This window comes from Microtus pennsylvanicus, chromosome 1, assembly GCF_037038515.1.
Source record: "Microtus pennsylvanicus isolate mMicPen1 chromosome 1, mMicPen1.hap1, whole genome shotgun sequence".
NCBI classification, from domain to species: domain Eukaryota; kingdom Metazoa; phylum Chordata; class Mammalia; order Rodentia; family Cricetidae; genus Microtus; species Microtus pennsylvanicus.
The window spans coordinates 40,175,220-40,246,728 of NC_134579.1; the positions used below are offsets into that span (position 1 = coordinate 40,175,220).

Here is a 71,509-nt window from a genome sequence, read left to right on the forward strand (position 1 = left end):
CTATCCTCTCTCTCTTTTTGCCTTTGGGTTTTATCTTTCTCTATTTCTGTACACCTTTCTTTAAGTCTTACTTCCCTAGATTGCTGTGTAGCTGTGTGATTGGCCTCCTCTTTCTCTCCTTCTCCTGCTCCCTGATCTTTTCCCCAAATTTCTCCTATTTATTCTCTCTGCCTGCCAGCCCCACCTAGCCTTTCTCCTGCCTCGCTATTTACTGTCCACCTTTTTAAAACACCAATCCGGTGTGTTAGGGCAGGCAAAGTAACACTGCTTCACAAAGTTAAACAAGTGTAACATAAAAGAATGCAACACATCTTTGCATCATTAAACAAATGTTCTACAGCATAAACAAATGTAACAACACATATACAACTAATATTCTGCAAGTGAGACTCTGTCCTGAAAGAGAAAAAGAGTGGCAGAGAGGGAGGGAAGAAGGGAGAAAAAAAGAGCAAAAAAAAAAAAACTCTTCCTGAACTGTTGTGAAGTGTGTATTAAGACTTCTGTGACATCTCCAGAAAAAGGCCAACTCTGTTCCCTCCATGAGACCGCTGTAAGTCAGTTTATCACCCTGCAGACGGCAACTCTCAAGAGCCACCCTGTAAAACCCAGGAAAGAGATGGCTGTTGAAGGAAGAAACAAAGGATGTAAGACATTGGTCCTTGTGAAGACTTGCCTAAACCCAGCCATTATCCTGGGACTTCTCAGGTACACAGATCACTAAGCTCCAGTTAACTGAGCAGCTATTTGTTTAAATTGGCTTCGACAGAGACACACTTAAATATCACTGACAATGAAGCACATCCCTTACCAACATGACTGTTAACTCCCTCTTATAGTTTGTTTTGCTGTTATTTTTATTTCTTTTTGACTCAGTCTATTGATTTATTTATACTCTAAATCAAGAACAATTATGGCCTAAGTATTAAACAGAGAGTAATAGTGTATAATAAAACACCAAATTGCAAAACTATCTAACCTTGGGGAAATATCTGAATTTTTCTAATCTTCAGTTTTCTTATTGGAAGGTAGAAGCCACTTTTAAAAAGCCTGCATGTTTATTATAACAGTTACCCTAAAATATGGCATGTCGGATGTTATCGTGTACCTGGCACGTAGTCCCGGGTACAGTTTAGATGCAAGGCAGATCGATGAAGCAATAATGACTATCATATATAGAAGCCAACTATCTATCTCCCGGGCACGTCTTATAACCTACCACTTTAAATTTCACAAACCCCAGAAGGGCATCTGTCAGTCATCAGATGCCGGAACCTAGGTTGGGAGAGAGCAAAGGTTAGCGACTGGATAGATAGCCAGGTTGGCTTGACTTCAAACTTCAATATTTTCCACTACCCCAAGCTGTTGTTGAGAAAGCTGCGGCTGATGTAGTGAAACTCACTTTGGGTTCTGAAAACAAGAAAGCAGATTTCAGTAGAGGAAGGGCTTAGCCAGCTTTGAAGGGCACAGAACATTGCTAACTATTAGAGGACAGGAGCAAGATTGACACATCAGAGCTCTCTTCTCCAACCCTAGCACAACGGCAGGTAGGGTAGATGATGGAGCCGTCTACTTCCTGTTCATCTCGTTCCAGTAAGCTGGGAGGCATGCACTATCTGACCGGTACGCTTCAAAGAATGTGTCACGCTCCCCTTGTTCTATTTCCCTTTCTGTTGCTGGGATACAACACCCCGACCAAAAGCAACTTAGAGAAGAAATTATTTCACCATAGAGGTCACAGTCCATCACTGGAGGAAACTCATGGCAGAAGGAACCCCAAACAGGAACCTGAAGCAGAAACCCTGGAGGAATGCTTCTTGCTAGCTTGTTTGCAAGGCTCGAACATCCCTAGCTTTCTTCTACAAGACGGGACCACATGCCCAAAGAATGGTGCTGCCCAGGTGAGCTAAGTCCTCCAGCATCAATTATGAATCAAGACAGCGCCTCCACAGACACAAGCCCATCTCATGCAGGCAGTTCTCTCCTAGATAACTTCAGGCTGCGTCAAGTCAACAGTGAAGGTGAACTAAGTCATCCATCTTAGGGATAGAGAATAGCAAGTGGTTTTTTTGTTGAGTTTTTTGGTTGTTGTTGTTTGCTTTCTCATGTAGTTGATTTTACACAGGGAGGTTCCCCAACTCTACCTGTACCTATGAAGTTTGTTCAGTTCTGGGGTTCTGCACTAGCAGACCCATGACCCTGTCAGCTCTCCAACCATGGCTGACATTCCAGTTTGACCAGTAATGGTGGTTACATTTTGCTTTCCATCTATGTAAGGATCCATCCACTTGCAGCTATCTCCGTGTGGAATTTAGGCATAATGTTGAAACCTTCTACCCCTTCAGCATTCAGCAGGCCTTGGTAGAAGTCACATCCTGACATGGTCAGAGGGTACCATGACACCTGGTGTAGTGTGAGCAGAGGGAGTCTGCTGAAGAGGGTGAAGGCAAGCCAGATAAGGTAGGGGGGCCACGGAGTAACGGAGTGCTTACCAGGAAGGCAGAGAGTCTGGGTTTGATGTGGGAGAAGAATGTGAATGAAGACGTGAAACCTTAGTGTCTGAACCCCAGAGTGAAAGAGAATAGCGATTTTGTTCTTCCAGTGCAGACAAGAATGAGTACGCCTGGAGTCAATCCACTGCCAGGGGCAGCTTCTTGAATTTCTAACGAGGAAGGATGGCTGCAGTAGAGAAGTAGACATGTGCACAGGACCGAGGGCTGCATAGTAAAGCTCGGGGGGGGGGGGACGATTGGGTTATGGTGATAGCCCTGCTACGGGAAAGGCACAAGGGGTTGGGAGACAAGCTCTGAAAGGAGTAATGAGTGGAACCCCTGAGCTGGTGGGGAGTGGGGCGCAGCATCTGGATGTTGGGTTTGAAGGGTTGACATAGATATATTCCTGGTCACCAAAGACAGGGAAGTCTTAACATAGGGGGTCAGCACCCTTAAAGAGGTGGCACACCTTTGAAGATAGCCACTGGATGCATAAATACGGAAATGACCAGAAATGGCAAGGGTGCCTTACAACAGGGACATTGGTGAGGAGTGGATGGGGGAGAGGGGACCACGTTCCTGGCCTAGAGGGAATAATAGAAAAACGTTACACTCAGGCTCTTAGCAGAGCAGGGCAGTTATGCCCTCTCTCCAGTACACTCACAGCTGAATGCAAAGTAGCCTTCTGCTCAGCAGCCCTTCCTGGGCTCCGGGGCCCACTTCTACTTGCTCCCTTGCATCCTCTGCTCCCTCTATCTCTTTCTGAGATGAGGAGTGGCTCTGGGATGCTCAGGTTCGAGTCCCAAGCCCGGAATGGGCGCCCACTGTGCTGCCCACCTGGTCGGTTCTGCAGCCCACAACTAGTTCCTGCTGTCATCCGGACTGCCGCAGGCCAGCGCTCCTCCCGCGGGTGGGGTTTCCGCGGTCCCCCCCCCCCGCCCGCCTTTGTTGTAGGTTCCCCCAAGACACAGACACCCCGTGCCTTGAGGTGCCTGAGGATTTTTAGTGAGGGTCCGGGAGAAGACAGGGATGCCAATGGTGCTTGGAAGCTCCTGGGCTCCGGGCGGGAGCCGGGAGGAGGGAGCGCAGCGGGAGCCGCGGGGATTGCGCTGCAGAAGGGGAGGAGAATGGGGAGGAGCTGGGGGGCCGGCGGGCGGGGAAGGAGGGGTCTTAAGGGGCGGCGAGCCCAGGTCGGACTTCCTTGGAGCCTGGCGGTCAGCGACGAACACACCTTCGACTCCAGCTCTCTGCCCTGCTCCGCGCCTTCCGGAGCCCCGGACCCGAGCACCGTGAGTGCGGAGAGGAGGTTGGGTGGCTGCGGGCGGCTGGGGTGCTGGGAGGAGGGGACGAGTCTGCGGGACCCGAGGAAGTTTCCGGGGTCCGCGCGGGGCCCAGAACCGTCAGTCTCATCCTATTCTCTCTTCCGCAGATGTGGAAACGCTGGCTGGCGCTAGCACTGGTGGCCGTCGCCCTGGTCCACGGAGAGGTAGGTGACCGGTCTCTGGCGGTCGGACGTGCGCCCCAGGGATGCTCTCTGGGGGTGGGACTGGGGGTCCCCACCCTTTCGATAGAGTGGGACTCTGGAGTGCTCCCAGCAGAAATTCTACATAACAAACTTAAATCTCAATTCTGAAGTAGTTTGGTCCATTAAGCTGGAGCCCCACCACGCCTAATATGGAGGGAGGCTGGGTAGTGGAAAGAGGGGACAGACTGGGCGGATAGAAGCAGAGGCGGCGGCCAGAGCAGCAGCAGAGTTCAAAAAGGCGCCGTGAGTTCTTCTGTTCACTTCAGAGGAAACTGCGGATAGTTACACACTTTTCCTTTCCAAGTTTTTCCTGGTGGGGGAGGATTTAAAAGATTTAAAATAGCAGAATGAAATTTCCTTTTCCTTTATGGAGTGAATTGTGATCCCCCAAAATGTCTTCTCTTTGTAAAATGTCCTGGATTTTTTGTTATCTGCGCTCCATAAGAGCCCTTCACAGTCCAAATTTTCCCTCAAACTCTGTTGAGCAAGTGTGAGAATCTGGGTTCTGCCCTTTGCGGGGCCTCTGGTTCCTAGTTAAAACATGCAGCAGTTCTCTCTCTCTCTCTCTCTCTCTCTCTCTCTCTCTCTCTCTCTCTCTCTCTCTCTCTCTCTTCTCTCCTCTCTCCTTTCCTTCCATTCGTCTCTTTATCCCCTTTCTTTCTTTCTTTCTTTCTTTCTTTCTTTCTTTCTTTCTTTCTTTCTTTCTTTCTTGTAATGTTTTCTTTTCAACTCCAGTGACCTTCCTGAGACACTACAAACAAACCCTACACTCACAAGCCCCTCCATTAACTCAAAGGTTTATGGGCAGAAAATAAACAATTCTAAATTCCCTGGGCTCCAGAATCCAGAAGAGTGAGGTCAGAAACTAAACATTTGATAATTATGGCAGGAAATGTGGAAGGAATTAAAAAGCATGAGAAAGAAGTGGAATGTGCCTTACAAAAGAAATAGCTCCCTGGTGGGTGGTTTATGGTCCCTCTTTGAGTGTTTCTTTCATATTACAGTTTAGCCCCGCCCTTTACATCACAGCTTGATTCTGTCCCAGAATTCATAAATGCATGCAGTCTCCTTTCTTCAAAAAAAAAAAAGACACATTCTGTACTGATGTTTTTTTTAATTCACTGCATTATTGATTGAGGTAGAAACAAGCTATTTTTACTTCCATTGAAATAAAAGCAGCAAGTATTTATTGGGTAGCTACTACTTTGTAAGAAAATTCTTCTTCAATCATAAAGAAACCGAGTCAGAGAAGTTTGTGTAACTTATCAAATGCCTTCAGTTACAATAGTGGGGGCAAGATGGGAACCAAAGCCTTCTAACTCCAGACCCCAGACTCCTAATCACTGCCTGACCCCACTTATAAGCATGAAGGCTTAGAATTCCACCAGGTATTGTGACATCAGACATTGGGTGCTTTATCACTTGTATCATTTCTTTTAAAGCCTTTCAAAGCCTGTGAGGTGGGCTTTGCTAGTTCCATCTGGCAGACCAGGGACAAAGTTAAGGAAACGAGTTAAACCGTCCATGTTCATATAACCGATTAGCTCTGAAAGTGGATCAGTATGAGCCCATACTACCCCACAAACCCTCCTTCAGCCCCAGCCTGCTCCTCATTCATTTTTCTTCAGAGTCTGAGTGGAGGAAATAGCCCTGGCTTTTTTAGTCCTGGTTAAAGAATACTCCTCCATCCTTGCTATGGCCCGTGAGTTGTTTGCCTCTAATCCTAGCACTTGAGAGACTGAGGCAGGCTCATATCTGTGAGGCCAGCCTGGTCTACATAGTAAATTCCAGTACAGCCAGAACTATGTAGTGAGACCTTGTTTCTAATGATGATGATGATGATGATGATGATGATGATGATATAGAAAAGGCAGCTGCTGCTCTGTGGTAGATGAAGTGAATCCCTGGTTAGTTTTACAGCCAGCTTACGAATTGCCAGCCCCTTTGTGAACCCGCAGGAACTCTTTGCAGAGGTAAGGACTGTGGGGACTGGAACTCTTCCACACAAGGCTGTGTGCCTCAAGGTCTGGGTCTGTCCTAGTTAACCTGCCCTTCACTCTGGCCTCCTCAACCCACTGCACTACAGGGAACCACTCACCCAAGGTAGCTAGGCCCTCAGCTGCAATTTCCTGCTGGAGCTCTACGGAAGAACAGCCAGTATTCAGTTCCCAGTCAAAACCTTGGCACTGCAGGGTGGGGGAGTTGGGGTGCTGAGGCATGAAAACCGAGGAGTTGATGCAGAAAAGAGGCAGTGAAGTCGGAACACAGGCACAATGAAGAGGGATTGTGGACGTGAGCCACAGCCATGCTATATTTCATGACTTCACTTTATTAGGGATTATTATCTTTCAATCAACCCAGCCTCTATTGCCCGACCTTTCAGGTAACTCTGGCAAGTTTTAATGCACGTGTTTAGTACGGCATCTCTAATCATGGTGGAAAAGTAAATTAACCCTCTATGGGAGACGTGACTTGGCATACATTTTAAACACTGTATTTGCAGTTAATGATGCTTGCAGTACAATTTTTTTTTCCTTGTTAACCATAAGAACATTCAGCAAACACTCAAATATGGTATTTCTAGTCTTTTGGCATGAGTCCATTTTAGTAAAATTTAGATCTGCGGCCATTGTGCAAATACTGTTGAACTCCCAAAACCTGAAACATAGAAAATAAAGTGAACTTTCTTGGTGCTATTCGCTGTCATAGTCAAACCCAAGGATTTAATCCACTTCTTTAAAACTGTGACGGTTCTACAACTTCTGTTGGCTTTCGAAAACCCAAAGCCTTTGGAGTCAACTTTCAGAAGCAGAGCTGTTCCTTCTCAGGGAAGGGTGGCCTGTACGTTCTTAATACTGGTGTAAATTCTACTTTGTTAACAGTTGAGAAACTATTACCAAATCTCACTAAAGAGGAGTATTACATTGTTTCCAATGTTTTCCAGTGGTATCATACCTGGGACCTCAGAGTAACAATGTTGGGGCCGTTTGCTCCCTCCTCCCATCACCTTGTCTCTACTTTACCTCCAGGGTGTTTTTTGCAACCAGCCTCCACCAGAATGCTGTCCCATCTATGTGAGCACACGCAAGTGTTCTTCAGAGTTCTGCATGTCTCTAGATCTACACATATTGGACAGGACTAGGCTGGGGGAGGGGGCAGCAGAGAGGGGGCTTGCACTAACCATCAACCTGCCTGCTCTTTCTTTCGAGGCTTCTCCCACTGGGAATGACCACAGCTCTTTTGGAAGCTTTGGTAATGCAATATAGGGGTGATTTAGAGAATTCCAGGCATTAGTTTGTGTGCCCATGGAGTCTTGAGGAGTGTAATTTAGTTCCTTTGATATGACAGGCTAGAGGGCACACATAGCCCAATGGCCTGCTTTGGGAGGACAGTCTTTTTTTTAAAATTGATTTTATTGAGCTCTACATTTTTCTCTGCCCCTCTCCTTTCCTCTCCCCTTCCCTTCAGCCCTCTCCCATGGTCCCCATGCTCCCAATTTACTCCAGAGATCTTATCTTTTTATACTTCCCTTGTAGATTAGCTCCATGTATGACTCTCTTAGGGTCCTCATTGTTGTCTAGGTTCTCTGGGATTGTGGTTTGTAGGTTGGTTTTCTTTGCTTTATGTTTAAAAACCACTTATGTGTGAGTACATGTGATAACTGCCTTTCTGGGTCTGGATTACCTCTCTCAATATGATGTTTTCTAGATCCATCCATTTGCCTGCACGTTTCAAGATGTTATTATTTCTTTTCTGCTGTGTAGTACTCCATTGTGTAAATGTACCACATTTTCCTTATCCATTCTTTGGTCAAAGAGCATTTAGGTTGTTTCTAGGTTCTGGCTATGACAAACATGTTGCTATGAACATAGTTGAGCACTATGTTCCACAATTGTGGAATGATTGAGCATCCTTTGGGTATATACCCAAAAGTGGTATTGCTGGGTCTTGAGGAAGGTTGTTTCCTAATTTTCTGAGAAATTGCCACATTGATATCCAAAGGGGCTGTACCAGTTTGCGCTCACACCAGCAATGCAGAAGTGTTCCCTTTACCCCACAACCTCTCCAGCATAAGTTGTCATCAGTGTTTTTGATCTTGGCCATTCTTATAGGTATAAGATGGAATCTCAGAGTTGTTTTGATTTGCATTTCTCTGATGGCTAAGTATGTTGAGCATTTCCTTAAGTGTCTTTTAGCCATTTTAGATTCCTCTGTTGAGAGTTCTCTGTTTAGGTCTTTACTGCATTTTTTATTGGGCTATGTGTTCTTTTGATGACCAGTTTATTGAGTTCCTGTATATTTTGGAGATCAGTCCTCTGTCCGATGTGGGGTTGGTGAAGATCTTTTTCCATTCTGTAGGCTACCGTTTTGTCTTGTTAACCTTGTCCTTTGCTTTACAGAAGCTTTTCAGTTTCAGGAGGTCCCATTTATTAATTGTTTCTCTCAGTGTCTGTGCTGCTGGGGTTATATTTAGGAAGTGGTCTGCTATGCAAATGTGTTCAAGTGTACTTCCCACTTTCTCTTCATGAGGTTGAGTGTGGCTGGCTTTATGTTGAGGTCTTTGATCCATTTGGACTTGAGTTTTATTCATGGTGATAGAAATGGGTCTATTTTCATTCTAATACATGTTGATATCCACTTATGCCAACACCATTTGTTAAATATGCTTTCTTTTTTCCATTTGACATTTTTTTGTTTCTTTGTCAAAGATTAGGTGTTTGTAGATGTGTCAATTAATATCCGGGCCTTCAATTAAGTTCCATTAATCCTCCTGTCTGTTTTTATGCCAATACCAGGGTGTTTTCAGTACTGTAGCTCTGTAGTAGAGTTTGAAGTCAGGGATTGTGATGCCTCCGGAAGTTCTTTTATTGTACAGGATTGTTTTGGTTAGACTGGGTTTTTTGCTTTTACATATGAAGTTGAATATTTTTTGAGGTTTGTGGAGAATTTTGCTGGGATTTTGATGAGCATTGCGTTGAATCTGTAGATTGCTTTGGGTAAGATTGCCATTTTTACTATGTTAATTCCACCTACCCAAGAGCATGGGAGATCTTTCCACTTTCTGGTGTCTTCTTCAATTTCTTTCTTCAAAAATTTAAAGCTCTTGTCATACAAGTCTTCCACTTCTTTGGTTAGAGTTACTCCGAGATTTTTATGCTATCTGTGGCTTTTGTGAAGGGTGCTGTTTTTCTGATTTCTTTTTCAGTCCAGTTATCATCTATATACAGGAGGGCTACTGATTTTTTTGAGTTAATCTTGTATCCTGCTACATTACTGAAAGATTTATGAGTTGTAGAAGTTCCTTGGTAGAATTTTTGGGATCACTTATGTAAACTATCACATCATCAGCAAATAGTGAGAGTTTGACTTCTTTTCTGATTTGTATCTCCTTGATCCAGGAGGACAGTTTTAATAAGTGTCCAAATGCACCTTCATGCGTTCCCCTCTCTGCATGCTCCTTCATGTGTTCCCCTCTATGTATGCTCTGACATATTTTTTTGCTGTGGTTCCCAGCATTCAAGGTCTAAAAACTCATTATTGTAAATTATGTATATATATACACACACACAAAGGACAGGTTTACAGAGGAGATCACTCATTCCAGTAGGGGATCCATACTTGAGCTGTGAGCTGGGAATGTGTCTCTTGAGACAGTGGTGAGGAGAAACAGTAACAGCTCTACAGACAGATGGACTCTCCTTAGCTGTAGGTGTGCCACGCTAGCGGACTGTCAGGGCTTTGTCCCTTGGAAGCCTAATGTCCTTTACACCTCCCCACCTGCATTTAGTTAACCCCTAGGGCTGTCTCTGCCAGGATGGGAAGGGCTGGGAACACCTCTGCCTTCTGTAGAACCGTCCTTGAGTCTTCAGTGTAACCTATACCCTCCAGCTGCAGAGCACCAAAACCATCTCCTGTTTATCCTGTTGCTAATAAACTCCTTGCTGTGATTCTGAAGGCATTGTTGGGAACTGAGTGGTTAAAACCGAGCAGGGGCACCACTGAATAGCCAAAGCCGATGGGCAAGCACCTGGCAGATGGAGGCGCCGCTGCTGCTAGTGTCTCCAGAAGGTGGACCCGTTACAGCTTCTGTCAAAGAGAGTAGGGTGGCAGGAATCTCATGTGAACGAGCTGAAAGAGCTGTCCTAGGAAGAGCCTTGGGACTCTGGTTCAGGTGGATATAAGGACCCCAGAGGTATATCCCAAAGAAGTGGTCTGCTAGACAGCAGCACAGGTCTTGGCAAGAAGAAAAAGCAAAAGATGAGCTATAAATACCCAGGGCCACACTGGGGGATTGGAAACGTGATGGTTTCTTTCTTTTTTTCCCCCCTCTCCAAGCAGCTGGACGTCCAGGGGACTGTTTTGAACAGACACTTATTTTATTGGCTCCATAACACCAGATATCATGCTCTAAGAAAAAAATATGTGTTCATTTTGTAAGTGAAGTGCTGAGTGACCTTGGAAGTTAAATGCTGATGTCTTCCTAGATTGCCCAGTTCTAACCCCGTGGCTCTGGCAAGGGTGGTTTCTCCCTGAGTGAGCCATGAGTGGCACCGGGCTTCCTTGCACTGTCTGGGTCAGGACAAGCTGCCCTGCACCCGTGCACAGAGCAGAATCCAGGATGATGTACAAGGCTTGGTCTCTGCCTTCTGATCCCTTAAGGTCCACTGGTGGTCCCGGAGCCTTCAGTGCTAACAGATAAAATGTAGATTAGAGTAACATAATGAGCAAGGGAATTTGAGGACAGCCTGGCCAACATAGAGAGTTCTAGACCAGCCAGACCTGCATGGTAAGCACCTGCATCAAAAAGAGAGAAAGAGGAGCTGAAGGGGAGGGGGAGAGATCTGAGAGGTCCTTCCATAATTTTTTGTAAATTCCCATTTTAAAAAATATATGTTTATTTTATGTGTATGAGTGCATAATACACACAAAGTCTGCCTGCCTGCATGTCTGTGCCCCCTTGTGTACCTGGTGCCCTTGGAGATCAGAAAAGGGCATCAGACCCCCTGGTTCTGGAGTTAGAGATGGCTGTGCTCCACCACGTAGGTGCTGGGAATCAAACCTGGGTCCTCTTCAAGAACAAGTGCTCTTAATCGCTGAGCCATCTCCCCTGCCCCTGAAAATTCCTTTACATTATTGATGTGTAACTTGATACACTTCTATCCCAGACCTTCCAGGGTAGCCACTCCCCAGTGAAGACAGAGGGCGCTGGTGAAGAAAGGCTGTAAGCTCAGGGTAGAAAGCCATGTAGTAGAAACGGTGTGTGCAAGGCTTTGGCCTAGCGCACACTTCATGGTTCCTTGTCCATCAGTGGTTTCCTTTTAATCAGTCTCTTGATATGTAGCAACGTTTGGCAAATTTTTCGTCCACGTTTTAGCAATAATGAATTTTTACGAATCAGTGCAAAGGTTAATTAATTCTCTCAGGAGTCTTGCAACTCAGATGTTATATAACTATTTGCATGAATATGTAGTTGATTATTCTATTCAAGGCTAGTCTTCACAAGATGCCAATGGTGTTATTTAGAACAGCTGTAAACGTAGAACTGCCATGACAGCTGGTAGGAGAAGGGAAGGCACAGGCATGGGTGCCCCTCTGAGCTGTGCTCAAAACCTTACCTGTAAGTGGTGGGGTTGAAGGGAATTTTATTCTCATGTTATGTGCATGCGTTCCGTGTGTACGGGTCGGTATTGACATGTGTGTGGACACTTAATGGGGCGTCATGCATGTGTGTGTGTCTATGGAGACCCAAGATCAATGCCGGATGTCTTCCTCCATTGTGCTCTACCTTATGAACTGAGCCAGGGTCTTTCTGTTAAACCCAGAGCCTAGAGCTAGGACTAGATAGGACTTGCTCCGGGGATTCTGTATCTGCCTTCAGAGTGCCGGGCTTATAGGCGGGCCGCCATGTCTATCCAGCATTTGTGTGGGTTCTGGGCATCTGAATTCTGTTGCTCACGTTTGCATGGCCAGTGCTTTTCTGCTGAGCCATCTCCCTAGCACAGCATTAGGAGGATAAATTCTCCCCGGAAAAAAGAAATGATCACAGGAAGCCTCATGACGTCAAGACCCTAGACTGGAAGACGAACAAGGCTTGCTTTAAGAGAATATGTTGGATGACACTTTCTTTATAGCTCCCAGGGAATTGATCAACTCAATACGTAAGGATTTGATTGAACACTATAGGCAGTGAAAATAAGTACCCCCAACACTGGAATGGCTTGCTGAGATGGCATGGACAAAGCCCCTCTCCACAGCAGGCATTACTAATCAATCATAGAATCCTTTCCTGCTGAATTCAGAGGAGGTTTGGAAATCTTATTCAACAGTATTCCATATAACCACTAGCAATCAGTCAAGAGTCTCTGTGTGAGGTGAAGGCTGTTTGTCATTCCTGCTGGAATACTCAGTCCAGTCTAGCAAGCCCTGACAGATTTGAACCAAAGCTAGGATAATAGGAAGGGTGAGTTCAGACCGGTGTGGCTGACGGAGAGAACAAGAGGTGGTGGACCCGAGGTGGGAAATGTCAAGAGAAGCCGCTTACCGGTTTCTGCCCAAGCATCTACATTGTTTGAGTTACTGTAAACACCTTAAAGTAAGCCAAGCCCATCGTGTTGGCCATCAGCGAAGATTGGCAATGAGAGTTTTCTTGGCTGCCCTGGTGAAATCCACGCTTGCTCTGTTTCAGACTGGAAGAGAGGCTACTGTCACGGATAGCGGCTTCCGCATTAGCAGAGTCTGGCAATAACTTGCTAATAGAATGTTCTCTGGGTGGTTATAATGCAAAAATATAGCCTATAAATTTGCATTTTCTGCTGTGGTTGAAAGATTTCCGTGTAATCTCTTCACGGACTCTTTATGTCCTCATTTGGAAGTAATTATTATTCCGCTATTTTCAGGAATAAGCCGGAATTTATGCTGCCTGATACGTCCTGTGTCCTGGATAATCAAGGCACTATTTGTGAGCACTCGGGCCATTGCCAAGTGAATCACGTAATATATGGCAAAAGCTATGTTGTGTCTCAGGCACATGCGTGTGTGCGCAGTGTGTGTGTGTGTGTGTGTGTCTGTCTGTCTGTCTGTCTGTCTGTCTGTGTATAGTGGGACATTTGAATCCATGTTAGGGAAAGTGACTCTATTCTCCTTTGTTATTTTTGAAATTAAAATCTTCTGGCTAAGTAAAAAAATTGCCTTTCCCCGGTCTTTCCTGTATCCTTCAGTGATACTTAATAAATATGACTGATTCATCTGCAGAAGCCCGGGCTGTGATATCCGTCACTTCACACGTGTCTTTCCATTAGCAGCAGCGTGAGACTCATAGGAATACACAGGTCTTTTCCTGGAGGCACTGTCTCCATCACAAACGGTGTGTAGCCTGAATGGGCCCGGCCGTCAGGGATCCCTGGAATGAGTAGCCAGCCCTTCCTCTCCTCTTGCCTCTGCTTTAGACAGTCCTGAAATGCAGTGATATGTATGGCCCCTTCCTGTCCATAATTCCAGAGGCTGCCCCAGGCAGTCGGCATCATTTCTGCCTCCCAAGCTTGTTTTCTGTATCAGCATGTCAGCTGAGGCTGCATTTTGTAGAGAGCTTTATCTGAGGTGCTGTCTCTTCTTGCCTAGTGTTTTCCCATTTTCTTATCATTCAGAGGATCCTCAAGTTTCCTCCTTCATTGTCTCTTAGTATCAAACTAGGTATCTCCAAGTCTGTTTTGCCTGTTTTCTTTACCTGTTTTTAGTTATGCTAAAGCATTGACTCCTAGGCCTAGTCCAACCTAGCCAAAATCTCTGCCATTGAGTTTGTTCCCCGAGTCCATGTGGCAGAATCTTGCTGTGCACCCCAGACTGGCCTCGCCTTTGTAATGCTCCTGCCTCTGCCTCCCAGATGCTGAGATGACAACCGTGCCACCATGTCTGGCCTTCAAGCCTGTTCTTTAAACAGACTCTATGGCAGAGCGCTTTTGTAGAGTATAAAATAGTTGGTGGCATGGGAAGTGTTCCCCGACAGTGAGGACCACAGCGCTGGTTCTCTGAGGGAACCCGAAGTCCTGCTACAAAAGCGTGGCTCCATCTGAGTCCAGCTTGACTTTCCCTTCATGCCCTCACAGCACCCAATCCCAGGCCAGGGCTCCTCGCCGCCATCTTCTCATGCTCTCTTGTCCTTTCTGTCTAGTCTTTTCCTTCTCCTGCTTCCCTTCATCCCAAAAGGCCTGGTCTGTGTTAGGAGCTGACAAAATCCCTACAGACCTCCTGCTTGTCTTCACATAGTTTAAACCGGCAAACCCATAAACGCTGCTTTTATCACTCGTCCGATACAGTTTGTTTTCTCAAGGTCTACAAGAAAGAGGGGAGTCAAAGGTTTCACACCTGTGCCCCCTGTGGGTACTAAGCTAGTGCTGGAGAAGCAGGCCCTGGTCACAGGAGCCTTCAGTCTAGTGGGAGAAGTAGCAGAGACGGTCACACACGGCCTCAGAAAGGTCCAGTGTGAGAAACAGGAAGACGGGGCTGAGAAGAACCTCCCTGCGCTGAGCTTGAAAAAGGGCAGAAAGTGAATTCTCACACACTGATAAGTAGCTACTCTAATCCTCATTTTACCCGTGAAGAAACTACTCAGTTACCCCACAGCAGCTAGAGGCAGTATGTAAACCCAGGGCTTGAAATCCCTGCGACAGTGTCTTGTTTCTAGAAGTCAGAATCTGAAACTCCAGGACTTTGCTGGTAGCGTGGACTCTGTACAAACCCAGTCATCCCCCTCTTCGGGGTACGCCAGTGGCTGGATGGCTTTGGTACCTGAGTTGATGCTGCTGCCTCGCCTGCTCCAACCCCGTGAATGCGGTCATGAGCTGCGCTTGGATCCAGCCCCAGCTGCTTCTCGGACACATGCTGGACTGCAGTTATTGCTTGGGAATATTGGCAGCTAATGGCCAGTGACTCAAGATGTCCTTGAGATGCATTCATAACTTCCATACCATGCGAGGCCAACTGAAACCGCTCTGACCTCCAATCTAGTTGCTAAATATGATTGTCTGTTGCGCAGACACATACCTGGGTGAGGGGCCGATGGGGCCAGTTTGATTCTGCACTGTAGTCACCGAGCCATGTCTCCTGGCACAGGCCCCCTCTACCACCCAACAGAAAAGGCCCCTTTGCCCACCGACTGGTCAGTAAAACCTCCTGAAGCCAGCATTACCTCAGAGTCAGGATCTTACTGGGCGGCGGTGGCCATTTCTACATCTGTACCAGTTTTAATCAACTGTTTTCATCAGAGGCTTGAGGCCTCTATCAAAAGCTAGTTCTTCATAAGGACAAGCTAAAACAGCGCAGTGGAAAGAACTTTAAAATACGGCCCTTCGCCCCTACAGTGTGCCTCTTTTGGCTGTTGCTCACTTCAGTTTCCGTGGGGGAACTAGGAGTTCTCAGGAATGAAGAGAAGCATCCCCAGCTCCCCTCGGATGGATGGATTACCAGAACTGCCCTCAGCCTATAGCTGGATTCCAGCCCCTGAAGGAAATGTCTCAGATAGAGTCAGCCCCCAGCCTGGAGCCCGTCAGGTTGTGTCATATGTTTGCGTTAGCTGAACAAAGAGCTACAGGCTTTCTGGCCTGGCTCCCCCTCCTCCCTCATTCGCCCCTCCACTGGGAGAGGCCAGCTAAAGTCTAGACAGCGTCTGCTTGGCACGGAGCCTTCCCAGCAGCCCCGACTACCTCAGCGGTGCTTGTACTGGTTCTTCTTGCTCATTTCCTGCCTTTCTCAAAGTCAGCCCTGAGTTGTCTTGGGGGACTGGCATGTACCCACACATGTAGGAAGCCAGTGAGTGGATGATGAGCCTGCTCAGGATTCAGCTGCCTTGTGAGGTTCTGAAGTGAGAAGTACTGACTGACAATGTGGCCGAGAAGTGCCCTTGGTTGAAGCTAGCTCGAGGGAGCCTCTGGCTTTGCCCAGAGGAGGCTGGAATGAATAACTCAATGGCACCCCAAGGGGGGACCGAGACAAACGTTTACCTCCGTCCCCCAAAAGAAGTGAGAGTGAACTACAGTTTACAGTCCACCCACTTTGGGTTGTCAAAATTACTCTAGTTAGAGGAAGTAGGGTATTTGATTAGTTCTTACCTTAATTTTCCATCTTGGGGACCATTGAAAGAGGTTGGCTAAGGAGTAAGAACACAGAATGAAGGGAAGCAGGATGCCCCTGGGTCCTGCTCTTACATACTGAGTGCAGCATAGAGGTCCAGGGTGTGGTGTCTGAAGAGTCTTCGTGGCCCAGAACCCCCAATCCTGGTTACTCCACAGATAAAAGTCATTTGGTTTTCTACTTCAAGTGTCAACTGCGTATGAACACCAAGAAAGAAATGAGAGATGCCAAATCCCCTTGGGATGGAGAGAAAGATCTTTTTTTTTAAAAAAAAAAAAAAGTACAGAACAATACAAAATCGAAAGAGTGCAATTTGAGATTTTAGTTTGGTTTAGTTTGGCTGGTTTTTTGAGACAGGGTTTCTCTGTGTAGCCTTGTAGACCAGGCTGGCCTTGAACTCACAGAGATCTGCCTGCCTCTGCCTCCTGAGTGCTGGGATTAAAGATGTGCACCATCACAGCTCAGTGTGAGATTTCTTGACACAAACAAGTTTCTTCTGATTTTTTCAAACCTTCACATTTTCTTTCAAAACATGGTGCAGTGTTGCAAATGACTTACAAAATAGCTGTGTAGAAAAGTTGCTTGGAATTCTTCTTGTCTCGCACAATGTTGCCTGGCCCATGACCAAAATCCAGGAGTTCCTGGATAGGTGCTGAATGTCCTGCCTTGGTCCCCTGGCCTTGATCTGTGAGTCCGTGTTGAGTGTTTGTGGCTGTCTCAGGCACTGGTCTTTTTGTCTCTGAGATACGCACTCCAATCAAGTGACTTGTTGGAATGGCCTTAGTGAGGAAGCCAAGGTCAACATGGATGCTTCAGTCCCACGGATGTTGGTGCCCTGTCCTGGCTCCTTTTTCTATGCCCTAGTAGATGGCCAGGTGCTCAATTACCCTGACGTCTGCTTCTGAATAGGGGCTACTCATGCACTGTATGTGTCCTCCCTGATAGGGGTTCTTGTGCAGGTTAGAACATGTATGGACACACATTTGCACATGCACACCCATGCATGCTGACTTGAATTTCACTCCTGGGGGAGCACAGGCATCTGCCCGTATCCCATAGTAAGACTTAGCCTCAACAACAAATTCCTGTGGGAACTAATGGAGAGGGGCGAGTGTGTATTGGAAGTCCCTCTGCTTAGCTCCCCCGTTTCACTGTGTGACTTCTGGTTATACTGCCATGTCCTCGCTCTAAGCCTAGGTACAGTGCTTACTTTTGGGACTACTAGTGAACCCACGTGTCATTCCTTCAGTCAGTCAATCATTCCCCTTCAACCAAAAATGGCCAAACTAATGCCTGCGATTAGTTAAGCCAACTAAGTTCAGAGAGAGATCCATGTTTGGGGCATAACATTTATAAGACAGCATGAAAATGGATAAGGGACTCAAAGACATCCCAGAGGAATTCCTGGTCCCTGTCACAGGGATGCTTGTATCATTTAAAACTTGGGGTGGTACTGATAGAGGAGGAATTTCTGCTGGACCAGTTACTAGACAGTAAAGCAGATGTGCGGGTGCTCATGGCGACCGTCACAGATGCTCGCACACCCAGGTCCCCTTTACTGATGCAACCTCGGTCGTGAGGGCCCAGGGAAGCTTCATAGCTTCTGCTGGCCTATCTCAGTTCCCAAAAGATTCTGTCGGAGAGAGAATATGTATGCACCAGTTCCTGTTGGGAACTGGCTTCTCAGAATGCTGCAGTCAACTAGGGCGGGGCCAGGCTACCCAGAAACTCCAGGCTCCTCTGGTCCCGAGAATCTCAGGAATGTGAATATGCCCCAGTGCTCTGTTCCCCCCTCCTCTCCTTCACTTTCCACTTCCTTTCCTGTCTTAGCCCGTGTTGCCTTGACTTTGCTGACAGGCATACAGGGAATCGGAATTCCTGGGTAGGCATTTATTTTAAAGGCATGTGTCTGCATCTTGCTCAGCAAGATTTCTGCAGTGCAGCACAGGCTGGCTGAGGACCAGGAGGACCCCGGCCAAGGAAGACCCGCGGGCGTTGGCTTCCTCAGTTCCCTTCCGGAAGATGGCAAAAGAAGGAGAGGGAGGCTCGAGTCCAGGTGCTTGCTAAGGTTGGATGTGTCACGTGCAGCCTTCCCTATGGAACCGTCGTGGCAGGAATGACGGTACCCACACTTCTGCCCTACCCTTTGGCTATCAGAATGCTGAAACAACTGGCCACGAGAGAGTGGACTTGCTCCGGGAAGCTCATGGTGGGAAAAGCTGAAGCCTGGTGGTAGCCAGAGGGGAGGGGACCTTGTCTCCTAGAAGACCTCACACAGTTCTTACAACTTGTCAGACCACTTGGCAGTAGTGTCCGGAGCCAATGATGGGGGTGAAGGACCCCACCTTCATCTGGACTCCACACCTTATATTATCTGTTTAAACCTTAATATCACTAGGACCTTAACAATGTACTTGGGGGGGGGGGGAGGGTGATACTCTTTCTAATGTGGCCTCGTTGGAGAAATCTCCTTTTTCTACTTTCCACTATTGCTTGTTTGTGGATTGGCTTATTGAGAATGGGAGGCCCAGCCTGGCTTATCTTAGGGGTTGCCAGGGCTGAGGTTATGTCCCTAATAACTCCAGTTAATAACTTCAGTCTATTCCTTTTCTAATTTTATTTATTTATTTAGTTGTGTGTGTGTGTGTGTCTGTATGTTTGTCTGTGTCTGTGTGTGTAAGGGCCCATGGAGGTCAGAGGCATTGGTTCCCTGAGCTACCTGATGTGGGTACCAGGATTTGAACTGAAAAAACCTGCATGCACTCTTAAGTGTTAACTGAGTCTTCTCTCCAGCTTGTTTGCTTGCTTTCTTCCTTTCTTTCTTCCTTTCTTTCAACAAATTTTCTTTGTGTAACAGCTCTGGCTGTCCTGGAACTCACTCTGTAGACTAGGCTGGCCTCAGACTCACAGAGATACACCAGCCTCTGCCTCCCGAGTGCTGAGATTAAGGGCATGTGCCATCACTGCCCAGCCAGCTCCTTATTTTTTGATAAAATTTTCTAATTTTTTTAAAGGGGCCATATTACTTTCAGGGCAGTTACAAAGTTAACAGCTTTCTCCTAGAAATATAACTGGGAAAAAGTCTGTTTATTTTCTACAAAAGGACCTGTATAGTCTGATCTGGATGAGATGTGGCACTGACTGTTATGCATTCAAAATCCTCTTTTAGGCATTTTTACCACCACCCCCCCCCCCAGAAAGCCATAGTGGTGGTATAAAGTCCCATTAGAATAACTAACTTTCAAGGATTTTGAACTGGTTCAGTCACTTTACAGCTTAGGAAATTGTATTTCCCCTCGAAATCCCCTTACACGTTTAATCAAACAGAAGGCTCCTCGTGTCTTAAGTTGTTCCCCTGAACGGTGGTATATTAGGGGCTTGCTGTCCACACAGGCTGTTCCCTTGGTTGGCTGGATTATTTTTACAGTTGCTGCTGTCACTGTGCTCACTGTAAATGGCATTGTCTTGGGGACCTTAATTACTCGTGTCCCAGGGACCTGAGATGTAGAGACCCCCTCATTCTCAGGTGGCTGGTTTTAATTACAGGAAATGTCTTCTTCTTGTTTGTGCTGGGAGTGGGGCAGGGCTGCCTTTCCGCAGGGCTGGCTGTGTGTGTGTGTGTGTGTGTGTGTGTGTGTGTGTGTGTGTGTGTGTGTGAGATGCATGCGCAAGTGCATGTTCATTCGTGTGGAGTGAGAATGTGTTTGGCTCCTGGGAACCTGGATACTATCATAAGCCCTAGACTGCCAACCTGTGACCTCAGATGTGACAGGAGCCATATTCAGAAAGCCATAAAGTTCCCTTTATGGGAAAAAGGAAGGTTCAGAGCTTCTATGGCTGGGGTATTCAAAGCACTAACTGTTCCATGGTGATCTTGTCCTAGAAACGGGGGCTGGGAAGCTCAGATAGGAAGCATGAAGCAGAATGGGCACCACTGTGGGGAGGAAGGGGACCAACAGGAAGAGGATGGGAGGGGGGAAGAGGATGGGAGGGGGGAACGAGGAGCAACAGAAATGTTGAACAAAGTCTGTATGAAGTTGTCGTAGTGAACGCCAATGCTTTACACAGTCGTAAAAATGGGAAAGTGGAAAATGACGAGGAGGAGGATGGAGAAAAGGAGAGCAGCTGCCTAAACGCTGTTGCTGCGGCTAAACAAATGAGGAGGGGTGCTGGGGTGAAGAATTGCTGATCCGCCGTCAGTGTTTCCCAACATAAGCTGTGAGAGAACACTGCGGATGGGATGCATGGTTGGAACGATACCTGGGCGGGTGAGTTGTTTTTGCAAAGTTAAGATAGGGTCTGGGAGGAAACTTAAGGAGAAATGATGCTTCTGGAAATTTAAAAAGCATCAGTATATGGTGTGTGGCCAGGGAGGCGAGGGAGCCAAAGTGTCTTGTGGAAGAAAAACGCTCAGTTGAGACCGCTTATTCTGGTCACCGCTTCAGTTCTGGCAGGCCGTAGAACCGCAGGAAACGGCACGAAGCCTAACCTGGACTGTATATTGTGCGACGTTAGAGTCTGTGCTACACTAAATGGTTTTTAAGTGCAGGGCTTTTCAGAAATTCGCCAGTATCAGAATATGTGAAGAGGAAGACAAAGTAAGCAGTGCTTTCCAATGGTTTCATTCATTTCTCCACAGAACACCGTTTCAAAACCTAGTATAAATTACACACACAGATACATATATACATACATACATGCATACATGCATACATGTAGTATGGAGGCCGCTTGTTGGTTCCCAACTGCACAGATTCCTGAAATAACGACACGAAAACTGTATTAATTAAATTCCTGCTTGGCCTTTTAGCTCTAACTTCTTATTGACTAGTTCTTACATATTAATTTAACCCATTTCTTTGTGTATTGCCATGTGGCTGTGGCTTACTGGGTAAAGTTCCATCTGGCATCTGTCTCTGACCGGGCTACATGGCTCCTCCTGACTCTGCCTTCTTTCTCCCAGCATTCAGTTTAGTTTTCCCCACCTAGTTCTACTCTGCCCTATCAATAAGCTAAGATAGTTTCTTTATTAACCAAAGGTATTTACAGCATACAGAGGGGAATCCCACATCACCCCCTTTTCTGTTTAAATAAAAAGGAAGGTTTTAACTTTAGCATAGTAAAATTACATATAACAAAATAGGTATCAAGTAAGAATTACAGTTACAATACTTATATATATTTTATCTTTTATCAAAACTAAGGAAAACTATAACTAACTATAAATTCTCCAACTCCATCGAAGACTCTAGAGGATATGATACTAACTAAGTAAACAAGATGTGTATTGTAAGCAACTTCCAAAACTCTAGAATTGACAGAGACATCATGCTGCCTGGACGTTCACCCAAATTTCTTTTGTACTGTTGAGGCATCCATCTTCAGCCTACAGGCCCACAGTATCCAGATGACTTTTCCATGAAGCAGGAAATTTCAAAGACAGTTCCACCTATATTGGCAGTTTGTCGGTCACTTACTTCTGTGTCCTGCAGAATATCTAGCAGACTCCATGAAACAGGAGCCCCAAAGGACCATCTCAACAGTCATTTCTCTGTGGGTCCTGCATGTTCAGTTCATCCAACATACCATCAAGCAGTCCGGCAAGAGCAGTTTCCTGCCCAAATGGCTAACAAACTCTGTAAGGAGCCTCTTTAATGCCCATCACCCTCTTGAAGTAATTGGTGCTGTCAGGAGCAGATGTGTCTCACTGTCATGAAAAATCCTAACTGCTGAAAACATTTAAATGACATATTCTGAAGGTCTCTGAAAGATTTGAAGAATATCTATCTAAATAAAATATATATATTATATATATCTAGAAAACCTAACTAACATGACTACAAGCTTGGCTATTGTAAGTGATTATCTATTAACCTATATTTCTTTTTTTAAAATATTTATTTATTTATTATGTATACAATATTCTGTCCGTGTGTATGTCTGCAGGCCAGAAGAGGGCACCAGACCTCATTACAGATGGTTGTGAGCCACCATGTGGTTGCTGGGAATTGAACTCATGACCTTTGGAAGAGCAGGCAATGCTCTTAACCACTGAGCCATCTCTCCAGCCCCCTAACCTATATTTCTTAATTATGCATTACATTTTTTAAATGAGCTGCACAAACACAATACCTTAATCAAGAGCAGAAATTTAAATACACAGTATAACAAAATTGACCTTAGATTTATATCAATAAACCAAAATCTAGACCAGTGCTAATCTCTATAGCATATCCCCCTTTAAATATAAACAAACATTTCTAAACAATATTTGGGAATATGGGCATGGTTCTCTTCAAACTGCTTTCTGCTGTTTACTAGGAGAAGTAATTTTATGAGGGGTGTTCAAGGCAACCTTTCAGGGGGGTTTGGTCCATCAAACCACATTAGCTTGGAATGAATCCACAGGTTCTCATCCTGTGTGGATATAAAAGAAGAACATCTTTTCCAAGGCAACATATCCTTAGACCCAAATTTTGAAGACAAGATACCTTTAAAGTATATATGTTGGTTAAGCTTAGCAACCCACACATTGAAAGGTCTCTTGTCATGTAGCTCTTTAACAGTCAAAAAAATTCAAAGGAAACACAATAATATATATAACCCAGACTCTCTGTGTATATTCCATCTTTATGTGGCTTATTATTTTTCCCAAGCCTATGTACATTTTTTAAAAACAGTGTGTCTCGTTTAGAGGTCTTTTATGTCTGAATCTGTCCTATTGTGTATCTGAAATCATTTTCTTTCCAAGAGTACTTTTTAAAATGCTAAGCAACTTGGTCTCAGTGGCCCTGGGTGCTGTCTTTGCTTCTCTCAGGCTTTAAATGTGGAGGTAGTTTACCGCAGGTTCTAGGACCACCGGGTAGGAACCATGCTCACCACCTCAACTCTGGGTAGCACTGTGCAGCATATAAACCCTTTTTTCTGAGTGACAGCTGGACTCCACCATGCTCTCCTGCCTGTGCACTCCTAGCAGACCTGATCCAGCCCCCTACCCAGGTTTGGGGGGCTGAGCAGCAGGCATGGTCTCAGCTACTTTTCCTACTAACCCCAAGCATACAAGCATCTGGGTGCACAAACCCCATTCATATGCTCTGTAGGCAAACCATCCAAAAGTCAGAGCCATTCGTGCTGGTGAACCAGGAAGCCGCCATCTAACACTGAATCAGAAAGACCTCTCTTAAAGGAGCTGCAGCACAGAGCCAGCAAGAAAAATTCAATAGGGGGGGGGTGGCTAAACTTTTTTTGTTTTTGTCTAGAGTTCCTTTTCAACCTTTCTCAGGTTTTGTGTGGATATAGCCAACCATGTTGGAGCGCTAACACATACACACACACATGCACACACACACATATATATGGTATCACTCTGTAGCTCAGGCTGACCTCAAATTCATGGGCCATCCTCCAACCTCAGCTTTCAAATGCTAGGGTTATGTGTGAGCCCTGCTTCCATGAATATTTCAAGGTGAATGTTCCAGGAGTAATCCAAATGAACTTCTGCAAGCAGAGCCTATCTGTATCTATCCCCGGGTCTTGTGGAACTTGCTTCCCAATGAACCCCTTACATAAGGATGATATAGGGCCTATCTGGAATCCAAGGCAAGTACAGGGGGGAAAGTCTTCTGGGGATGACTCAGGTTGGGGCTATCAACATGGCTCTGTCTGTAAGTGAAAATATTCAAGAATTCTCTCTGAATTAAGACAGGGTCTCAAGTTGCAGCTCTAGCTGGCCTGAACTCACTATGTAGTCCAGGCTGATCTAAAACCTACCCCAGTGCCAGGGTTAAAGGTGTGTGCTGCCACATCTGGCCTCCCTGGTATCTTATTTTCATTATCCAGTCTCTTAACAAATTCTGCTACAGGCTCTCCTGTCAGAATGCATCACCTGTGTTGAGCATCCTCTGTCTCCAACGCCACCCTCATCGCATGCCTGTATCACTACGGGAGCATCCTAGATGCTCTGTGTTTTCTCTGTATTGCCTGGCCATCTGCTTCTCTACACAGTATCTCTAGTAGCCTTGGTAAAACCCCATCTACAGCCACTTTCTGTGCACTGCCCTCCGATGTCCCTTATTGTATTTATTTGTCTTCTCAGTGACCTTCAGGCCCTCGATGCTCTGGCCTTTGCCAGCCCCTTGCCCCCCTCTCTTCCTGTGGTACCATGTACCATAGTCACAGTGGCCTTCTTCTTGCTCTGGGAGCAGAACACATCCCATCCTGCTTTGCCCTTCCCTTCCCTGTGGATGACCTGCTCATGCTTCAGTTTTCAGCTCAGATGTTACCGACCATACGAGGTAAGCTCTCTTCTTCCCCAGCTTTTGGTAATCCATACCATGCGGCCCTCCAGCATCATGGTGCGAGATGGACTTGCTTTTGTTTGTTTATTCTCCGTCCTCCTAGAATACATGCTCCTTAAAACAGAACCCTTGATGGCTTCACTTACCAGTGAGTCCCCAGCTCCCCTAGAACTGTGTTTATGGACTAATGGGTTATTGAATGGGTGTCTAGAAAGTGCTGGTTGCATTGCCCACCGACTGGACAATTAATGAGGCTGTGGTCCTGTGCAGTGTGCTGCCCTGTCTTTTATTCTAAATCCAAGGGCCATCATCTCTGTGCCAAGGAAAGGGGTTGACCATCCCAGCTCATCGACCCTTTGTTTAACCTTGAACATCCTAGCAATGCTGACTTTGCTTAATCAGACTCCGGGATTCTAATCGTTTCGGGTCCTAAAGAAGCTGAAATTTTAGCAGAGGCTAGCTGAATAGTAAATATTTTTGTTCTTTAACTTCCACGCTCAGCAATTCTGGTGTAACTGGGCACCATTCCCAGAGGAAGCGAATGCTCCCTGGAGTACAGCATAAAGCGTGACATCCCGTTGTTGGTGGATTGACTTCCTCTAGCCTACGAGTCACTGTCCCTGTCCTGACTTTGCCATTTACTGTGACCCTCACTTGGGAAAGTCCTTCCTGTCCTGGCACTCGCATGTCACAGCAGCCATGAGCGAGATGTCTCCAAACAAAGAAGCACAAATCCTCCAGTGCTGCCAGATGGACACACATGGGTCTTGTGGAAGAATTCCTTTATTCCAGAAACGACTCCCCCAACACAGTGAACAGCATTGAAGGAAGACCTGGCAAGCAGGGAGCTGCCCCTCCTAACCCCCAGCTCTCCTGGTACCCGGCTTTCCAGACTCTTACATTTGACCCACAGACCAGCTTTTTCCTGACTTATCAAAGCCTGTCATTCCACCTTTGAGTGGAGTCGGAGGTCTCTTAGGGTAACCAAAAGCAGTCAAATATGTGGCATTTCTCCAGTGTCGATCAGTTAGAGGCAAAGAGTGGTGGTTTCTGGAACTATCCTGTTACATAGTACTTGGGATATTTTTCCTCCATAAATGCAGATCTGACCATAGCAGCTAAACCAGTACAGCCACTGTCAGCCTTTTGCACAGAAAAGGAGGTCTTTGTGCACTGTTGGTACAACATGAGGGTCTCGTGGGATTTTGTTCCCTGCAAAAAAATAGAGGGTTTTACTGCAATGGAACCAAGTTCCTCACCCTCACTATCTCTCTGTAGGCTTCCTGTTAGCCGGGGCCTGGGCTGATTGGGCAGCACACGTCGATTTCCAGCTTTTTCTTCCCAGCTGCGCCAAGGGAAGAATGCAAGGCAGAAATGTTCCAACAGTAAAACGTGTGTTTTCAGTGATTTCATCTCAGAACACTGGTAGTGTGTGTGCACACACGTGTGCATGTGTGTGTGCGTGTGTGTGTGTGTATGTGGAGAGAGAGAGAGAGAGAAAGGAAGGAAGGAAGAGAAAAAAGTCATGTAAATGACAAAGAGGAAAGTTTTTGACAACACATAGCTACCTTATTGTCTAATATGTCCATGAAAGCTCAAAATATGTTGTTTATTTAGCTGTTTGTTTATGTGATCCACAAGCCAAGCTGCTTAAAGTCTAAACGTAGAAAATAGCGAACTTTTTATTTTTGGACATTTTCATTTCCTTATGTGGGAAAGATTGGTGTGTGTGCCATGGCATGTGTGTGTGTGTGTGTCAGAAAGCAATATGCTGGTGAGGTCCCGCCTTCGGCAATGTGAACTCAGGGATAAACGCAGATCATCGGGTTTGTGTGCAAGCTCCTTCACCTGCTGTGTTGTCCCTCTGAACCTAACATTTTTCTCACAGAGGAAACCATCCTGCTGATGGAACTGGGCTCTGGGCATTGAAAGCAGAGCCAAAGTGAGGCTTATGTGCCCATGGCACTGGCCCACTGCGAAGTCTACTCCTTCCTTCCATATCTCCCTCCTAGACACAGCTCAGTCTGCTGCCTTGCCCGTATCTTCACATCATGTGAGGACTTCCATTATATATATCCTTCTAGAACATTCAAATCTCCTCCTCTGATTCAGCAAGGTCAGAACTGAGCACTGTCGAGAGCTGCACTCTTTAGTGTGAGTGGCTTCTCTAGGCACCAAGTAGCTATAACTACTCCAGTGTGGCTAGTTCAGATGGATATCCGGGCTGTAGAGAAAGCTCAGCCGTTAAAGGCTAGGCTCACAACCAAAAATATAAGAGAAATATCCAATTATCTCATTACGAGTTAGTCATCAGATGAGCCCAGAACCCACCCACCCCAAAACAACACAGGCTCTTGCCATTCACTGCCTTTCCCACCAGAACTGGTTAACGACACTACACACTTTCACTGCAAGATGCAGAGAAATCAAACTGGAGCTAAGGTGGATGCTTCCTTCAGGCTCTCCAGCTTGCAGAGTTCCCAAAAAGCCACTCTGCAGGCTGCCAAAGGCATCAATGACTTGAACCCACTGTGAATCCTGCAGACGTCAATGACAGGCTGTCAGGTAGGAATTCCAGTCAAAAATCCATGGTTGAGGAGGTCTGAGGTCCTAGATGGTAAGTCACCATTGTGTGGCTAGATTGACATCTTCCTGAACGGTTGTAGAAATATTCATCTGGGGGCTGGAGAGATGGCTCAGAGGTTAAGAGCACTGGTTATTCTTCCAGAGGTCCTGAGTTCAATTCCCAGCAACCACATGGTGGCTCACAACTGTCTGTAATGAAATCTGGTGCCCTCTTCTGGCCTGCAGGCATACATGTAGACAGAACACTGTAAACAAAATAAATATTTATTTATTTATTTATTTATTTATTTATTTATTTATTTATTTTAGTTTTTCGAGACAGGGTTTCTCTGTGGCTTTGGAGCCTGTCCTGGAACTAGCTCTGTAGACCAGGCTGGTCTCAAACTCACAGAGATCCGCCTGCCTCTGCCTCCCGAGTGCTGGGATTAAAGGCATGCGCCACCATCGCATTAATTAAAAAAATATATTTGTCTGTAAACATAGACGCATGTTGCTCACCTGTATCCGAGGGTCATCCTTTGGCAGTGAATGCTACTGACTGCAGAGATCCATGGCTACTCCAGGTTCTTGGAGCAGCCAAGTTCCCAGTTCTAACCAGGACACTGATATCCCCCTCTGTAACTTTTAGGGAACTTTGTAGAAGAGGAGACAGGAAGATGGCAAGAGCCAGAAGTTGGGGCGGGGCGGGGGGGTTAGAACCTGCAAAATGCTGTCTTCTGGGCACCATTCAGCCATTGCAGTCATGACATCACAGCAACTGAGGTTGCCGCCACTGGGCCTGCATAAGCCGAGGTCTATCAGTCATCAGGGATCAGGGATGACAGAGGTGTTCATCGCAACTGGGAGACTCTGGGGGAAGGGCACTCATTGTCTTCAGTCATGTAACCATGATCCTCTCGGGCTCCAGCAGAAAATTCCAAACTCATAGTCACACAGCTCACCCTGATTAAACATGGATCACAAAGCGAAACAGAAAGACCTCCACAGAGGGACTTAAGGAATCGGGAGTGTGGCAGAGAGAAGAGGATGGAAGGAAGGAAAAGATAACCAGAATGCATTGGGCTCCTGTATGAAATTGTCAGAAAAGAAAGTTAATAAAATTATTTTTTTACAAAATATACAATTAACTACCGGGCACTGGTGGTACATGCCTTTAATCCCAGCACTCAGGAGGTAGAGGCAGACAGTTCTCTATGAGTTCGAGGCCAACCTGGTCTACAGAAAGAATTCTAGGATAGCCTAAGGCTACATAGAGAAACTCCATTTTGGAAAAAAAAAAACAATTAAGTCAAGACAGTATGAAAAAAATATGTAAGCTTTTCTAATAATACATTGAAAGGGTAACATTTGGGAAATATGGTTTAAAATAATTTTTGCTTCTATTTGTTTTTGCAAAACACTTCTTTTGGCTTTATAGAAAAATGGCTAGTATTAAATTAATAGACAACTTAGCAGTCTGAAGCTCGTATTCCGTGTTTGTTAGTTAAGAGTTCTCCAGACAACTCTCACTTACGTTGGTTGCTTTTCTGGCCAATAAACAAACCTGACAGATCAGAATATTCCAGCAACTCAGGGAGAATAGGCTTCCTCTGTCACACAGTTTCAGAGAGAGTTCAGTCTATGACAGCAAAGATGGTGACAGGAATGACCCTGTGCTGGGAACTTGTTCCTGTGGCTTCTCATCACATGGCCACCAACCAAGAAGCAGAGAAGAGATGGAGTCAGGGACGGCCTAATCGTCAAAGGCCTGCCCCTAGTGACCTGCTTCCTAGCCAGGTCCTCCCTCACCAAGGCCCCATCACCTTCAAAGCAGTGATACAAGCCAAGGGTAAAATACTTGAAACATGACCCTGGGGTGGGAGGTCATTTCGGATTTGAGCTACAGCCTCACTTAGCGATAGATTGTACTGGCCTTTCATTGTCTTGAGTCAACATTATTAGACCACGGCGTTTCTGTTCCTCGAAAGCTCACATACATGTTCCCTCTTCACCTATCTGTGAGCTGTTCAAACATGTACTGTACTTTGTTCTTCTTCGAGCCTCCAGCACATGGATACAGCGTGGTTTGGGGGAGAAAGGATAAAGGTGTGTGTGTAGCTCTTAATTTGTTCTAGAAAGACTGACATTTCTCTAATCAGACTTGATAAAATCCTGTGGAAGGCCAGAGGAGAGAGGGAACAATGGGTAAAGATTGATTCTTGAACATCTTAAGGCGCCCTTCTTACTTCAGGAGTCTTAGGGAAATCCCAAACTTGGCAGAGAGCTGTACCCCACTTTTCCAGTCCGAGAGTCTGAGCCTGAGTAGCTCAGTAGCTTCCGGTCTAAAGCCAGACTGGAGATGGGGGCCACCGCCGGCGTGGCTGTGCAGTAACCATCAGGACTCCTGCTAGACACAGATGGCTGGGACTTCCTGGGTGGGCCTTCCCCTCTAAATAGCCTGCAATTTTCTAACTGTGCTTGTGGCTGAACCAGATGCTCATAGTATTCAGCCTGGCTCTCTTATGCCTAAAATATAGTCATTTCTGCTGGTCTCCCGGGGCACCCTGACCTTTCCCTGCACTTCCTGACCACAGGAACCCAGAGCCACTGCTTTTGGTTAAGGAATGTGTAACAATGTACCCCAAGAAATGTCCCCTCTTCTGGGGAGATTTATTAAGCCTCCCTGCTGGGAATGATTAACTCCTGGCCCCTTTACCACTAGGAAGCAGCTCAGAGGCACCATCTTTTGGTGACAATGTGTGAAGTGGGTTACCTTTTTAGAGAAGCAGGTGAGAGCATTTATAACGACCAAGGTTAGAAACATGGGTGCCCCTCTCCCAAGTTACCCAGCATCATGGCTGTGGATGCAGGGCCGCAAGAAACAGCTTATATCCTGAGTAGTAATTTCTTAGGTTTCTCACTGCTCCTAAGTACAGAGGGAGTTCCATTTGCGTGTTTTAGTATGTGTATGTCCTGGTGAAATCCAGTCCTCAAATCTGTACCTGTTTCTGGGGACCCGCAGACATCAAGGTAGAGTTCCTACTCTATAAAATAATCTCCCCCTTCCTCCCTCTGTAGACCTCATGATCAATGTGATTAGGGTCGTGGTTTGTGCTGCTGTCTGCCCCCTTTCAGTTGTCCCAGCGGATAGGATAGATGGCTGAAAGCCGCATCCATAGACCCTATTCTGCTTGTCCTTCCCAGAGCCGATAACTAATAAAACAGAAAAGGAGCGTGTGGCCTTCCCTCTAGCGACACGCAGCTCCCTTCCTTGGGATGATGCCAAGGGAACCATTGGCTCACATTACTGAAGGGTGGAATAGGGACCCAAGAGCCACCTGGAAGCAGGCAAGCCCGAGGAGTAGCACCTGCCTCAGGCAGTTCCCGGGAAGACTATTCCTGGGACTCCAGGTTTCTTCTGGCCAGCAGTTTCCATGGTAACACAGTGTCTGCACACTTCTAATTACATCTGTCTGCGTCTCCTAGAGCCCTCCTGAGCCACACACATATGGAGACTTCATTTAGTTGGGAGTTTCTAAGTTTTAACCCGTTCGACACTTTTAGACTAGGAAAAAAAATTGTCAGGATGTTGGACAATTGCAACCACACATCCTCCAAAACAGTCTCGGAGCTCTGTCCCACTTTTAAACCGAAGCCTCATCGTACTGCCCCCTATACAAGTCTCCCAGTTCCACTGACAGAAGGTCTCTGTCTTGGTTGGGCCTCACAATCCTTTTGACAGTACCCAGTCCCGGGGAAAACACACTCCATAAGTCCAGCTAAGTCTGGGCCTTCCCTCCCAATTCAATTTCCAGTAAATTGCAGCCCATTACCAGGCTTGCAATGAACCTGAGTTGGGTGCCAAAGGACCCAGATGTTCTGCCAATAGCCAGGAGACTCAAATGTTCTGCCACAAAAGGGACAGAGCAATTTGTTGAGCAGCCCAGTTGCTTTTACGTCCTAGGATAATGAAGGCTCAGGGTTCCTAGGAAGAGGTTGCCAAACAGCGGCCCCAGGGAACCAGCCCAGTCCACTCTTTCTCTCGCCATGTCTCGCTTGCTTCTCTGACTAGGCCACCAAGGTGTCAGGCTGCCTTTATCCAGCCTGAATATATGCCCTGCAGTCCCACCGGACTCCGTCCACCTTCCTTCTCTCTTTCTTATTGGTTCAGCATGTCTCAGCTGGAGCACACAGAATCATAGACACGGAAAGTCATTTCTGCCACCCCCTGCCTTCAAGCTGCCTCATCAGCACACACGTGCCCATAGACATACACCTGCGGGTGTCTATGGTGGGTCATAGACAATCCCAGATTGGGAAAATCCCAGGCTGGGTATTAATGGTCTCATGGAGATTTGTGGCATCTTCAGTCTCTTTCTGCAGAAGACTCCACCCTTGGGTCAGTTCCAGGAGAGGATCCGTAATGTCACTGTGTCTTGCTGCCGCAGCCCAGAGTGATGTGACCCAAGCCCTTTAACTCTTTCTTAAGGTTGATTGAGTGACGTGGCTGATATGCTAGGGCCTACAAAAAGCTTGACTCCTGTCACCTAGAAGGTTGTAGCTCAGCTGGAAGGAATATATATATATATACAGTCAATTACTGTTTTTTTTTTAAAAAAATAATCAAAATGGGTTCATGCAAGGGAGAATTACAAGTCAGACGAGGAAGGAGGAGTTTCTAACAATCAAAAAGAAAGGTTCACTGAGGATGAAGTAACATGGCCTGAGCTAAACCTTGAAGGACAGGAAGAATTTAGGGAAGCCTGTTCATAAATCAGACTTCCCAGATGGTGATAGTCTAAGCTGGTCTTGTGGGACATTCTCTGCCCATCTGAAGGCTAAAGAAGCATCCAGCAATCTCTCCTAACACCATTATTCTCAAAGGGTAATATGAGCTCTCATTTGGACTTGGAAACCCTCAGGAGCCCAGATTTGTGCTTTTAACCTGTCCTGGCCACTTGCACTACTCACAGGTTCCCCCCACCCGCACTCTTCACAGTCGAGCAGTCTGAAAAGAAGAGCATCCCCAATGATGAGATCAAGGATCCCAAGGCCACGTTAAACAGGGAAAGTCACACAGAGAGGGGGAAAGACCATGCCTTGTGGATGTGTCTAAGTAAGGGCTGGTGTTTTCGAGTCAGGCAGCCAACCCGCGTGGGAACCAGTGTGCAGGACAGTGACTTCCCTTGAGAATAGGGTAGCAGAGTGGTTTGAATAAGCTCTGTTATATTTGAATGCTTAGTCGCTGTTTGAAAGGATTAGAAGGACCAAGAAGTGTCATCTTGTTGGAGGAAGTGTGTCTCGAGATGGGTTTTCAGAGTCTTTCTAGCTGCTTGCTCTCAGCTGCTTCTCCTGCATACCTTCCACCATGCTCCCTGCCATGATAATAGACTAAACCCCTGAAACTCCATTAATAGTGAGCCCCCCCCCATTTAAATGCTTTCTTTCATAAGAATCTTCTTAGTCGTGGTGTCTCTTCGCAGCAGTAGAACACTAAGACAGGGAGCTGTATGCAAATTGTGGTAATGGAATTAAGCCACAGATAGGCGTGAGGAGTAGAGTTCACTATTCCCCAATCACGGTAGTTACTGTGGTTATTTTGCCACAGCCCGTTCCTTTCCTGGCAAGTGTGTGTTGCCAACAGCCACCTCCCAGGTATTGCTGGAATTGGCTAATGGAGCAAGATGCCTCTTGGTTGTATCCCCGTCCCCACTCCCTCCCACCAAGTCAGAACAACAACTCTGCCTTCCACTCCGAATTCTGAAGAACGGATACTAATTGGTTCCTGGCTGGGGAAGCCTCGGGAGATGGAGGGTCAGTTTGCTCAGGATGGAGAGAGGGCTGGGAGCAAGCAGGGATGTCGCAGGTCCAGATGTGGCTTTTGCTGCAGGGGATGCTTCTAAAACTGGCTGTCTGGGATGGCTCAGCCAGCTGAGCTGGAGCCTTCTCCACCCAGAATTGAGAGTGTTGGGGATTTAGGTGTGGGGGATTTTTTTTTAAAAGAAACTCTTGATGAGGCATTTTTCTTGAACTGCATGTGGAAATAATTAGAGCATGAATGCCGAGTAGATGTGAGGCCTGGCAGCACCAGACATACTTCTGTGACAGGTTCTTGGCAGGAGAGGGGGCTCTGAATCACCAGGGAATTTCCGTTAGCCATTTTCTCGTTCTCCCCACTCTTTTTTCATACAAGGCAAACATAAGTAGAATTAGAACTTTATTAGTAGCGTTCTAGTGGAGTAAAATGTTCCAACAGGCTCCTCCCCAGGGAACTACGCCCACTTGGTACCCACTGTTCCCCTCTAGGTCAGTGGCTCTCAGCCTCCTAGTGCTTCGACCCTTTTTAATACAGTTGGTTCCTCGTGTTGTGGTGACCCCCAACCACAAAATTATGAGTCATAATGTAAATATCTGATATGCAGGATTGGTCAATCCTGTGAAAGGATTAGTTGACCTCCCCGCAAAGGGGTTGCAACCCACAGGTTGAGAACGACTGCTCTAGAGTGATCCGGGAGAAAGTAGAAAAGCATTTCTTATGAAGTCCTTGGACTCTAGGAACCTACTCTAATGCCTCCAGCCAAAAGCCTTGAAATGCCGTCAAACTGGTGGGTACACAAGTTGGGTGTGGCAGACATGCCTGTAATCCCAGGACCCTGGAGACTGAGGCAGAAGGATTGCTGCTGGTTCAGTACCAACCCTGACATATACATAGCATGCTTGAGGTAAATCAGGGCTACTTAGTGAGATCCTGTCTCAAAAAGACAATCTTTCTCCTAGTGTAGGCATTCCAGTGAGCTTACTTGGGAGATAAACATTACTGGTAGGGTCACATGGTGTGGTAGATGTTTGAGCTAGTTGTAATCCGCCGGCCTGGCCTGTCACCTGGGTATCCTGCCCCTTTAAGAGACAAGCACCACCCACTCTCAATCTCTCCCTTCCTACCACCAAGGCAAGGGGATCTCCTGCCTCCTCTCCAGCCCCCCACTTCCCTCTTCTAAAGAGGTAACTACAGCCTCTCTACCTTCTCCCCTCCCCTCCCTCCTCTCTTTTTTCCTCTTTTTCTGTACCCCCTTCTTTCTCTCCCCTTCTCCATAACCCCTTACTTTTATATACCAATACCCATTAAATAAACTCTATACCCAAGCTCTCTCAGCATGGACGTATCTCTCTGCCTCCCACACCGAGGCCTCGGGTCACCTGTCACTGCCCCTTGTGGGACAGGCCTTGGGTCACAAGGGACCTGAGCATCATGTCCAACCCTTGTGTACCATAGACTGGTAAACTGAGGCTTGAAGATGTTAAGCTTCTTCCCAGGTCACACCATACCGGAGGCAGGCGCATTTGCAGGGTCCTCCTTCGGGTGTGTTTCTTGGTGACTGGCTCAGAGCTGCAGTTCTCTCACTGCCTCATGCTAACATTTACCAGGCCACTTCCCACACCATTGTGACCATCTCTGGAGCTCTTTGGTGTGCTCAGCTAGCTGGGCTTCTCCCCGTTTCCCGAATCTTCCTCCGCCACTTTCTTATGGCTGTTTTCCTTTCAGAGACCTTGGGCTGTGGGCAGGCAGAGAAATGAGAGGATCTGCTACCCTATCCGGACTGAGCTTGTCAGACCCTGTACCTGGCCCACCACTGCGTCTGCCTGGAGCAAAGGTGTCCTTTCTGACCACCCTGTGGGCTGGTGGGCACAGGCTCGCTCTGCCATTGCTGGACCCTGCTTTGGAGTCCTCCTCCCCTTCCCCTGCTCTCAGCCTCTACCCCACCCTTTTCCTCCTGAGTCCGAGCTCCTCTTCCCCCACCTCTCGTTCCTGCACAGATGGCATCCAGATGTGCATCTGTCCCTATTTCTGGCTGTCAGTGGGATGTCCTACTCTCTGCGTAGACGTATGTCCGTACCTGGCTCGTCCCTGCCCACCTTGTGCTCACCCTACCCTCTTGCCATGGTTGTATCTCTGACAGACTTTCCTCTACCTGCTGGTCCCCCAAAACCAAAGGCTCACCCCTTCCTTCCCCTACACCCAGTATACTGCCAGACCTCAATATTCTTTAGAAAGTTCTAGACGTCTTTCAACTATATCTCTACCCTCCTCCCATGAAGCAGTCTCTGTGTACTCCCAATCCTTTCTTCTTTGTTTCTCCACATGTCCACAGGGTTTTTGGGTAGACCCTGCCATCCTGCAGGAAGAGGTGTAAGCCCCATCTTATACCGCTATATTCTATATCCCTCGTGGGCAGGGAGAGGTGTAAGCCCCATCTTATACCGCTATATTCTATATCCCTCGTGGGCAGGGAGAGGTGTAAGCCCCATCTTATACCGCTATATTCTATATCCCTCGTGGGCAGGGAGAGGTGTAAGCCCCATCTTATACCACTATATTCTATATCCCTCGTGGGCAGGGAGAGGTGTAAGCCCCATCTTATACCGCTATATTCTATATCCCTCGTGCCATGCCGGTCACAGACTGTTATCTTGGTTAGTTTGTTTTTCCTTTGTTTACTTGTTTTGAGGCAGAGTGTCCCTATGTTTTCTAAACTAGCACGGAACTCCTAGACTTGGGTGACTTCCTCACTCAGAACTGGGGGTACAGGTGTGCTCACCATCATACCCAGCTGGGTCATCGAGATGCAGCCCTGGCTGTCCTGGAACTCCCTCTGTAGACTGGCTGGCCTTGAACTACAGAGATCCGCCTGCCTCTGCCTCCTGAGTGCTGGGACTGCAGGTATCACACGCTGCCCCTGTCACCATTCTCTAACTAATATGGGCCCTCATCAGTTCTAATTTTAAATACGTTTAAATGATTTACTTCCCTTATTTGAAGAAACCTGGAGATGTCTGTTTATGCCCCATACTGGCTGTTAAAGTGGACAAATATTCGGCTGAGTCTGAAGAATGAAAATGAATCTCTTGTGCAAATCCACTAGGATAATTTGGAATAGATAAGTGTTCTGTGCTTGGAAGTTTCACACAGGCATTCTAAACTTTGACTGGTATACAAAAATTGTTATGTATTTGCAGTAAGCAACTTGATTATTTTTGCATCCCTATCTTTGGTTGTGAGCCTTAGCCTTCAGTGGTTGAACCATCTCTCCAGCCCAGTGTTTTTATATTCATACACAATCAAGCTCCTGTTACCTCTAGGATGTAGTTACTATTTTGTGCTTGCCCCGAGAAGATTTAAGGTCTCTTTTCTTGGCAAATTAAAAACATCCATTACAGTTTTAAATTTAAAAAAAAAGCAAGCATCATCTGCAGAGACTTCTCATCTTGTATAATTGAAACTTTGTATTCCCAAATGCCATTTAACGTGAAAGCTGTTCCCTGAGAGGGGGTCTGTGGGCAGCCCAAGTATGCAAGCCACTTAGTGCTTGCCTGAGCTAAGCCATATGTGCAAAGGCTATTCTGCAGGGCTCTGACAGGCTGACAAGAGGCCCAGAACTGTTGTTAGAAAGCTCTTGTTAAAGAAGGAACCCATGAAACAAAGGGAGAGTTGGATTGCCCCCGATACTAATTAAGCATCTGTTTCGTCGCTTTTGTTTGCCAAGTCCCTCCCAGAACCCTGGGCTCCATTTTGCATTCCCAGTTGCCTGCTCTTATTGAAGTCCCCACCAAACAGTCAAGCTTTGGGCCTCTCAGAACCCATAAGGTGTTGGCTGGGAACACACACAGGCAAAGGACACTTGAGCGTGGAGTTGTCACAAATGCTTTGCCGACTGCCAAGCCAATCAGAATTACTGTTGTAGAGAGCCTCTCCCCCTTCCTCTCCCCCTGCCCGCAGTGATGCACTAGCCCATTCCTTCTCAAAGCAGGGGAGCAGAGACTCGTGTGATGGATGCTCCAGTCAGATTCTAGCAGCTGGAAAAGCTCTCTTTTTCTCCATCACTGTCTACAGCTTTACTATGGGCTTGTACTCCAGCAGGGCTGCCTGCACAACCAGCATCCTTACCTCTGTGTCCCCGGTCCCATCTCCCCAGTTCTGTAAATCCATTTGTCCCCAGCACCATGGCGCTCTGCATCAGAGAGCCCTTCTCCTTGTCAACCAAGCCGCTGTACTACAGGACAGTGGCAAACGGGGCCAGATATCTACCTTGGCATAAGCAGGATGGAGTGAAGGCGGGGGAGGGAGGGATGGGAAGGGGAGAACTAAGATGATGCTGACCCAGTTCCAATTAGTGAAGCGATGTATTAAGCTGACATTTATGGCTTTGCTTATGAGCTTCCGTCCTTGCCAGCGCACATGGTTCCTGCAGAAACTGTTTTACTTTGCAAGGCTTTTTAGAAACATTCCCATGTGTATTTTGTGATGTTTGGCCCTGAGACAGGATCACCTCTACCGGTTTTACAAATAACCTCCTTTATCATTTTGCTGGCAAAAAAACCAAAAACGATTGCAGGTCTGTAAGACCTTGGGCTGAAGATGATCTGTTTCTTGACTTTAATTTGTAGCCAGAGAGAGTGGTTCATTGGGAAGAGGCTGGAGTTGAGAGCTGGAGGCCAGGGTCTGGTGTCATCTGAGGACAGTCAGGCACGGATTTCAAATCTGGAAGAGCCTAGAGTTGGGCTTCTTTTAGAAAGAAAAAAAAAGCCTATCAAATTTCCAAGCAGTGGTTAAGAGGACTTGTTGCCCTTGCAGAGGACCAAAGTTCAGTTCCCAGCACCCATGTTTGCTGGTTCATGACCACCTATAACCCAAGCTCCAGGGGATCCAATACCCACAGCATATCCCTCACACAGGATGCATACCCACAAATGCAAAATTTTTAAAAAGTTAAGTTTAAATTGATTTTAAAATTGCTGTGCAAGCAAGCAACAGCATTAACATGCCTGAGCGGACAGGGCAAGTTTTCAACTGGGAAAAGGTGGAACTGCTGGGCATTCGTTTGCCAAGAGGCGTGTGTGGGGTGGAAATTAGCCAGGAGACCAACTCTTCCAAGTCTAGCTCGCCATGCACATCCAGAAAGCAGCGTGGAGACAGGTCAGAAGAGAGAGGCCCATGCTGGAACTCCATCAGGTTTTCCGTTTGGAGACTGTGCTAGTTCATGTCAACCAGACACAAGCTGAGGTCACCCGAGAGGAAGGAACCTCATTGAGAAACCATAGATCAAGCTGTAGGCAAGCCTGTAGGGCATTTTCTTAATTAGTGATTGATGGGAGGGGAGGCTGCTTGTGTAGGAGGTGACACCCCTGGGCTGGAGGTCCTGGGTTCTATAAGAAAGCAGGCTGAGCATGCCCTAAGGAGCTAGCCAGTAAGCAGCACCCCTCTGTTGCCTCTGCATCAGCTCTGGCCTCCATGCTCCTGTTCTGACCCTTGAGAATAAACAGTGATGTGGAAGTTTAAGCCAAATTAACCCTTTCCTCTCCAAGTTGCATTTGGTCATGGTGTTTCATCACAGTAATAGTAACCCTAACTAAGACAGAGGCAGATATTTTGTTGCTGTTGCTTAGGGGGTTTTTTTTGTTTGTTTGTTTTTGTTTTTTGTAGTTTGGGATTTATTTGTTGTTGTTTTAGTATCTTGTTATGTAGCCCACTTGGGACCTCAGTGTCTTCCCGCCTCAGCCTCAGGTGCTGGGATGAGAGGCATATGCCTCCCCATTCAGATGGCTTGTTGGCTTTTAAAGCTATGTTTGGGTGTTCATGCTTCAAGAGCACACCTCCAGTCACGCACAGTGTCTGTTCACACTTTTATGGACATGCTGGAGACCTTGCACAGCGACCCTGCAAGAGCCAGTGTGGCTAACTATCCCTAAAGTCACTACGGTTGATGACGGTGCAACAGTTCTATAGCCATCCCTGTACCAGGCCTCAAAACTGGCCCCTTTGCCCTCAGCGCCCTCCCTCGGCCCTACCAGAGAAGGGACCATGGAGACCCAGGGACCCGGTCAACTTGTGTTCCTTCTCTGACTTGCCCGTCACCAGTGCTGCTGCATGGAGCTTTTCTGAATCTCAAACATCCCTGCATCTGTTACATGCAACTGAAAGACACACAGACAGATGGTGAGGAAGAAGTCTACAGTGCTTTGCTCAGCTGTAGGTACTGAGTTAGCCTTAGACTTTCCAAGTGGAATCAGCCACTCTGCAGAAGCTCTGACCCCAAAGAAGTTTCCAGAAGCCTTGGGATTGGCTCTGACACTCCGGGGCTTAAAGGACAGCTCTGAATAGCACAGAGACAACACTTCTAGGGAGAGAATGCCCTTCATCGTTGACCTTGATTTCTGCAGTCAAGCACACCTGTGAGTGAGGAGAGGAAGGGCACTGAGTGCCCCAGGAGGGACGGCCGCCCCAGACTGGCAGCTCCTTCTGCCCATGTCCCTGTCTGTCTTCCTCTTCTCCCTCATTCCTGCAATTCTCACTAGGGGGACGGAGCTGGGTAGAGCTGCAGCCAGGAAGGCTCTTCTGCATTGCGGCTCTGAGCTGTGTGAGACAAAGAGAGAGATTGCCACCTATTGACAGACACGTCACCTGCAAAGAGAAGGCTTGTGTAACTGGGGCCCCTCCCCCCATCGCTGTGCCCTGTCAAAGGCCCTCCAGGGACCTTTGTGTTTTCCATCCTGCCGGCCTTGCCCTCAGCAGCGCCTTCCACAGTAGGTGAGGACAGGGAAGAACGGGGCAGTGACAGTCCAAGGTGACGGTGAGAGCTGTGCAGCTGGAAAACTGAAAATAAACCACCCACTGTAGTGACAGCCACTGCCTGTCGCGAAGCACACAGCCTGTCCCTTTTAATTCTCAACGCAGTTCCAACCATCCGTGGTGCGTGTTTGCACCCAAGGAGACGGGTTTCAAGAGACTGCCCTGCTCATGACCATGACCGCGGCAGATACGGAAGAGCGTTGGCTATGAGAGTCGGGTATCGGATCTCAATGCCGAATGCACTCAGCCCCGTCTCCTCACACCTCCTATTGTAGCACCCATGTTCCTACTCTAAGTTCCCTAACCAAGTCATGTGGATGTAAAAATAAACCAAACGTGGAAGAATTGTTTCCCTTTGGTTGGAGGAAGATCCACCTCGGTTGCTTTTTGTTCCTGGGCCTCTAAGGTCAGCTTCCTCACCTGTAAAATGGGATGACGTGACATCAGGATTAGGGACTTACAGAGCTTAATGACATCAGGGTTAGGGACTTACAGAGTTTAAGTAGCTTGGGCACGTTGCAGGATGCCAGGTGTTTATGAATGGGTGATTAGGCACCCGTGCGCTGAATACAGGGTCCTCTCTCTTTGGTTTTAGGACTTTAGGCAAATTATTTGAACTTTTGGAGCCTCAATTTCCTCATTTGTAAAATGGGACTAATAATAGCCATGCAATAAGGTGAAATCATGTGTATGGAAACATTTTGCAAGTTTTGATTGCCCTCTTCAAATATTAGTTGTTACGCTGTAAGAAAAAGGTATTCTCCAAACGTAGCTTTGAGAACTGCTTCTGCAAGCGACTTGGGTTGAATTCAGGCTCCACAGATCAGCTTTTATTTGTATTATTCACCAAAAAAGCAGTGAGGTGAGATAACTCAGTGGGTAAAGGCACTTGTGGCCAAGCCTGACAACTGAGTTTGATCCCTGGAACTGGCCAGATGGAGAGAGAGACCCCACGCCCGTAAGTTGTCTTATGACTTCCACACATACCTTGGCAGGTGCACCCTCCGGGACACAACAGATACACAATAACCATACACACGAGACAAAGTGCTCTGAACGCTGCTGGTCTTCTAAGCTGTTCCCATTGATCACACTTTTTTATACTCTATTTACTCCTGTTTCACAGATGAGGAAATAAGTGGCTAGAAGAACCAGGGGGACTAATTTGGGACATGCGGGGAACACTTGGAGTGCAGACACATGCCCAAGCTCTGCCGTGTGCGTTTGTGCATAGTGCTCATTTCGTGGACCCACGGGTTAGAGTCAGGGAAGGGAAGAGGCACCCGAGTTATTTTACAACAAGCAGCAATCGCTTTTCTTCTCCCTTCTAGCTTTGCTTTATGCTCCGAGGTCCAGCGCCCACAAAACATCTGGATTTTTATCTACCCCACTCCCCACCCCACCCAGTTTAGGAAACAGACATCTAAATCCATTCTTCCAACCTTTGAGAATTACTTCCTCTTTTCTTCACTGTTTGCCAGCTTTTTTGAATTCTCCTTAGCAACATAAAAAGGAGGGGAGAGTTTAGCAACAGCATGTAAACCAATGAGATGTGAAAATGCAAATGAGCTATAGACCAATGAGAACCCTGCATGGCAGGCAAGCTGGCTTATGGGAGAAAAGAAAAGCCTGGAGTTTGCAAAGTAGCCTCCAGGTGGCAGCAGAGCAGTTATTTTGGACCTGTCTCACGGCTCTCAAACCTCTACTCTTTTGGGGTTTTGTTTTTGGTTTTTGACCTGTTCTTGGTTCCCCGGTTAAGATATATTCTGCTACAGACGTGAGGGTTTGAGTCCTTTAGATAACACGGTAGGCGTGGGCTAGAAGCGTGGACTTTGTTTTAACCCCAATCATTCGTAGGCTTCTTCCATCTTTGTTTTGTAGCCAGCTCCAGCCCAGCAGGCTTAGGCGGGAAAGCCTGTAGCAAATCCCGTTTTCTGTTCAGACACCACTGTGGGGTGCGTGGTGAAAGAGGGAGGGCTGGCCCTCTACCACCAGGGAAAGAAACTAAAAGAATGTGCCACCAACAAATCGTGCCTATCAAAGCTCCCATTTTCATGGGGGCATACAGACCTTCCTTTCCTTGGAGTTCTGTTACATCTGTCTGAACAGCAAGAGGCTGTGGGCTCTTCTGCTCTCTTTCGGTTGCTTTGGTCCTCTTTATATTGTAGCCTGAGCATGCACAGTGGCTGAATATCAAACAATAGCATGTCCACGTTTTAGCCATCCTTCTCCTGCCCCTTGAAATGGTATTGCTGTAAACACCTCTTGGTGTTCGGATGTCTGAATGCATCTTCAGTGTTGCCATTTCTTCCTGGCTAAGTCTTCTCATCCTTAAAGATGGAATCTTCAGAAAGTCTCTCCCGATTCTCTCATACACAGTTGCTCCCTGGAGCTCCCACTGTGACACTTCCATATTTGTGTCCTAAGTGCTTCCTCTCTGGGAGCCACAGAGCTCAGGAGACCAAAGCCCTTTGTGTCTCAGCCTTGGCACAGTGCATTTTTTTAAAGGAGGAAGAAAGCAAGAAAGTCATTCTTGCTTTGCTCTTAGAAGAACAATCTGGGGTTCCCAAACCTGAGCTGGAACAATGCCTGTGATGTTGGTGCGGGTTAGTGGAGGACAACGTCAGGGAGACAAGCCTGAAAGGTCGTGGCCAACATTGTTTCATCCTGTAGTGGGCTTGTCTCAGTAATATGGCTCCCTTTATGATCTGTGTTTTAGGAAGAACCAAGGAGCAAATCCAAGATCTGCGCCAATGTGTTCTGTGGAGCTGGCCGGGAGTGTGCAGTCACAGAGAAGGGGGAGCCCACGTGCCTCTGCATTGAGGTAGGTCCTGATGGCAGCTGTGGGGGGCAGTGACTGGAAGGTTCCAGGAATCCCATCATTTCTATAAACACGCAACTTGTCTGTTCTAAAGGCACAAGGAAGACTTCCCCTAGGGTTAAGAGTGAAACTTCTGGTTTTTAAATTAAATTTTAAAAGAGATAGTGTTTCATATATTTTTAAAAAAAAGTTTAGGGAGGCTAGGGAGCTAGCTTAGCAGGAAACATGCTTGCCGTATTATGTTCAGAGCCTCGGGACCTACACAGATCTCTGGGGTGGCAGCAGCAGTCTGTGACCCCAGCACTGGAGGCAAGGGGCAAATCCATAGAGAGCACTGACCGGTCGGTCATTCTAGCCAAATCATGAGCTCCAGGCATAGTGAGAACTCTGTCTCAGAAAATCATACAGAGAACCAAGGACGATACTCAATGTGGACCTCTGGCCAATATACGTGTGCGTGCGTGCGTGCGTGCGTGTGTGTGTGTGTGTGTGTGTGTGTGTGTGTGCATGTGTGCATGCTTGCACATATGATACATATATCTGGAATTGGAACCACTTTAGATGTCTCCAGCAGATGAACAGATGCTGAAAATGTGGTCCATATCCACAATGAAACATTATTCAGCTGTAAAGAAAAAATTGTGTTTGTAGAAAATAGGTGGACCTGGAAGGTGATATTTAAGAGAGGTGATGCAAACTCAGAGAGAAAGACAGAACACGTGTTCTCTTGTGTGGCTCCTAGACCGCTGTGCAGTGTAAAGAGGTAAAGGGTGGGTGTAGCCTCAAAGGTGAAAATGGGCTTGAGAGACCGCGGTTACAGGTGGGGAAGCATGGAATGTGGACCCAAGGTCACGTGAGTCACGAAAGAGGATGTACTTAAACATTTGTGTCTAGTTTCAAATCTGTCAGAGTTTCTGTCTTTTGAGGTTTTGGGTTGTTTCTCATGCTGGAGGTTGAAGCTCGACTTTCTAGGTGTGAAGTAACAAGAACTTCTAAGCGTTCCCTAGGAATCTAGTGTTAGTCCTTTGAGGCAACGATGGCAAAGCTGAGCTGTCTTTAATTCCACTGACCACTGGTGTAGCAGGAAGCAGCCACACCCCGTCTGACACACACCGTTAATCCCAGCACTTGAGAGGCAGAGGCAGGCAGATCTCTGTGAGTTCGAGGCCAGCCTGCTCTATAAGAACTAGTTCCAGGACAGGCTCCAAAGCTACAGAAAAACCCTGTCTTGAAAAAAAAAAATTAAAAATTAAAAAAAAATCTACCCAGTCACCCCACTGTAGTGTTATTTAATATGTAAAGTGTATTGAAATTATATATGGTATTAAATTTAAAATTTTTTTCTTCAAATTAGAAATTACAATTGCTTTATGTCTCAAATAGGGTAGATGTTTAGACATTTGTGCTACCAAAATCTCGGTTCTCCTTAGTCTGAGGCAGCTGGCATTAGCAGCGTTTCTAAACACCAACCTTCCCCTGTTTCATACAAAGTACTATTTCCACACATCCGTGTGTGCAGTTTGTACTCTGCAGGCTGTGGTATGCCATGGCCGCCTCTCGAATCAACACGGATTTGACCTTTCATCAGACATCGAATAATATTTAACGTGATGTAACTTTATTCACTCGTTTCCTTGACGACGAGTGTGTTAGTGGTTCTCTGGGGTCTTTGCTGCCACAGCAACAGCATCCTTTTGCCAATACCCTTTATTTCTTAGAACTGGGGGCTGCTGGGTCAAAGAATATGCAAATTTTTAAATTATCAGACAGAATGTGGACTTTGAAGTTACGTTTTTAAATGGCATTTGGAAGTCAAAATGAGCCTCTGAGAAATAGGCAAGACTTTAATTTTCATTCTTGATGTGGATGTAAATAACACAGGCCATGGGCTTTTCCGTCCTCCCTTCTGTCAAGCCACTCCATACCCTGGAAATGGGCTCTTCTGTAGATAATACCCTGTTAATCCCTGGACCCTGATTCACTACATCTGAAGGGAAAGTGTACCAACTTCCTAAAACCTGGTCCTGCTAGGATCCCTTCACCCTGGCCGTCTGCACCAGAAGGACACTGACCACCATGTGGTGGCATAAATCAGACTCTAAGCAGAGTCTCTGCTTGTCCACAGATAGTCATGGGATTTTGAGCAAACGAATTCTCAGGAGTTGCTGTAAAGATGAGCCCATGTTGGTTTTGTCCAGCACCCGAAACAGCAAGCACTCCATAGTGAATGTGGGCTGATGAATAAACGAAGCTCACCTTTCTTGCCTTGGGGATGCTCATGTATAAAATGGAGGGGTGGGACTTCTTTCCTGCTCAGGAAGGGCATGCAACCGTTTTAACATCTGTCCTCTTGTCTCTGTGCCTTTAGCAGCCCTAGCCGGCCTGCAAGCCAGATGAACTTTATTCCATATTTCTGTCCATAATGATTTCCTGTTGTCTTTCACCCCTACTGCCAGCCGTACAACAGTGGTTGTGAAACTAGGCCAAAAGCTCAATGACTCCCAAACGCTGAGGAGAATATGAAATCCTTGTAATTTGGCTCTGGAAAAATCAGGTTGTGTGTGTATGTTTGTATGTACGTGTGTGTGCGTGCGTGTGTGCATGCATGTGTGTGTGTTTGTGTATATGTGTGTGTGCGTGTGTGCATGCATATGTGTGTGTTTGTGTGTACGTGTGTGTGCGTGCGTGTGTGCATGCATGTGTGTGTTTGTGTGTACGTGCGTGCGTGCGTGTGTGCATGCATATGTGTGTGTTTGTGTGTACGTGTGTGTGCGTGCGTGCGTGTGTGCATGCATGTGTGTGTTTGTGTGTACGTGTGTGCGTGCGTGTGTGCATGCATGTGTGTGTGTTTGTGTGTACGTGTGTGTGCGTGCGTGTACGAGTACATTTGCGCATTAAGTTTCCATGTTCCCAACTCTCAGCTCTGCTCTTCTGTGTCATGGAAACTAGGATTAGTTCATTTCTGTTTCCGTAACAAAATGCCTGAGCTGAGCACTTTAAATCATATAGAAGTATACTTCTCACAGTGTTGGAAGCTGTGGCATGCAAGATCAAAACAAATTCATTTAATGTCTGGTGAGGCCTGGTCTCCGCTTGCAAAGGAACCGTTGAACACAGCGTTCTCACATGGCAAATGGGAAAAGGGCCAAAGGGTCCAATGCTGTGTAAAATCTCTTTTGCAACCTTAATTCATAACTCGTTCATGAGGAAGGAGCTCTGGTGACTTCATCTCCTGAAAGCACAGCCTCTTTGTGCTGTTGCATTGGGGATACATATGTGCAATCAAGTATTTCGGCCACAGGAGGGTGTTTGTGTACTCGCAAGTTGGCAGTGAACCAGGATGCACAGAGAGACGTGGAGAACTCGGGGTAACAGGATGCCTGTTGTAGCAAGTGGAGTAGAGTCAGTGGTGGTGACCAGAGCTGGGGTTCCCTGGGCCCTGGTGGCGTACATGCTCCATCTCTGTTGATGGCTGTGTGAGTGCATGTTCTCGCCTGCGAGGCTGCACAGACATCCTCCATCCCATCTGTTTCAGCAATGCAAACCTCACAAGAGGCCTGTGTGCGGCAGTAATGGCAAGACCTACCTCAACCACTGTGAACTTCACAGAGACGCCTGCCTCACTGGATCCAAGATCCAGGTGGATTATGACGGACACTGCAAAGGTAAGGCCTGCTGTCCTTGCTGAAGGGCAGGGCTTGTGACAGGGGGACAGAGACGGAAACCAGAGCAGTGTGGCCTGGCTGACCACACAACCGTTTGGAGATGCTCCTGCCTGACCTTCAGGAGCCTGCTAGGTTTGACCTGGCTGACTGGGGCCTTCCCCTCTGCTTCCTGCTTCAGACCAGGGTCTGCTCTCAGCATCGCCTGCAGCCAGAGAGTAAACTATTGACTGTATCAATAGTCAACAATGGTAAAAATGGTCCTTAAAAGACTTCCACCCCTTTTAGAAAAAGTAGATCAGTTTCTCCTTTTCCTGCTTTTAAAATGTGGGCTTTTCTAGCCTCATAATATGCTTCCCTTGTTTCCCTTCTTATCATATTGACCAGCTGGAAAGATGGATTCCCAAGCGTGGTTGCTTGTCACCAGGCCTTTCCAAGTGTAGAGCCTGCCCAGCCGTTCCGTCTTTGGCTTTCCCTGGAAAAACATGAAGATTTATCCCAGACACCAGTCTCCTCTCTCCCCTGTACAAAATTAATCTCTATATGAAGTTTTGAAATCTCAGCCCAGTAGGAAGAAATATAAATTTAAAAAGGTAATTCAGTGTCTGCAAGCAGGAAGGATCCCAATCCTTAGATCCTACAAGAAAGACAAGGATGTAAGAATTATGACAGGGTGGGGGCTGGAGAGATGGCTTAGTGGTTAAGCACACTGGCTGTTCTTCCAGAGGACCTGGGTTCAGTTCCCAGCACCCACATGGTAGCTAGCAACCAACTGTAACTCCAGTTCCAGGAGATCCAATGCCCTCTTCTGACCTGCAGGTACCAGGGATGCACAACAGTGCACAGACAGATGCAGGCAAAACACCATGCACATAAAATAAATATAAATAAATCTTAATTTAAAAAAAAAAGAATTTAAGGCAAAGTGATGTCAATGTTACAAGACTTCACAGTTTAATCCTAAAATCCTCAGCATATCCTTTTATCTTTCACTTAGTATTACAAATCTCCTTTTGTCTTGCAGAAAAGAAGTCTGTGAGTCCCTCTGCCAGCCCGAGTAAGTACCTGACCTCGCTTTAGTGTGTGTTCATCTTGGGGAGGAGCCTTATCACAAGAGGAAGTGTCTTGTCTTCCGCAGTCCCCGCTGGGCTGCCAGGGTCATCTATGGGGTCAGGACTTTTGATCCAGAGCCTGTCTGAGCGCAACACAGCTCAGTAAAACCATGAGGCTGCATTTTTAAACCTTCATTTGTTTTAGTGTCTGCCAATCAAAGAGGCTGTTTGGGTCTAAATGTTGGCTGTTCTGAATTTTTGCTAAGTGGTGAGTCCTGTAGGGACAGCAAGTGAGCCCTTCTTTTGGGGCCTTGTAAGACACGCTCATGTCGTGGGCCCAGAGAAATCAGAAGACACGGCTACTTTTGTAAGAGGAGAGTAGGAAATGCCAGCACAGCAACTGCCGTTGCTTTCTATCAAGATGCATCAAAATCTCAACGTGGCTTCCACGCCCGGGCCTCACAGTGATCCTGCAGGTCTCACTGTGGTTGCCTTAGAGCGACGATTTAAAGGCTCATGGGATCGAGTCAGCTCCTAAATCGCGCAGCTAGGAAGGACAAACTGGGAAATGCCCATATGCTCACCCCTGGCCCTGTGCCCTCGCCAGGTCCTAGCATATGCTGTCCTCCAGGAATTTCCTTTGGCCGGAGCCGTCTCCTCCCTGCTTCTCTACCATGACTCAAACAGAGGCCCAGAGCAGGGCTGAGGCGTGGCCCGTCCTTGTTTTCTCTTGTTTATAACAACGGGTGTTGGGAGAATGTTTTGAAAGGCACAGTAGGTGAGAAAGGGAGGATAAGAACAATCCAGCAGCATGAATAACGCACATTTTCATTTATTGATCTGTTAGGATGTTCAGCTCATCTCAGAACCAAGAGAACTACTTTAGATTTTTTCCCCCATGTCCCATAACGTTCATAAAAAAGTCCTTTATTTTTTTCTTCCTTATTTTTTCTTAAATAACAATTCCTCTGTTTCACCATAGTTTCAAGTTTCTAGTCCAGTGCTTCTCCACCTTCCTAATGCTGTGACCCTTTAATACAGTCCCTCATGTTGTGCTGACCCCCAACCATATAATTCATTTTGTTGCTACTTTGTTGCTGTGATTTTGCTACTGTTATGTACCAAGATACATTGTAATGTCAATATCTGTTATGCAGGATATCTGATGTGCAACCCCTAGGGGGTTGAGGTCCGTAGGTTGGGAACCACTGTTCTAACCTTTATTGGTGTTTTACGTACTGAGCGTGACTACTGGGGTAGACACATTTCTGTACTCTGGGTGCGATAAGGGAAGACTGAATCGGATGACGCATTCAGAACTGAGTGGCACTCTGGGCAATGGGTGCTGATGACCCCAGGGTTCTCTGCCTCACCCCCACCTCACGCCCCCACCCCCCACTGCCCCCACAGTTGTCTGCTATCAAGCTAACCGCGATGAACTCCGGCGTCGCATCATCCAATGGCTGGAGGCTGAGATCATTCCAGATGGCTGGTTCTCGAAAGGCAGCAACTACAGTGAGATCCTGGACAAGTACTTTAAGGTACCCAGCACTGGGGTCAACCAGCCATGTTCAGTCCTGGAGAAAGCGGGATTTCCTCCTCCCCATTTGTGGCTTTCAGGAGACCCTAAGTGCGCCCTTATCACCAGGTCTTATTATGGAGTTGTGAAAGTTGTCTAGCGACCTCCTTGACCGGTGAGTGGCAAGCAGTTGACCTTTGGGATCCATGCATGTGCTGTTCCTCTTGAGCATTTAAAACCACCAAAGGCTCGAGGAGCTGCCATGGGAAACATGGCCAGGCTTTCTCCTGCCCTGTGTAACTCTTTGGAAGCTGGTACAGAGAGCTTTCTGGTACACCAGACCCACTTTGGCCATTCACAGTGCTTCAGCTGAGAAGAGTCAAGGAACACGTGGGCCTGGAGATTGTTCCAGGATCCAAGTACTGCTGTTTTCTACCATATTAGTAGAAGAGAGAGACAGAGTTCCATGTGGAGACCCAGAAAGAACTGCTTTTGAAGGGGAATGAGTGAGGGGATAAATCATCAGCAGTGGGTATGGGGATCACACATGAGGATCATTCCGGAGCCTTGAGAGTCATTGGGAGAAGTAGTTAAGGGGCATTCTCCTCGCTAACTGACAAGAACATAGACCCGCACCCATGGTATTCCAGACACACAAACCACACACACACCCGTCCCAGACACTTCTTACACTCAGCCCACATTCAGGTACCACATTCCCATGGGAGCACCAAGCCCTGTGCTTTCAAGATGCTCATATAAGGTCAGTGCCTTGGATGCTCACTCCAGGGCGTGCTCACAAAGTCTGCTGTCCCAACAGCTAGCCAGCCATGCAAGGAACTTCCCGGGAGCTCTCGGGCCACACAAATACATTTAACACCATCCTAATCTGGATTCTTTAGCTGGCATTGTGGATACCCACAGATGAAGAGATGCTGGGCTGAAATGAGTTTTTGATTATTTAAGGCATCTCCTGTATTATTCTTATTAGATAGAAGTTTTTTCCCACTACGGCAGAGATTTAAACTCTGGGATTCTAGTTTTCATCTTACACTGGAGAGAAAACATGGCTCTTCCCACTCGGAAGTGTCTCAGCCATTCCCATGTGACAGCACTGAAGATGTGGGTGAGTCCTCTTCTAGAGAAAACGCCATCACTTTGCTGAGCAGGGGAACAGACAGGAGCAGGAAGAAACATAAAATGACTCGGGCCTGGCTGGCCACCAAGGCTGATGACCTGCACTCAGTACCCAGGACCCACAGGGCAGAAGAAAACTAACTCTTGGAAATTGTCCTTTGCCCTCCACACACATGTTATGGCATGACACCCCCACATACACACACCTACATACACAACAAATAAATATAATTTTAAATTTTTTAAAGAAAATGGTTTTTTTCCAAGCATTTACTGTATCCCGTCCTTACAGCATGGAGCTGTTGGCCACAGGACACTAATTCCAAAGGGCCACTTGGGATCTTGTAACCATTTGTAGATGACAGATGGCCTCAGGCACTTATGATACCTCTATTAAATTTGATTGCCAAGTACCCAGGCCACTGTACCACTCAACACATCTCCTTGTCAATAGGCAGTAACAACCTTACAGGCTCCTAGCAAAAAGAAGGAAGGAAGGAAGGAAGGAAGGAAGGAAGGAAGGAAGGAAGGAAGGAAGGAAGGAAGGAAGGAAGGAAGGCCACTTGGAAAAAGAGCTTTTTCTGGAGCTATCTCCCATCTCAGAAAGCTTCCTCCCAGCTTACAAGCACAAAGCTCCTCTTCCAAGACATCTAAGGGAGATGCTGTCCTACCAGGCCCATAGCTGCTGTAGGAGAGAGCCAATGTCTCAGACCTCTCTGTGCCAGAGACTTGTTCTCCAGCCCAGCTGGCTTTCCTCACATGCTGAATGACGAATCCAATCAATTCAAGTAAGGCCCACCCTGCCTTTCCTGTTCCAATGATCCAGTCACCATTTCTTTGATGAACTCCATACAGAATAGAAGGGGAGCCTGGTAGGGAGACCCTTTCATACCAGTCTGTTCATACCTTGTGACACTAGACGGGAGACTCTTAGAAAACGGGACCTCTGGAGCCAGCCTTCTTCCCTCCTTGACCCCAGTGCCGTATTCCCCATTGCTCCAGCTGCTTTATATGAGCGAATGCCTGGTTCAACCCCATCTCTTCTGAACACAGTTGACTTACAAATAAAATTCCCTAGTACGTGTCTCCAGATATTCCTCTTCCTTCCTTCTAGAGCCACACAATCAAAACTGAAAAAAATATTTCTGACCCAGAAACAGAGCTACAGACAAGCATGCAGATGTAGCAAGCCTTGGTGGAGGGTTAGTTGAATCAGCTATGCTGGTTCTGGCCAGAGATTGAGATGCCACTGGACATAATGCTATTTCTGGGCAGGTACCAGACTTAAGGGATGAGACTGAAAGGAGGTGGGATGCCCCCTTTTTCAGGCCTGCATCCTGGTTCCCTGATAGTTAAAGTGTACACCCGAAGCACTGACTTTTGAGAGCCAGCTGGACTGTCCAGAGTGCCCAGGCAGTGGCTGTGTACCTACTACAGGACCCTTCCTTTCCCTCTGTTGCTTCTGTCGTGAGACAGGGGACGTGGTTTGCTCTAGTTGTACTCAGCAACATTCTAGAGTTGTCGGAATGCTCCCTCTCTGATCAAGCTTTCTGAATTGTGCACATTTAATTAGTCAAAAACCTCACAAGTGGAATTATGGGAGATTTCCTGAGGGCAAGGGTATGGTGAGTGCATAAAGAATGTCTCAGACCTGTTCCTGGGACTCTCAGGACAACAGTGACAAACAGGTCCCAAGCAAAGATGTGTCCCCTTGTGTTAGTTACCCTCACTGTATATGCCATGACACGTGGCCGTCCTGAGAGAACAGTTGGCTTCATTTCTCCCCCTGCCCAGGAGTCTAGACAGACATTTCTTCCAGACTCTTCTTCACAGTGTAAGGAGCCAACTTGAAAGTAGCAGGATCCCATACTGAAAGAAACCCCCTGATGGCTTCTGTTCGGGCACTTTTACTTGCTCACCTTGAGTACCACTTCCTAGTTTGGGTGCCCACTGATCTGAGCCACTAATTCCTACTGTAGTTCCTTGTGGCTAGTTGAGGACAGGGTTAGAGTGTAATAAGAATAGGCTGAGCTGAGCAGTTAGGCCAGGGGACACACCATAAAACTGGGGCTTTCTAAACTCTCCTGAGAGATCTCTTCATCTCCCTCTAGAACTTTGATAACGGTGACTCTCGCCTGGACTCCAGCGAATTCCTGAAATTCGTGGAGCAGAATGAAACAGCCATCAACATCACCACTTATGCTGATCAGGAGAACAACAAGCTGCTCAGGTAGGGATTGAGGGCCTGGCCATAACCCAGGGAAGGGTGCAGGGGGACGGGGGCTTGAACCTCTTCCACCAGCACTTCCACTACCCGTGCCGGTGTGAAAGAAACAGAAAAGTAGGATTTCTCTCCTGATCTAGTCTGGAGACGTTATAGAACTGAGATATCCAACAACATTGGTATCCGGTCAATCAGTTATTGTTTGGGGTCAGAACTTGCAAGAAGAAAAGACTGTCATTTTGGAACACATTGTCAAGGGCATACCATTTCCACGTTTCTTCCAAGTGTGGCAACTGATTCTGCCATTGATCTTCTGATGGAACCGTATTAATGTAGTCTCTAATTGTAAACTAAAATCATTTCATCCCTAGTGTTTAAAATGACCAGTGCTGTTCCATTTAGCATGTCCCAATTGTTATGAGTGTATGTCCTTCTTTTCGTATTAGCTTAGAATAAATATTAATAAACAAAGAAGTTTCTGGCATGGTACTAGTACATTGGGAAGGTTGCCTCTCTTTTGTCCAAAACAAGCTCAAAGTGCAGCTTCTTTGAATCTTTCTAACCATAGTCCTGGACCTTAAGGAATAGATAGCCACTCATATTTTGGTTACCTGGATTTTGATCATTTGATAATTTCGATGTTTGACCCTCAAAACATTCCAGTTGGGGAAGGACTTTTCTCCCTACCTTTAGAGGTGGGAACATAAACTCAGAAAAGATTGAGTTTATGTTCAGGGACATTTGAGTAGGAAGTGGCTGAGCCCCAGGGCCCAAGTCTTAGTCAGCCGAGGGGGTGATGGAGCCAAGGTTCTATAAAACTTCTAAAACAACTCCTTTTAGAATGGTGATGGTGGTGATGCTGGCTTGAATTTCATTTTCTTTCAAGTCCTGTGTTCCTTTTCACGCCATCTGTCATCTGTCTTCTGCTTTGGTTTTACGACTGGTTGAAGTGACAGTCATACCATGGGAAAAGCCTCTGTGATGTGAGATCCAGTCAAATAAGCTAAAGGTCGGGTAACTGGGTGATGGCGTGACAGACAGGTCAAGGAGGAGAGAAGTGTTTTCAGTGAGCAGCCATCTCGCCTGGGGCTCCAGGTTCTGTGAGCCTCGTGCTTGCTTCCTTTCCTAGGGAAGAAGCCGCAGCCTTGTGGATGACATTTCCCTTGTGTTGTGTTTCAGAGGACTCTGCGTCGACGCTCTCATTGAGCTGTCTGATGAGGATGCTGACTGGAAACTCAACTTCCAGGAGTTCCTCAAGTGCCTCAACCCGTCCTTCAACCCTCCTGAGAAGAGTATGCCTGAGCCAGAAACTGAGTGTTGGTGGGGCTGGGAGGGTTACAGGGAAAGAAAGGTGCAGCCAGAACTAACTGGTACCCAAGATAACTAGCCCCCATGCATGGTACTGGGCTGTGCATCCTGTTGTCTCCATGATGGGGGTAATGTCATGAGTTTATGGAGCCTTTGCCATGAGAGACAAGGCAATCCTTGTCTGGGAAGGGGGCCAAGTAGGTGCTCAGCCTGTACCAAAGACACCACCCCGTTCCACCCTCATGTCCCAACTGCTGCCTTTATTTCTGGCCCAACAGAATGTGCCCTTGAGGATGAAACCTACGCAGACGGAGCTGAGACCGAGGTAGACTGTAACCGCTGTGTCTGCTCCTGTGGACACTGGGTCTGCACCGCAATGACCTGTGATGGTGAGCCGTACTTAGGGCAAAAGGGGGGACCGGAGATGTGACCTGCGTGAGAGAAGGTGGCATGGGTATGGTGGGGAAAAGGGGCTGGACGTAAGAAGCAGCCCCACAGCCCCGCTGAGGAGCACTGTTGGTGGATCATGTGTTCCAGGGTCATCAAATGATAGAGAATGGTGACCAATAAATGTCGATATGAGACTGAAATAATCATCACGAAAGAAAACTGTGTGCCAGCACTATCTATCCCGCCACAGTCTTTGCAAATTAACCAACTTAATCCTTCGGATACGGTATATAAAAGAGTCAGGTGGTCAGAAGTCAAAATGACTTAATTTGCCATACCATACAGGAAAAAAAGTAAATGAAAATGTAAAAAAAAATAAATTTAAAAAATGAAAAATTAAGATCATGGAGACAGGGGTAAAATGGGTTGGGGACATATAGGTGTCAGAGTTTGGGAGGCAGAACAGAGGTCAAAGGGTATCTTGGAACCACCCGTGTCCCATCAGAGACCTAAGCTGCAGGGATGCCTACGATCAAGAGGAAACTTACATCAAAGTCAGACCAAAGCAAAGAGCCAGATGAAAGAGAATCAGAGAAGGATATTAAAGCCGGGTCCAGAACTCAGCCACACCGAGTGTGAAAAGAAATGTCAGTTAAAACCAGACTTAAAAGTTACACCTGCACGAATGACCCTGAGGTTATAGTTTAAGAAGTTAACTGAGGCAAGAAAAAGTTGGTACTTAAAATTATGCGCAGAGGGATTGAGTGTGAGAGACACTGGAGACAGCAACCAAAGACCCATGAAACGCTCTAGCCAGGGAGCCCAGACGGGTATAGGTGGAAGCCAGTGTTATCCTAGGTCCAAGTCTGCTTCAGTGTGAGAGAATAGATCCTAACCTAACTATAGGAACAGATGAGAAAGCGGAAGAGACTGTTTAGAGTCAAGAATTTACTGATAGCCAGACACACACACATACACAGTAGCTACGGAAACCATCAGTGGACATCTTTAAACAGGCACCCAGCCTGCCTCAACCAGGAAGCACCCCCAGTTTGTCTCCAACTCCCTTCCATATATCTTAACTACTCTCATTCTCTCTTTGGAAAGAATTCCTCCTCCATTTCTAGAATCTGCGCAGGAGGAGTAAGTGCCCTGACTTAGGGAACCCTAAACACAAACATTGGTAATAAGCCAATCACCGTACATCAGACAGCATACCACTCCCATGAGCCTTTGTCAGTTTCCATGGTCACGCTATGGACTGCACACCCTCCTTGCAGAGAGTTTGGTCTATGGGACCTCAACATGTCTTGGTGTACAGGCTGTGACGTAAGAGGAAATTGAAGAGGCATTTTCAGGCCCATATCTGAAAATGAGCAATATCATCTTAGATCACACATCTCAAAGGCACAAACAAACAGGGGCATTGAGATAACACCAGGAAAGGGCCAGGGCCACGAGAACTGGCTGTGAGGGACAGACAGATGCCAGTGTCTGTTGTTTCCTAACGATAAATGTTGTGTTCAGCAAATGGATTTCTGGGCACTCTCCCAAACCTTCTAGATTGTAATCTACAAAACAAATATCTTGGGGACCTGGGTCAGGTTTTGGCTTTTTGCTTGGTTGTTTGTTTGTGAGTTTTATTGTTTCATTTGGGTTTTTTTTTGGTTGGAATGTTTTGGTTTTTTGTTTTGTTTTGTTACTATTTTTTTTCTTTGTACTTAAGAAATGTTTGTTCCATGTCATAGTTATCAACCCTGAGTGTACAGAACCTTCCAAAAAGCAAAAAGCTTTGGGACCCAGTTACCTCCCACCCCAATCAGTTACATCAAAATGTCTACAGTTGAAAGCCAGGCAATTTAAATGTATTTGTTTGTTTTCCAGTTCTGAGGGGTTGAAAATGGGGGTGGGGGCGCGATTTGCATGCTAGGCAAACCCTCTGCCGATGACCTACATCATGGGTCAGAAATTGCATTTGCAAATGTTCTCTGGGACATTGTGAGTGTGTGGGAACAGTTGAGAATCACTGCCCCAGGGGTGTTTCCTGAGTCAGGACCCCAGTTGTCGCCATTGCTTTTCTATAGGACCAGCCTGTCTTGTGGGTGTGAGTTAAAGAGAACAGCAGAAAAGGAAGCCACAGAATTAGGAGAGGTGGCTTATTTGTATGACACTGGATGCCTTACTGCTCAGAGCGAGGTGGGCGGTTCAGCTCTCCTCCGAGAGTCTGTTAGGTAGAGTCCTCCCTTACTTACCACAGCCCCCACAGCTCTGAACTTTGATTTCCATACAGGAAAGAATCAGAAGGGGACCCAGACCCAGACAGAGGAGCAGAAGACCAGATATGTCCAGGAAATCCAGAAGCACCAGGTGAGCAGCCATGGTGCCGGTTCAAAAGCTGCTGTTTCTTTCGGGCTCTTAATGCCACTCCTTAACAGAGCCCCGCGAAATGAGGGAAACACATGTCGTTTACTACAGTAGATCCCAAAGGATGCTACCGCACCTATACTACCAAACTGTGATATAGACCGTACCCTGAAGGAGTTGCTGTAGGTGAGAGGGGCTGGGGTATCTCTCCAAACCTTCCACAAGCTGTCATCTGAGAGCTGCTACCAGGAAACAATGTTTAGCATGTCCATCCTCCAGCTTGTGTGGGTAGACAGGCAGAGAAAGCCCCGAGGCAGAGATGCAGGTGCAGGCCACAAGAAGGCAGCTGGACATGGAGTACCAGCCGGGCCTGCTGGGCGCCAGCCAATGTTGTCAGCAGTTTCTTAGGGGCAGTTCTGAAACTGAAATCGAATTCCCATGTCGTATAATTTACCCCTTTAAAATATGCAGTTATGCCAGGGAGTGACTGTCAGTGTGTCCCTAAGATTGTCAGCCATTCCCCACTGTCTGTTTCCAGAGTGTTTTAAGTCCCCCCCCAAAAAAAAACCCATGCACACTAGAAACAACTCTTTTCTTCCTTTCCCCCTGTCCCTGGCAATTGCTAACCTAGTTTCTGACGCTGTAGATGGGCCTGGTCTGGGCAGGTCATGTAGCACACTCTTTTCCTCCTGATTTCTTGTACTTAGCATGGTGCTTCTCAGGTTCATGCTTGCAGCATGGATCTACTTCGTTCCTCTTATGTGACTGCCGTTCCACATGCATGGTGTCTTGTGTATGTATCCAGTAGCTGACGAATATTTAGGTGGCTTCTGGCTCTGATGAATGATGCTGCTGTGAGCTTGACTGTATAAGTTCCTGTGGACATGGTTTCACTCCCTATATATTTAGGATTAGAATTCGGGTCATAAAATAACCCTAAGGGGTTGCCAAACTGCTTTGCAAACACCGTTCATTGTATGTCCTCCCCAACAGGTGGCCATTTTCTTCACATCCTTGCCGACATTTGTTACTAGTATTCTTTATTTCGTCTGACCTGCTGGATGCGTAGTGGCATCTCGTTGTGTTTTTATTTGCATTCTTCTAATGCCTAATGTTGTGTCCTTATTGCTGTCTGCACATCTTCTTTGGAGGAATGTGTCAGGCACCGTTGTAAAAGCTGGGACAGTATTGCCCTTGTGTTACAGTTGAAGACGCTAAGGTGTAGATTTCAAAATACTCCCAAGGACACTAGGAAATTTGGACAAGCCAAATTCAAGCCCAGATAGTCTGCCTCTGGGCTTATTGATTTTAGTCATTTTTGTGGGACGTGGTATCCCTTATAGTATCCTTAAATCTGGGACAACAATATCTGATTTGTTTATTTTATAAGATGTTCTTATAGGGTCAGCTCTTAAAGTCAGTAAACTGTTTGACCATGCACAAATTGGACATAGCTTTGTGTTGTTTATCACACAAAGAGGAGCTGTTCAAGTAAGTAACTAAAGTTGCATAATCGTGTGACTATTGATGCTACGGAAAGTCTGGGGCCCCGGATAAATGCCATCAACTTTTTAATATTTGCATAATGATTCTTTCTTCCTCCATCTCAAAGGAAACAGCTGAAAAGACCAAGAAGGTAAACACCAAAGAAATCTAACAAGAAGCACACAGCGCCGTGTCTGGAGCCCAGCGCCTCTTCAGCACTGAGTCCGGTACACATGAGCGTCTGCTGAGATCACCAAACCACCAGTATTTGCTTGTCTGGCAATGAATATTATTTCGTTTGTTTTGCAATGAAGGAAATGAGGGTGCTGGCTAGTGAGGGAAGGCCATGACCTTCATTTCTAGGAGTGCTTGAAGAGAAACTAAAGGGGGCTGTGGGGCCGGAGGTGAGTAAGGCATCTGCATCAGGCTGGCAGAGGAGCAGGCGCGGGTCTGAAGGAACCCTTCCTGGGGTCACAGCAGCTGAGCGGAGGCCACAGGGAAAGCATGTGATGTTGTGGGGAGGACTGAGCTGGCTCTGCTGGAGGAAGGGAGGAGCCCTGCTGCCCCGACCCTGTCACCACTGTCGCATGCCCCTCTTAGTCCCAACAATCACCTGAATACACAGCCGCCCCACTAGTTACCTGTGCCCCTCAGATTTGGATGGAGTTTCCAGGAGGTTGTGTTTAAATGATGCAGATACTTAGTGTACTTCAAGCGCCATGGAGACCTAACCAAAATTTTAAAATACATTTTTTTTTACCAAAGGTGCTATTTCTCTGTAAAAGACTTTTTTTTGCAAGCTGACTTCATTCCTCAATTATTATCATTATATTATTATTGTCATTTTTTTAGTATCTTTTTTTTGACTAGATATTAAGCTTTCGTAATTATTTTTTTCAGTAGTCCTACTGTTTCAAAGGTGAAAGGGGGTGGGGAGCTTTTCTTGGTACAGGGAACTCTGTAGCATAAATGGGCCCTTCCCCTGCCACACACTAGACTGGATGCACCCCAGAGCTGCACCGCCCACCCCTCGCTTCCAGAAGGTCTAAGCTATGTGCCAAGAAGCATGAGATCGATGCCTCAGACAGAAGCCATAGGACGAAGCATCTTCATAGACAGTTGACGAGATCCTTTCAGGTAGCTGGGGTGAGGAATTCATGGGTCAGTCTGCCCAGGAAGAGAGTGTGAAGGAAAACCCCCACCCTTCTCCACATGGTGCACGTGAGTGCGGTCTCTAGTTGAAGTCGGAGATTTCCCCATACAGATGAAGGCAGAAGTTTTCAGATTTGAAAACAGTTGAAAATGAGGACTGAATCTTAGCACAGGGGAAGGTTGGGGAGCGACACACGACTCAGTTATTGTAAGTCCATTCTTTCTTTGGACCTCTGATTCTTTAAATCCCTTATTACCATGTTTCATGTGCACTTAACACCCCCCCACACACAAAAAAAAATGAGACCCTTATCTCATTTGCAAAACTCACTATAGACCCTGCAGATAAAGTATTGAGGTTTTCCTGCACAGGCAACTGCGGAAAGTCGGGATGGAAGTGAAATTCCTCCTGGATAGTTTCCCCGCTCTCTTTCGAAAGGAGACGACTCTTTGTTGCCGAGTGTTCTGAGCTTTTAAGTACCATCCCATTTAAAACCTCTGTGAACTCCTGGTGCAGTCCAGATTTCAACTCCCTCTCCAAGTGCCTTGGAGAACTCACAGCAGCAGCAGCATGCCTTAACCAAAAGTTTTGCCAGTTCTTGGACGTGCTGGGGGAGGGCAGGATTATCAGTTTGCTGAAGGCAAGCAGCTATAGTACCTGGTGACCAGTCATCTTTTGCACAGTGCTTTTCAACCTTGACTATCCCACCCCGAACACTGAATACCCAAGGGCAAGCCCACGTTCCTCTTGCGTCCGCTACTTCTGTATAAATAAGGTGGCTGTTGTCTACACACAATTGATTATGTGGTGCCTAAACCATTCATGAAAAGCTGCTAAGTAGCCTAGTTTGGGGAGCCTTAGGTAGAGCTTGGCATGGGATCAACAAGCAGGATTGCTTCCAGTTTGGTTCTTACAGTCCTCCAGAAGCCTGTAGGCCACGGCTGCAAGCTCCTTGGTCTTTGTGTGTGTGTGTCTTTAATATTCAGAGTCTCTTAAAGATTCAGAGCCCAGGAAGGCCTTCCCATATACAAATGCCAGGACCATGGATGCTACTGTCAGTCTTGGGAAAGCAGGCTCCTCCATCTACAGCCAAGTCCATGTGAACAGTCTGAATTCCTTCGTTATACCCATGATCTAAATGTTAAACTTCAGGAAACAGTTTCAACAGCTTTCTGGTACCCGTGTGATTATGAAAATGAGTTTGAATTTAGTGTGCTTCCATAGTTTCATTTAACTTGTTTTTGTAATTTCTGATTTTTGTTACTATTAATAAATAAAACTAAAATCATAGTTTTGTTGGTTCTCTTATCTCCAATGAAGGCCAAATGAAATTATGAGAGCATTTACGTTTTACCACATAAAAGTAGGTGAGCCTTGGTGGGGGTGATATTAATAAATGATTATTTCCTTCTATTTAATGTTCAACGTTGGACCACCATACGTGGCAACGATAATTTATTCTCATCAGTTCGACCATTTATGAGTTTCCACAATAACTCCTGTCCATAACTTACCAAGGCTGACAGCAACAAAAAACTGTGGCTGTGAAGAAAAGTCTAGAAGGCAGTTTAACAGTCCCATCACAGCTGCCGAGAACAATGGCAGTAGCTTCCGCCATTGGGATCTTTCGCCTCCCCCGGCTCTGGCTTGCAGTACCAAACGTGAGTCCCTGCCTGTGGCATGGGCTTTAAATCCAACCAGAGGGTAGTTGGTTGCACCAGTGGGCACATCTTGCCCGGAAGATGGTAGTGCAGCGTGCTAGCCCGTAGCTACAAAGTATTATGTGTAACACATCTCCCCAACAGCATTTCTGTAAGATGCTTAAAGACAGCAATTCTTTTTTTTTAATTTATTTATTTATTAAGGATTTCTTCCTCCTCCCCGCCACCGCCTCCCATTTCCCTCCCCCTCCCCCAGTCCAGTCCCCCTCCCTCATCAGCTCAAAGAGCAATCAGGGTTCCATGACCTGTGGGAAGTCCAAGGACCGCCCACCTCCATCCAGGTCTAGTAAGTTGAGCATCCAAACTGCCTAGGCTCCCACAAAGCCAGTACCTGCAGTAGGATCAAAAACCCATTGCCATTGATCTTGAGTTCTCAGTCCTCATTGTCCACTATGTTCAGCAAGTCCGGTTTTATCCCATGCTTTTTCAGACCCAGGCCAGCTGGCCTTGGTAAGTTCCCGATAGAACATCCCCATTGTCTCAGTGTGTGGGTGCACCGCTCGCTGTCCTGAGTTCCTTGCTCGTGCTCCTGATTTGGACCTTGAGATTTCTGTCCAGTGCTCCAATGTGGGTCTCTGTCTCCTTTCATCGCCTGATGAAGGTTAATATTCAGGAGGATGCCTATATGTTTTTCTTTGGATTCACCTTCTTATTTAGCTTCTCTAGGATCGTGAATTATAAGCTCAATGTCCTTTATTTATGGCTAGAAACCAAATATGAGTGAGTACATCCCATGTTCCTCTTTTTGGGTCTGGCTTACCTCATTCAGGATAGTGTTTTCTATTTCCATCCATCGATTTGTATGCAAAATTCAAGAAGTCCTTGTTTTTTACTGCTAAAGACAGCAATTCTATAAGGAAACATTCTTACAAGGATTGGAGAGAATCCACTACTGTCCATTTCAAGCAAGCGTCAGTTGGCCTTGGGATTCAGCAGCTAAAGTAAGGTAGTTCTGTCTGACTCAGTTAAGGGGAGTTGGCAGATTGGAATCTGCTTCAAGAGAGAGCAAGAGCTTGAGAAGAGGATAAAAGCTGAACACAGCTCCAGCCGTTTGGCTTCTGCCCTAATCAGGGTTACTCCTGCTATGATGGAACACCATGACCGAAAGCAACTTGGGAAGGAAAGAGTTTGTTTGACTCATACTTTCATATAAAAGTTCAAAAGTGAGGGCAGGAGCCCGGAGGCAGGAGCTGATGCAGAGGCCATGGCAGGGTGCAACTTACTGGCTTTCTCATGTCTTGCCCAGCCTAATTTCTAAGAGAACCCAACACCACCAACCCAGGGACAATACCACCCACAATGAGCTGGCCCCTACCCCATCAATCACGAATTAAAAGATGCCCCTTATAGGCTTGCCTACAGCCCAATCTTAGGGAGGCATTTCCTCAACCGAGACTCCTTTCTCTGACGACTCTACCTTATGTCAAGTTGACATAAAACTAGCCAGCATAGCTTCCCAGAAGTGTCATCTGAAAGGTAATCCAGCTAGTTCTGGTGACAAGAGACAGGCAGTTACACCCTCAGGACCTGGCATGAGATGTGATGAGTCTTTCTCTGTCCCTCCAGCTCCCAAATAATGACACAGAGACTTCTTATTAATTACGAAAGCTCAACCTATAGCTTAGGCTTGTTTCTCACTAGCTCTTATAACTTCAGTTAGCCCATTTATATTAATTAAGCCACATTCTGCCATGTTCTCATGGCTGTTACCTCTCCTGCACATCCTGCTTCTTCTGTGTCTCCTAGTCCCTCCACCTTTCTTCTTCCCAGAGTCATCTGTGTCCCCAGAAGTTCTGCCTACCCCCTTTCTGTCTAGCTATTGGCCATTCAGCTCTTTCCTAAACCAATCAGAATGTGCCCTGACAAAGATACATCTTCACAGTGTAAACAAATATTCCACAGCAGTGAGTCTTAAATCTAGCAGCAGGTTTTGGTGAGATGGATTCCTCTGGCGGACAGGTAGATGGAATTCCCACCCAGTTTGTCACTATTCCACAGCAGTGAGTCTTAAATCTAGCAGCAGGTTTTGGTGAGATGGATTCCTCTGGCGGACAGGTAGATGGAATTCCCACCCAGTTTGTCACTGTATGTTTTACCAGGCAGTGGCCAGGTGCCATCTTTTGAAGGATCTTATTTAGAATTGAGATAGTCTGTGGGCTCAGAACTCAGCATAGCGCAGCCCTGGGCTGAGAGACAGACCTGGGAGGCAACTGTGGAGAGAAGAAAGGCCGGATCCTGACAGGCAGAAAAGCGTAGACTCTAGAAGGCTCAACTCTGACAATGGGATGCAAAACCCTGCCATCTGTGGCTAGGAGCAGATCTTATCCATTTAGAGTAACATTAGAGTTTAATAGCCCTTAGGCTGAGGTCAGCAGGATGGATCAAGCTCTAGGGCCACCTATTGCTATACTGCTATAGAATCCAAGGTCTATGAAGTGTATCTTTCTAGTAGGACAATTAATATTTAGGAGAACTTTAAAATATGAAGAGAAGGCCTGTGCTGCCTCGGGGCTCAGTTGCTTACCACAGTCCCAATACAATTTGCCCCACAGTGACAGGTACAGTCTGGAGAGACTTGGGAGGGTGGGAGTGCCTGCAACAGTCAACAGGCTGCAAGGTGAAGTGAGGCCAGCAGAGACCCCTGGTAGAAAAAGAGGAAAAGCTTTTCAATGAAGACAGCTTGAGCAGATACTGGACACTTGCCCAATGTAGTCACAGCAACAGCATAAACCACAGGAAAATAAGAGACCCCCCCAAGTTCAGCTGAGAGTCCCCACCTGCCCATGCAGGAAATGTAGTCTCCAATTTCTGAGCAACCAAAAAGAAGCTGCTCTGACATTTCACTTTAAAAAACAAGAAAAACCCGTACAGTTTCGCAGTATTTTTACTTGAACATGTTTAATTTTTTTTGATTATTTATGTATATGAATATTTTCCTGTATGTAAGTATATGCATCACCTGTCTTTCTGGTGCCTGTGAAGGTCAGAACAGGGTGTCAGATACTCTGGAATTGGAGTTACAGAGGGTTGTGAGCCTGCATGCGGGTTCTGGGTACCAAAATCAGGTCTGCAAGAGCAGCAAGTGGTTCGCTGAGCCGTCTCTCCAGACCATTCTTTATATGTTTTACTTATATTAATGTTTTGCCTTCCTGATGTCTGTGGGGGACGGAAGAGGGCATTGGATCCCCTGAAACTGAAGTCACAGCCAATTGTGAGCTGCCATGCGGGTGCTAGGAATCAAAACTGTTCTCTCAACCTCTGAGCCATCTCTCCAGTCCCCAGAATTTTAAAAATTATTCTTCATATATTAAAATTGCTTCCAGCAGTATTTTCTATTAGTGGGCAATCTTTTCCTTATTACCCCATTTCTGTGTTTCCACCCCCCCCCACACACACACATACACTAAATGCTTATCAGTTTTTACATTTCTCTTATTATATTTTAAACTTATGTTTTTATATTTTATTCTTCTTATATTTCTCTAATTTTGCTTTCAAACAATATCATTGTTAGGAATTTTTTGTGTTGTTCTTTTTCTTTTTTTTTTCAGCACTTCCTGCTCTTTTTCCTTCCCCTCTATGACGTTCTCCACCCCCTTACCTTTCGTTTATTTAACCTTGCTTCCTCGTTAGTTTCCCTTGTCTCGTTCATTTGCTATTTATACATTTGTTCTTTCATTTTTGGCAGAGTTGTATTCTAAAGCCCTAACTAGACCTCACTTTGTAAACCAGACTGGCCTCAGACTCATGGCAAGCCTCCCAAGTGAATGGTTTCAATAACCCCCTCTCACTTCTACATAGGTCATCCAAACAAAACAAAAATTTTAAAAGTCAATGGAAACACTTCAGAGTGCACCATAGATCAGATGAACTAAATCTATAGAACAGTGGTTCTCAACCTTCCGAATGCTGCGACCCTCATATAATTTTTCATGCTGTGGTGACCCGGAACCATAAAATTATTTCGTTGCTCCTTCATAACTGTAATTTTGCTACTGTTATGTATTATAATGTGACTCTCTGAAATACAGGGTATCTGGTATGCGACCCCCAAACGGGTCATGACCCACAGGCTGAGAATTGCTGTACTAGAATGAAAAGGCAGCCTACAGCTAGGAAAAATCCCCACCAATTACACAGCAAACTAGAGGCTGACACCCAGGATACATAAAGAACTGCAAAATGTAAGCGGCAAAAATAAATAAATAAATAAATAAATAGGATAAAGAGGAAAATACAAACAGCAAATACATAGTTCAGAAGTCTTCAACACTCTTAGACATCAGGGAAATGCAAATTAAAAGTAATTTCAGCCCAGTGAGAACGGCTATGGTGAAGAAAACAAACGAGCACGGATGCTGGCCAGGATGTGAGGAGACAGGGCCCTTATCCACGAGCCAGGGGAGTCGCTCCGGAAACGGCGTGGAGGCTCTCCAGCAAACTAAGACTAGGGCTGCCATATGGCTCAGCTACACGCTACGAGCCGTTGTCCACAACAGCTGAGGAACAGGACTGGCCTCGGTGTCTGCTGGTGATGGATGGATAAAGAAATGAAGTACATAAATGTATACAGGAACTTCCTCCGGTCCCAAAGAAAAGTGAAATCATGACATCTGGGGAACAGATGGGTGCAGAGCATTATGTTACGTGAAATAAGCCAGACTATTTCCTCTCATATGCAGTAACTAAAGTGTGTGTGTGTGCGTGTGTGTGTGTGTGTGCGCGCGCGTGCGCGTGTGTGTGCGTGTGTGTTGAAAATAGGCTACCGTGAGAGAGGAGGAGGAACTCCTAAAGAAGGAGGTAAAAGAGGGGGTAATGGAATTTGTATGACAGAAAAACATAAAAAACAACTATTTCAGGAGAGGAAGGGAGCCAGCAAGAGGAGCTAAGTGGACCTGAGGATATAATAGAGGATGGGGGTGAATAATAACAAATAAAGTGATATATTTATGAAACAGCTTAATGAAACCCATTACTTCCTATACTATCTCAAATTTTAATTAAAGAAAATGAAAACAAAAACGTTATCCCATGGAAAGATACCACGAAAACATCTCATCACTCAGACCTGTTCTGTCAAGAGAGAAATATTGGGCACAGCTACACGGGTGGGCCCGATTTAGCACACAGTAAACCATGAACGTGGCCTTCCCATCCTGGGGTACAGCCATGGGTCTCTTGTGCGTGTCCCCACCCCCTGACAGACTAGGGAGGAATAGCGCATGCTCCTCATTCCAGTCCCTGACCGCTGGGAAGAGGCCCTGCCTTCACGCATGCCCACTGCCGACACAGGCTCTCCGAGTCGGACAGACTCCAGGCAGTGCCCTGTAGGTCGACTCGTCACCGACTAAATTTGGCTGCGGAAAGGGCCTCAGCCTGAGTAAACAGCGTGGGCCGCTAACACCCCCCTGGTGTGCTTTATTGCAGAGGAGAAACGCACACAGCACATTCTGGTGATCTAATGGCCACCTCTGGGACAAGCTCAGTATTTTGTACCTGGACTGCTCTGACTTCCACCACCCTGAGGAACTGTTGCTCAGGATGTGAAGCCTTCCAGTGGCCCCCCCTAGTCCAGGATCCGCCTTTCTATCACCCCACACACATTCCCTCCCCGCCTTAGGAATTCCAGCTCAACACAAATCTCATCTCGCTAGGTTTGCTTTTGTGTAACCTTGAACACCGCCGTGGTCTGCTTTCCTCTCTTCTCAAGCGCTGCTGCAAGCTTCAGCACGTGATAAGCCCAATTTACACGCCTGTCTAAATCACTGGGATCTGCCAGAGCCTCTCCATACCCCGTGTCTGAGCCAAGCCGCTACAGCCGCGTGCCAGCGTTGAGGTTCCTGCTGAATTCACTTCTGTCTTAACTCTACTGACCCCAGGCCTATTTGGACCTTGGACTGTACATCAAGTACTGCTTCTCTTGGGCCGTTTCCTTCACGCCTGTCTCTCCTTGACTGTGTTCCAGTCCCTGCTATTCACAGAGACCTCAGCCAGAACTAATTACCCTCCTCTTGCCTAAGGTTATGTAGCCTTTGTCTCGAGGAGGCGTGAGTGGCTACATTACGCAGTTTCCCACCTCCATAGGCTCTCCAAACAACTCATCTGTCTCCATGTCCCACAGCCTCACAAGCCAGAAGTCTCTTACAATCCAAGCCATTCAAGGCAGAACATTCCCTGGTCGTCATAGTTTCCTGCACCGCAAGATCATCTGAGTGCTGATTCATAGACCTTTCCCCCCTTTCTTCATAATAAAGGTTGGATCTGGTGGATATCTTTAAAAACAAAAACAGGATCCCATATAGCTAAGGCTGGCCTCAAACTCATCATGAAGCCGAGTGACCGTGATCCTCTACCAGCCCAAGTGCTGGGGTTACAGGTATATGCCACCATGTATTAGGGGGTAATAGTTCGAAAGCAGTGTGTGTGTGGGGGGGTCTACACTTGCTCGGTATGTGCAGAACCCAAAATGAAATAAAGAGAGGACCTCAGTTGAAAACATAACCCCCATCAGATTGTCCTTTAGGCAAGCCTGGAGGGCACCTTCTAGATTGATGAGTATGTAGAAGGACCCAGCCCCCTGTGGGTGGTGCCGTCCCTGGGCAGATGGGATAAGAAAGCCCAGGGTATAAGAAAACAAATTGAGCAAGCCAATAAAGCAGTATCCCCCATGGCCTCTGCTCCAGTTCCTGCCCTGACTTCCTTTCACAGTGGAGTGCAGCTCTAAACTGAAATAAATGTTTTCATGCCCAAGTTGCTTGGTGTTTTACCACAGCAACAGAATCATTACTAGGACATTATAACATTCCAGAAAAGTGTCTTCTCTCCCGGTCATCATTTACCACCTAAATAACCTTGGGGTAGGGGTTAGTGGACCTCAGTCTGGTAGTTTGGTGAGCTTCCTCGACCTTGTAGGTTGTGTGAACTTCCTGTACCTCGTGAGTTTCCTTTCTCTCACCAGGAAGGACTGTTTCAATCCTGACAAAATATCACACTATATTTTCTTGATCTCTTCAGGCTACTGTACTAAAATAGCTTATACTGAGTTATTAAAACATTGTATTGTTCGTAACCTGCAGGTTAGAAAGTCTAAAATCAAGGCACAGCAAATATGGTATCTGTTGAGAGCTTGCTCTTCCACTCCAAGATGATGCTTTTTGGCTGTCCTCACAGGATGGATGGGATAAATACGCTCCCTCGGGCCTCTCTAATAGGAGCATTCAGTATCATTCATGATGGTAGAGAACTCAGCATTAGGTTTCAACTTGTGAACTGAAGGGTGAACACATCCAGGCTGCGGCAGGAAGCGTTCTGTAACTGGGGAAAGGTTCTATTAGATGATTTTTAAGAGTCCATCTATAAATCTCATGCTGGTCTCAAACTTGTATGTAGAGCAGACTAGTCCCCAACCTGTGATGACCGACTTCCTCCCTCTGCCATCCAAGTGCTGGGGTTACAGGCTTTTGTGACCGGGCCCAGCTGTTTCTGAGACCCAACACAACACACCCCTCTAATCTTCTTCTTTCATTTCATTCTGGGCTCTGCACATTCCGAGCAAGTGTTTCTCCTGCTCCCGAACTATTACCCCCTAAGATGACTCCTAAGGTCACCATGATTCTTATGAGATTGGAATGGTGACAACAAGTTAACCTACACAAGAAACCAAATAATTTTGGGAAAGTGACACAGGGAACATGGACGCATAGGCAGAAACAGGTTGGATAACTTGAAATCCTCTTGATTCACATTTCCAAACAGACAGACTTGTAGGTGGCTTAGACGATCTACTTCACTCCAGTTTTAAGACATACAAGCAAATACCTGTTTTCGGCTTTCATCCTGCACCCCACATCTCCACCAATTTGCCTTTCAAAAGACTGCATTATAGTTAAATAAGTCTTTTTAAAAAAATATTTAAAGTCTCTCTTCAAAATATTTTCTTAAATATCCATACATGCATATCGCAGGGAACCGTGGAGTTGGCCTGGACTAACTGCCTTGAGAAGCACGTGTCATAGGTTTTTCAGGTTAGAGACCGGGGCTCCTGGGGCACAATGCACCTTCCAGTTCCTGAGAGATTGATGTGCTCCCTCAGGCAGCGATGGTTCCGGCTGCTTTGTGTTTCTCTGTAGGATCCCATTGTGGTCAAGGAAGCATGGGAGCTTGACAGGACAATTGATCTTAGACATTAAGCTGCGTACCCTGCGTAGCTTGCAAACTGCATTGTATCCTGGCAACTACAGCTGTATTGATCCTGAAGTTGCCAGTATATCCATTTCTGATAAAGTATAAAAAGTCTGATTGCTCTCAATATAATTGCCACAGCTTAAGTTTTGTTATGGACTGATGTGGGATTCCCCTCTGTATGCTGTGAATATGTTTTATTGCCATTGGTTAATAAATAAGCTGCTTTCAGCCGATGGATTAACAGAGTAAAGCCAGGCTGGAAACTATATATATGGAGAGAGAGAGAGAGAGAGAGAGAGAGAGAGAGAGAGAGAGAGAGAGAATAAACAGTAAGAGAGATATCATGTAGCATGTAGCTGCCAGAGGAGACAGACATGCCCCGGAACTTTACCAGTAAACCATGAGCCTCATGGTAAAATATAAAATAATAGAAATGGGTTAATTTAAGATATAAGAGCTAGCTAGAAGTATGACTAAGGGATTGGCCAAGTAGTGTTTTAATTAATAGTTTCTGTGTGATCATATCTGGGGTGGACAGCTGGGAACAAACAGTCTTTGCCAACAGTGGACCCTCCAAATGACCTCATTTAATTTCTTGAGGCCATATCACTTTACCTTGGCCCAGTAAGTAAGTACAGGCATATGATGTGTTGGTATCAGCGGTTTAAAGTTCATTTCAAGCACATATCTATAAAATACATATATATGTCTTGTTGTTGTTGTTTTTTGAGATAGGGTTTCTCTGTGTAGTCCTGGCTGTCCTGTTCTGTAGACCTGGCTGACTGCTCTCAAACTCACAGAGATCCGCCTGCCTCTGCCTCCCAAGTGCTGGGTTTAAAGGCATGCGCCATCACCAACTGGCATATAAAAGTTTTTTTAAAAAAAAATTTGTGTGTATGAGAGAGCGTATGGGTAAACATGTTCGTGTGTGTGCGTAGGTGTGTGTGTGCATGCGCGTGCAGGTGTGTGTGTGTATGTATGTATGTATGTATGTGTGTGTGTATGTATGTATGTGTGTGTATGTATGTATGTGTATGTGTGTATGTATGTATGTATGTGTGTGTATGTGTGTGTATGTATGTATGTATGTGTGTGTATGTATGCATGTATGTATGTGTGTGTGTATGTATGTATGTGTGTGTGTATGTATGTATGTATGTATGTGTGTGTGTAGACCAGAAGTTGACATTAATGCACTCTTCAGTTACTCTTTACCTTATTTTTGAGTCAGAGTCTCTCACTGAACCTGGAGCTCAATAACTGGCTGGACCAGCTGGCCAGCAAGTTTCAGGGGTACCACCCCGACCCCTGTCTCCACTGAGCACTGGCAGTTACAGATGTGTGCCTCTGCACCTGGCTTTTACAGAAGTTTTGGGGATCTGAAATTGAGTCCTCATACCGGTGCAGCAAGCGCTTCCTATTTACGCAAGTCTTGTTTCTCTATTACAGCCAGGTCAAGTCAGGTCGGATTTAGGAAATTACCCAAACGAAAATCAAATATTAAAAGGCAGTCTCCAGAGTAGAGAGAGGATTCATTCAGAAAAGTGCCTGACTGACAGCATCAAGAACTTCCATCTCCAGAACCCACATGGAAATGCCCGTCATGGTAGCATGTGCGACAGAAGAATCCCTAGGTCTTGCTGGCCAGTGTGGATAGCCTAAGTGAGGACATCCAGGCCGATGAGAGACCTTGTCTAAAGGAAGTGCACCCACTTCAGTATTTCTAAGGATGACATCTGAGGTCCTCCTCTGGCCACCACCCACCAGCACTGAAACATGTACCTGCACACCCATGAAAGGCATGCATACACGCACACACACTTTAAAAAATCAAAAAATTCTCATTGATCATGTTATTGCTACAGATTACTAATCTCATTGTTCAGTTTCATTCTTCAAATTTTTATTCTTAGAAATAAAATTTCACCCCGTTTAATGAATAACTTGTCCATGATCACTTCTGAATCTTGGTTGACTTTTCAACCTTCCACCAGTCTCTGGAAATATTTTTTACAACACATGTGTGTTTAAGAAGCAAAAACACATTTGAAAAACTTAAATGAAGCACAATTCAGAGGATAAGTATTATAAAAGAGAATTTTATTTTGTATTAAATAAGTCTAAATTATAATTCACATAGGTTAACTCTAACTTTAGAAAACCTGGGTCAAGCTCACATCAGTCCTTGGACGAATAAGGGGAGAAAGGAAAACTACACAGAACACGATGATTAGACAGATGCTCCCAGACCCTCACAGTAAGTCTAGCCTGGATGTGGGACTTGAAGACATTTGTAGATTGTAATGGAATATTAGTCAAAGATGTGTTACATTTGTTTATGCTGTGGAACGTTTGTTTAACGATGTAAAAGTGTGTTGCATTATTTTATGTTGCATTTGTTTAACTCTGTGAAGCTGTTACTTTGCCTGTCCTGGTCTAATAAAGAGTTAATAATAATAATAATAATAATAATAATGGGTCAATAGCTGAGCAGGAGGGGGGGAGGTGGGGCTGACAGGCAGAGAGAGTAAATAAAAGGAGAAAAAGAAGAGAAAAGGGAAAAACAAGACAAGAAGAAGAGGAGGACACCAGGGGGCAGCCATCCAGCCAGCAATGGAGTAAGAAGAAAAGAAAGGTATATAGAATAGAGAAGGGTAAAAGCTCAGAGACAAAAGGTAGATGGGATAATTTAAGCAAAAAAAAAAAAAACTGGCTAGGAACAAGTCAAACTAAGGTCAGACGTTCATAAGAAAGAACAAGTCTCTCAGTGATTATTTGAGAGCGGGTGGTGCACGCCTCAAAGAGCAAAGAGAAAGGATTTTAAAACAAAACAAAACCAAAAAAAAAAAAAAAAGACATAGA

General features: G+C 46.3%; 1 protein-coding gene across 1 annotated transcript; it reads left to right on the plus strand.

Moving 5' to 3' along the window:
* The first annotated feature begins 3,601 nt into the window (after positions 1 to 3,601).
* Fstl1 (follistatin like 1) lies at positions 3,602 to 60,032 on the plus strand. The gene is made up of 11 exons (XM_075962394.1): positions 3,602 to 3,778; positions 3,919 to 3,975; positions 42,347 to 42,451; positions 45,984 to 46,113; positions 47,135 to 47,167; positions 48,573 to 48,703; positions 51,930 to 52,048; positions 53,222 to 53,334; positions 53,629 to 53,739; positions 56,031 to 56,107; positions 57,717 to 60,032. Exons 1-11 carry the CDS (start codon positions 3,617 to 3,619, stop codon positions 57,759 to 57,761), a joined length of 1,083 nt encoding a protein of 360 aa, XP_075818509.1. The 5' UTR covers positions 3,602 to 3,616; the 3' UTR covers positions 57,762 to 60,032.
* The last annotated feature ends 11,477 nt before the right edge of the window (positions 60,033 to 71,509 follow it).

Coding starts and splice junctions, on each gene's coding strand:
- Fstl1 (XM_075962394.1), top strand. CDS start 3,617: ATGGGGAGGAGCTGGGGGGCCGGCGGGCGGGGAAGGAGGGGTCTTAAG. Junction 46,114..47,134: donor TTATGACGGACACTGCAAAG/GTAAGGCCTGCT, acceptor TTTGTCTTGCAG/AAAAGAAGTCTGTGAGTCCC. Junction 53,335..53,628: donor CTTCAACCCTCCTGAGAAGA/GTATGCCTGAGC, acceptor CTGGCCCAACAG/AATGTGCCCTTGAGGATGAA.